At 33.2% G+C, this 60473-nt stretch overlaps 7 protein-coding genes across 8 annotated transcripts; 5 read left to right on the top strand and 2 right to left on the bottom strand.

Annotated features, from left to right (window-relative positions):
- The first annotated feature begins 971 nt into the window (after positions 1 to 971).
- On the top strand, positions 972 to 4729 carry LOC130623601 (uncharacterized). The gene is made up of 3 exons (XM_057439105.1): positions 972 to 1512; positions 2407 to 2597; positions 2841 to 4729. Exons 1-3 carry the CDS (start codon positions 1272 to 1274, stop codon positions 2994 to 2996), a joined length of 588 nt encoding a protein of 195 aa, XP_057295088.1. The 5' UTR covers positions 972 to 1271; the 3' UTR covers positions 2997 to 4729.
- Positions 4730 to 11118: 6389 nt separating this feature from the next.
- Positions 11119 to 13800, top strand: LOC130623600 (uncharacterized). Its single transcript, XM_057439104.1, has 7 exons — positions 11119 to 11416; positions 11709 to 11860; positions 12085 to 12211; positions 12331 to 12514; positions 13336 to 13435; positions 13573 to 13616; positions 13704 to 13800. Exons 1-5 carry the CDS (start codon positions 11152 to 11154, stop codon positions 13352 to 13354), a joined length of 747 nt encoding a protein of 248 aa, XP_057295087.1. The 5' UTR covers positions 11119 to 11151; the 3' UTR covers positions 13355 to 13435; positions 13573 to 13616; positions 13704 to 13800.
- Positions 13801 to 18429: 4629 nt separating this feature from the next.
- Positions 18430 to 25833, top strand: LOC130623597 (uncharacterized). The gene is made up of 8 exons (XM_057439101.1): positions 18430 to 18979; positions 20245 to 20435; positions 20727 to 20874; positions 21148 to 21304; positions 21636 to 21651; positions 23874 to 24036; positions 24121 to 24164; positions 24611 to 25833. Exons 1-8 carry the CDS (start codon positions 18739 to 18741, stop codon positions 25061 to 25063), a joined length of 1413 nt encoding a protein of 470 aa, XP_057295084.1. The 5' UTR covers positions 18430 to 18738; the 3' UTR covers positions 25064 to 25833.
- A 1990-nt stretch (positions 25834 to 27823) lies between these two features.
- On the top strand, positions 27824 to 34124 carry LOC130623596 (uncharacterized). The gene is made up of 5 exons (XM_057439100.1): positions 27824 to 29358; positions 30382 to 30403; positions 31856 to 31961; positions 32174 to 32226; positions 32698 to 34124. The coding sequence occupies exons 1-5, from the start codon at positions 28301 to 28303 to the stop codon at positions 33148 to 33150; spliced, it is 1692 nt and encodes a 563-aa protein (XP_057295083.1). The 5' UTR covers positions 27824 to 28300; the 3' UTR covers positions 33151 to 34124.
- Positions 34125 to 35090: 966 nt separating this feature from the next.
- Positions 35091 to 42668, bottom strand: LOC130624046 (uncharacterized). Of its 2 annotated transcripts, XM_057439614.1 has the most exons (4): positions 42621 to 42668; positions 38058 to 40000; positions 37504 to 37776; positions 35091 to 37429 (listed from the first exon to the last, which is right to left on the bottom strand). In XM_057439614.1, the coding sequence occupies exons 2-4, from the start codon at positions 39988 to 39990 to the stop codon at positions 36519 to 36521; spliced, it is 3117 nt and encodes a 1038-aa protein (XP_057295597.1). In that variant the 5' UTR covers positions 39991 to 40000; positions 42621 to 42668; the 3' UTR covers positions 35091 to 36518. The 2 variants fall into 2 exon arrangements, with proteins under 2 accessions (XP_057295597.1, XP_057295596.1); XM_057439613.1 differs by lacking the exon at positions 42621 to 42668 and having other exon boundaries at positions 38058 to 41418.
- Positions 42669 to 43856: 1188 nt separating this feature from the next.
- On the top strand, positions 43857 to 48595 carry LOC130623734 (uncharacterized). The gene is made up of 2 exons (XM_057439246.1): positions 43857 to 44391; positions 44695 to 48595. The coding sequence occupies exons 1-2, from the start codon at positions 44126 to 44128 to the stop codon at positions 47372 to 47374; spliced, it is 2946 nt and encodes a 981-aa protein (XP_057295229.1). The 5' UTR covers positions 43857 to 44125; the 3' UTR covers positions 47375 to 48595.
- A 4116-nt stretch (positions 48596 to 52711) lies between these two features.
- LOC130623762 (cytochrome P450 4C1-like) lies at positions 52712 to 55471 on the bottom strand. The gene has a single exon (XM_057439279.1). The coding sequence runs from the start codon at positions 55095 to 55097 to the stop codon at positions 53619 to 53621; it is 1479 nt and encodes a 492-aa protein (XP_057295262.1). The 5' UTR covers positions 55098 to 55471; the 3' UTR covers positions 52712 to 53618.
- Positions 55472 to 60473: the final 5002 nt, after the last annotated feature.

Below are 60473 nucleotides of genomic sequence, written 5' to 3'. Positions count from 1 at the left end.
TTCATTATGGAGAGTGGTAAATGTCGCAAACTCGTGAATGAAAATCGTTTTATTGAGGAATTCTTCCACTTTCTGAAGGAACATTTATAGAATCAATAATAAAAGACTAAATTCCACATTTGAGTCATTATTTGTATTAAAAGTACCTTTATTCTAAAGAAGTTCGTGTCTTTAGTGTAATTGATGCTGGCGGAGGATTCCACCACCACTTTTCTTTTTTCGTTATAACTCAAAATTCAGCTTCAACAGGGCTAAACTTAGTATCTTCTAATATTATTCTGTTTGTATGTTCTTATTGCTAAATGAAAGCATCCACATTCTTGGTCAAAATATGTTGAGACAAGACAGATAATTTCGAAGTTCGCCACCACAAGTAGTTTCATAGGATATTACTATATTGGATTCACACATTTCGAACTTGTCAAAGTTCACTTGTCAATGTTCAAAGTGAACTTAGGATCTTAGGTAATTTGGTAAGTCCAAACTCTTGAAATGTGCTAAGTGCTACTGACGTCAACATGGTCATTTTTCACGTATTTTGGAGCCTTTGTAGGTCCCAGTGTAAATTCATTTTGGTGTGCGAGCGTGCTAAAGAATGTGACTAGCAGCATTTCAACGCGTGTATTGACTGTTTGACACTTTTATCCATGCTTGAATAATGAGGAAAAACTGCCTTTGTCTCAATATTTTTGTCCAAGATTAGAGATTGAATTTTTTTCAGTTGGAAAGCTACCATTAGGAAAGAAGAATTGCATAGGAACCAGTTGTCATATTTCTTAGTAGTCTCCAATAAAACAAGTGTTCCTATAAAATCGATGACATCGTACCTAAAAATTCCCGCCAATCTTTTTATTTATTGCTATACGATATCTGAATCAATGTTCATGAAAAAGTCATTGGACCATTTGCTAGCCCCCGAAGTTATTTGATACCCAAAAAATCTACTATAGATGGAGTTGAGCACGTCCTTGACATGAGAAAAATAGACTTTCTCTTGAAAAATGTTTTTGTGTTAAAAGTAAAGCTGATTAAAGCCGAAATGTAAACAAAATTGCATTCTCGTAAGAAATAAACCTATTATAACCATAAATAGAGAACAACAAGTTTTGACCTAGCTCTGCAAAGTAAACACTTTTTAAAAAGAAAAAACATTCTAGACAAACATTGACAGTAAACATGGAACGTTATGAAAGTGATATACGAGAGAGAGCGTAAAGCAACGCATAAAAGAAAGCGGGAAATTTATACTTTGTAACATCATTGTGAAAGATATGATTCTTTTTCTTTTATTATATGGATTGACTTCAAACAAAAACATGGCTACCACGACAGAAATAACAGCCGGAAGAAACTTACATGACCATGTTATTACTAATGAAAACTGCTTAAATTTTGATGCATCTAAATCCACGTCTGATCGTAATAAATGTGTCTGTCAAAGTTTTATCAAATGGACTTTCTTTACCGTAAATGACAAGTTTCGTTGTTCCTCACGACATGAAATTGCGCCAGGTATCATTTTTTTAATGAATTTAAAATGTATTTTTTTTCAAAAAAATTGCTTTTTAGTAAGAATTTTGTTAAATATTTATCTTTGGTATTTAAGGATGCGGTAACCCCTTTTGGCACACGCTGAGTATATTTTCAATATCACCGCATTACGAGATATTTTTTCGTTTGAAAGTATATCTTTTTAAAGATGACTCAATTCTCTGCAGAATGATATGTGATACCTAATTATAAGGAGTTCCAAAAAGGAAAAAAAAATAAAAAAGAAAACATACACCCCCGACTTAGCGCTGATGCCGTAAGGTATCAATTTTTCACCAAAACATCAAATAGCTCTTATTCAGATCTCCATTGCTTTGCGCCATTTTTTTTGAAACAACGCTCCGTTTACTTAATGTGACAATTTTTCTCTCGAGTATAAGTTACGGTTTATTCGCTCATGATGTAATCATCGCCATATCTCGAAAAAAACTTATTTTTAGAAAAAAGTTGAGCGGCTTTGTGCATCACCAATTCACTAACGTTTATTGCGACATCAGAAAGGCTCGTTTTCATTTAGTACGCCCTATAGTGGAAAACAACTAAAACAGCATGCAGTTCGCAGGCGCAATCTGACAAAATATCTGCTTGTTAAGACACTTTTTGTGCTTCAGACATGCACTTGAGCTTAACGACAAAGTTGAATTCATACTACTTTTGCCGACAGACGAACCTAAACAGAAACTATAATATTGACAAGTCTTCATTGCTATATTATCTCTTGTATTCAAGTATACATAATATAATATAATGCCCGTACACGTCTGCCACGCAAAATGGTAGCTTAGCTGCGACGGGCGAACCGTGGATTTTTCCACGGGCTAACGACTACATAATATAATGTGTGTTTTAATTTAGAATGTAAAAGTCGCCTAGGAAATTCAGTCCCTTTATTAAAGAAGCAAGGAAAGGCATGGATAGCAAAAGGTCAATTAATATCGACCGGTAAAACGTATTGCCAAACTGATGTTCTTATATGGAAAAGCACACAGCATGGATGGCAAATGATCAAGGCGCAAGTCAAGATAGCACCAACACCGAAGCCCCTAGTAAGTCACATTCTCGCTAGCACCTCTCCAGAAGGTCACTAGAAAGGCAGCAAAGAAATCGCTATTTAATAACTAATAATATTTTACTGTAAAGAATAACAGCTAATATTAATATCTATTTTGTCCACGATAGACAGCATATCTGAACAGTTTTATGGCTTATCACAATCATTTTTAACTAAGAATGTTATTATTGTTACTATTCTAGTTATGAGATATGCATAGCATTATCTTTTTTTGCAGGGCCCACCACATCGTTCTAGAACATTTGCAGTTTCCATTACACCCAAATCTTACCAGTTATTGGCCGGTGCTCTATTGAAAGTTTTAGCGTCTTGTGACGTAAGACACAAAGATTGTCTGCTCTTAAAAGCTGAAGGAGAGTTCAAGTGTGAGTGAATAGAAAAACATTTAGAAAAAGATCGGTGAAATAGGTTGATAAAAGGTTTTAGACGGAAGAAATAATGTTGGCTTGCAAAAGAATAGTCAGTTAAAATGTAATATTTGACCAATGTTACATTTTTGCTAACAAAATTTTTCTACCTAGAAAAATTAAAAAATACAAAGGGTACTCTTGTACCCTCATCATTTTGAAGCATTTTGGATCTTAATGTTCTAAATAAGGTATGGCATAAGCAGTGTAAAATGCTTAATCGGTAATTTTTTTGATGGACATATAGGTTCAGTATCCGTGACATATAAACCTATGATTTAACTGAAGACATTGAACAACAATCGGTTAAGTTAAAGAAACAAAGAACAAACCAACTGCATTTTTTACAATACGGTTCGCTGTCATCAGCATTGTCTTTAGTCGACTTCGTCAAGCTTTTACTGTGTATATTGACCGATATGTATGCAAAAATTGATGGAAATTATCAGGGAAAAGCCGATTTTTCTTTTTACCCACCATGCTATTGAGTCATACCTTTGTTCCATTTTCTAGGATCAGGTAAAAGAATCAGTAAAAGTGACTAGTCTATATAAAACGTAAAAATAGATAGTCACTGAGGGTGACCATTTACCGACATTTTTTTTACCGATAAGGTATTAAGAAGAAGTATAAATAACAGTAGATACTCTTTGTTATACACCCAATAATGTGCATATCTGTTGCTTAAAGATCATTTCACACAATTACATCTTCTGCAAACCTTTCGACCTTGCTTTCTGTATAAAGGTTTAATTTTTATGGTTTAATTTTACAAAAATTTGCTTAACCACGACATTCAGATTGGATTTACTGGTTTATATGAAGAATGACCATTGAGATATAAATAAAGATGCTTACGTTTTTTTGTTATTGTTCTTATTATTTTGTTATTTTTATTTTTAGGAGGAAAAGAGTACCTAAAAATAAGGTCGGTACATGCTTAAGTATCGTAATTTAACGACGAATTGCCACTGTTAGGCAATGGCAATTGCAGTAAGACCGGATCAGAAATACAACGTTACGAAATATATCCCCTTTACTACCTTTACAAATGTTCTATCTTTAATTCTGTTCTTAATTATTTGCAAAGTGGCACTTTTTTGGCTATTTTTGGAAATGGCAAAATAGCACTCTGACAAATGCTCTGCAGCTAAAAGACTGCGGAAATTGTACCTAGGTAGATATGTAAGGTGGTTGGGGAACGTTGAAACGGCGCTAGTGGCAGTTTCTGCGATGTTGCATTATGGAACAAATAATTGGACGTCCCTCAAGTTCTAAAAAATCGAGAAAACAGGTTATGCTAATTTCAGCAAGAATTATCACAGTTTGACGTTTCGGAAGTAACCAAATAACTTAAGCTGCTAAGTATATTGTGAACATTAAAAAGTAAACCTTGACATCTTTGAATTTCAGGCAGGGTATAAAAAGACTGTAAATAACTGCTCGTCAATATTTCTTTGAAATTAAGCATTTTTTCTTACAAATTTAAAGCTGGATTGTAGTAACTTAAAGTTTTAAACTTCAACTCTTAGTCTCCAACTCCCGCTGCAACAAATGCTGGATATGTTATCAGTAATCAACCAAGTGCACCATCAAATGACTATGACTATGCCAAACTAGGTACATCTTTCTGTTACAATATTGAGTGGACAATCCAGGAGAATATTAATAAAAAAAACCTTTCACAATTCTTCATCTCGCAAATTTAATGTTGTCTCGGCCTACCAAAGAATAAAAAATATGGATTTAAGAATTTGGACCGAATGCATCCCAAAATTTAATTAATTCTTAAGCGTAAATGTCTTTTGGAAGTTTTATTATTGTGTACGATTGTAGTTCAACTTTAAAATATATACGAAATCGGTATTTAGATATGCAGATGGTTTCCAAGCCACAATATAATGTGGCAAGTAATAATTCGTTTGATCGATATAAAATTAATTGAAAATATAAGTTTCAAATGATAGGTGTACAACAAATTTTTAGAATATTGATTCCTTAGTATTTTTTTTGATGACATTATAATCATAATAGAAGAAAGATCGATTTAAACATATTCTCCATTGTTTTGTATTTTAACGTCTTGACGAAGTTGATCTTGTACTTTTCATTGATAAAGCTGTTACAATTTAAATAAAAAAAGTCCGTGTGTTTTAGTTTGTAGCATGTGAATTCTTACATTTTTAGGTAACTGAAGAAGAGACATATAAGGAGTTAGACACAAAAGACATCAGTGTTGAAGATTATGCACAGTTATGGTAAAACAACAAAGGGGTGAATTACGTAGGGGTGACAATTAGATGAGCCGTTATTTTGAAACAGAGATAGAGACTGAAGGAAATAGTGAGAATGTTCTGTCAAATAAATATGAACCCGTATATGTGGAAACAATATCGGAGGAATGAATGTTGGAAGTAATGAGAAAGTATCATAATTTTAAAGTGTTAAAGTAACGCAAAGAGAATATAGATGTTATTGTATAATGTCTGATATTATGTATACATATAATGCTGTTTCCACAGTGAGATTAAACACGATTATAATACCAAACCCCGATGAAACAGCTATAGTTGAGAAAAACTTTATTAATATCTCATTTCGTTTCTTAGTTTCATCTCTTTTCTTTATTTATTATGTCCCCGAGAGGTTGGATGTACCAACTTTCTTCTAAATATATATATATAAGCCGCACTGCAGATAACGATTATATATTCTGCATTTATGAAAAAATGAAAAGCAGTTTTTACGCTATAAATGTCACCAAATGATGCAAATTTTTCCTCATACGATTAGTTTGTCTTTGTATACGATGCGAAATTTTTATACGTTCTATTCCTTATGCAATGTGAATTTTTCATATACCCTAAATGATCGATTTAGCCCGCGGGGGCTTATTTGTCAAAATGGGGGGGGGGGGGCGTTTTCGACAGGGGGGGGGGGCGTAAATGGGAGGGTTATAAAATTGTGCAGAAATCTAGTATGCTAAAAACAACGATTTTAATAAACACAACATATCTTTCAAAAAGTATAATATGTGTAAAAAGAACATTCTGGAAATGTAAAATACGAATTGTAAAGAACACAAGCTCTACGATGAAATAACTGTGGCAGTATGAGCAAGAAAGGAACGCCCTAAAAATGCTATTTATATATACATATATACATAGTACATACACATATACATATATTGTGACTCTTGTCTTATGGCTAATGTAGTATTTTATAGACACACACAAAGTCCAACAATGATGCGTTATTTTAGTTGTAAGATGCGAAATTGTTATGCGTACTTTTAATTTGACTATGTGATTTGTTAATTGCATGATGTGGACTTGACACTCAAAATTTTAAGTATTAGTTCTTTGACACTATAACGAGTTTTTACCATTTCGCGCCTTACAACACAAAATGGCGACGATAGATATAACACTTATACAACTAGTTCTTCTGGAGATCATTTCTGTATTTAAATGGTAGTTTTCACTGCTACAATATTGCCTATTTTTGTAGAGGATATTGAACAGATATAACCACGATGTATAATATGTCGTAACTTCACTAAGAAACTGGTAGCATAGTTTCTTGTTGAAGCTATTTTAAAAGAATTGAATATGTCTTTTGTTTTCTTTATCGAAATAAAAGTGTAAATTAATTCTATCCTTCTTGTATAGAATTGTACAGAATTGTACGCCAGTTACTGCAATTAATTGTACAATATTGCATGCAATATATTGCAATAGTGAAAACTGCATTTAAAAAAAGGAAAAATGACATACTATCTGTTCCAAATATCGATGACAGTGACCAATTAAATTGGGTATTGTAGCAATAAGGGACCTATTAAGTAATAGTCAACCTTCTGCTTGCAAAAAAAAGACATTGCCTATCGAGTCCACAACAGCTACATGTTCCAGCTGTAATAAAATAGGGAGACTCTAGATTCAGCTAGGACATAGACATATTTTTTTGAAAGTGTAACTGCTTCTACGCCTTAACTATGTTAGTGAGTTTGAGAGTATGCAATATGAGCCAAATTCACTGGAAGTGAGTTTGATAGACTGCAAAGTGAATGATAAATATATCAAAACAGGTTACATTTCCTTGTGCTGTGTTCCTCTTTGAGCCTTCACTTTATGCCTTTTATCCTTTTGTGCACGGAAGGGGAGAAGGGAATAAAGTACCCCCAGGCCATATAACCCGAGCTATTTTCGATTGGGTGATGAAACATAAATTGTGGAATGTCTTAATGCAAACCTATTCCAGCTAAGAGAATAATTTGATGACGTTATTGGGATCAGAAATACCGCATCACATACTACTAGGCTATTTTCCACATTTAATTTATGTTACATTATATTGTAATTTAATTTGCTCACATGGTACTAATGCCATAGTCCTGTTATATCTGTTATACTTGTTTCATGCAAAATTGACTTTATTGATGTTGTTTTTCTATAATGTCGTCATATATGCAATATAGTTCTTAATTTAACAATAACAATATAAAGACCCGTTGCATTGGAAATTTTAACGCAGGTGTCATTAAATTAGAAACGTCTGTAGAATATTGAAAATGAATAGAAGGATGATGTAGATGAAGAAACAAGAACATATACGTCAGTGGGATCAGAATTGTCCTTTCTGTAGTGGTGTGTTTTAATTCTTGGTACCATATACCTCCTCAGCAATACCGAAGTACCCACCTGGTGACAATATATATGGTCCATACGTAGATAACAAATTCCACATTACAACACTCTTACAGTTTTACACACTTGTACTAGGTTTTGGCCGTTTTTGAATTCAATTTACCCTGGACCCAATATGCAATGGTACTCTTCTATGAAGTGCATTTATTTTCTTTCTTTTACATCACAGGCCTAAATAAAAATTAAGAAAAGTCAGGAGATGCTTATCTTTGCCTGCAAGATGTGTTACACACAGAAAATCTGCAAATGGATCAGGGGCGGATACAGAAATTTAAACAAGTTAGTTCATTTTTTTACAAAGTCACTAGAAAATGGGCGTTAAAAGTACGCAAGGCGTTAAAGGGCGTTTTTTACTAAGCGCATAAAATCCCATTTAAAAAATACATTAAAACTAAGATGAGAAAAAGCAAGCAGGGAAAGGTCTATATATTAGCCACTTTTATACTGAGATTTAAAGCCAGTTTACTTTGACGTTTCATAAAGCGGTTTACACAACCCTGTGTGTTGAGGCCAAAATTTTTGCACGCTTTGAAAAAAATCTTGAGTATTTTAACCCTCTATCCAGGAGGCTTTTTTAAAAACTACAAATTTTTGTATACCATATGGAACACTCTACACTGGAGAGCATATTTTAGTAGACTTGTGACAAGCAGAAGACGAGTACTGTTATATGAAAGCCTGTGTGCGAAAAAAAAGCAGAATATAATTTATGCAACAGAACATAAATTATATTTTATAAAGTATAAATTACATTTTTTATGTGAATAAGCCATTTTCCGTTTTTATATAAGTAACAAAAATTCAGTGATTTTTTATCTTACTAGTTCAAAAATGGTATTGAAGTGTTTCTGCACAAGTTATCTGCATTCTAACTAGCTAAAAACGCATTGTAAACAATACTAAATCTGCTTCAACCTATAACACCGTCCATCAAGAAACAAAGTTCACCAGAAAATAATATATTTCGAGGTCTTGTAAAGTAAACCATTCTTTGAAGCTAAAATTGTTGATTTAAAAAAAGCAGCTTATTCCAATTCAAATCTGCTTTTAATTCGAAAATGCACAGTACCAGGCACAACAACTTTCTTTATCCAACCTAACTAAAAGCAAAGCTTTAATAAAAAACATCATGCGTTTTCTTTCTTCAGCTGACAAATAACTTTGTACGCACACCACGCATGCGACGGCTTTAAAGTTTCATTTTCAGTTCAGCATGGAAATCTGTTCACAAGTAAGTCGCAATAAATTTATCAGGGGGTAATTGCACAAATTTTTGTCAAGTTCTTAGTTCTTTGATATTTTATTACCTTGATAACAAATCTTCAAAAGTAAATATGTTGTTATTTTATTTTTGTTGCGAAAAACTACTGTACGACGAAGTTTGTTTGTTTCTAACGACTTTTAGCGGTATTTCCCAAGTCACTACCCCTTAATGAATATCCTCGACGTACTTTGACGTACTTATGTCACAATTACAGGGGTTGTCTTATGCCTTTTACGGTCACATGTTACCATTATTTATATTTTTTACCCCCTGTAATAACAAGTAAGTCGAAGTACATCGAGATTAAATAAGGGGGTATATGCGACAATTTTTACGGTGAGTTAAAGCAAACTAGTCGTTATCCCGTGAAAAATCCAGGATTCGCCCGTCCTTTTTATACCACATTGCGTGCGTCTTTCTACTCGCGCAGCTAAGCTACCATTTTGCGTGACAGACAGACAGACGTATTTGGCTATTACAATATAGATAACTGAATTGTGTGCCCCCTAATAAAACAACATGCGAAGTTAGTCGCAGGATAATTAAGAAGTTTCTTAAGTATTACGCCATATCATTGATGAATATGCGCTCAACTATATAACATATGCACGTGTGTATTAAGTGTAAAAATTCTATATAAATTCAATCCGGCGCATTATAAGAGACCCGGAAAGATTTTTGTTTATAAGAAAAATACTATTTTGAAATTGCAACAACAAGGCTTTTGACGAAAATTAAGCACGTCCACCCGACTAGCTTGACATACCCTAAATCTGCCACTGTGGGTCATATAGGAATTGCAAAAATGTTAAACCTTGTTGAGTCATGCAAATAAAAAAATTGAGAATTAAACATTTTAAGGCCCAACGGACAAAGATCGTACGGTTACTTATATTTGTGTGCGATAAAAAATTAATTCCGCTAGGCTATTTGAGGGCTCCTTGGTGGGAGTAACAATTTGGACAAAAAAATGCTGATGTCAGCATTTTTGGTAATAATATCATCGTAAAAATTAATTTAAATTTAAGCTTTGCAAAATATCTGAATAACTGCTTGGTATTTAGTCACACTAATGTGGCAAACAAATAATAACATACAATATATCCTAAGAATTCCCATAAAGCTTATAAATAGATTCATACATGGCTATATTAATAGTTGGACGTTTAAATTGTCGTTTGCCAACTCTTAAGTTGGTTAATAAGTAGATATACAATAGGTAAACATAGGTTATTGAGATTTATTAACCCGAGGTGATTTATATTCAACGACGCTGCGCGTCGTTGAGTATAAATCACCTCGGGTTAATAAATCCAATAACCTATGTTTACCTATTGTATATATGTTTTATTATATACCCAAAAGAGATTGTTATAATTAATATTACTTATTTTGTTTTGTGTTTGTTTTGTTTTCGTTTCATTTTATAGTGAAGCGATTCATTTTTGTTTCGATTTCTTTGTTTTGATGTTTTTGTAAAAAGAATTTTCTCGACAAAAAAGTTCCCGCCATTTCACGTGTTTGGAAATCGACCAATCAGAAAACGGACCACTAAGAAACAACCAATCACAGTTAATTACGATAAAAATTAATGAGGCGGAAAGGATAAAATCAAAACATGCGTTTACGAATGTTTTCTCAAAACTATTGTTACGTCACAAGCATTGAATAATACGCGTGGAATACGATTATTTATTCAATGGCTGTTTTTGCTTACGGGTATATAATAATATGCGTTATAATAATTTTTATAGAGTATTTTTTTACATTTTTGTCTTCTCTATTTGAATATATTTTCGTATATTGCGTAACATTGATTGTCAGAAGTTTTCTACACTTGAGGTACTTTTTTAGTTGGCTGGTACCTCTACTCTCGAAATTGCGTGTGGGGTGAGATTATGCTTGCGACGAAAGTTCTTAACATACTTAGCAAACAAGTTTTACTTTCCGTTCTGGAAATCTAATACGCAGAATACACAATTAAACCAAACCTCCAAACAAAAGTAATTACTTCTTAAGTAATTACAAAAATTGATCCATTTTATTCAGTAAATTCCTTTTTAATAAATAAAAAGTATTTTCTATAGTTGTGAAAGTTATCTAGAAAGAATATTGATTCATATCACTTTAATTAAAAAACATAAATACATGTTAGTAGATGGTAAGATGAAGTTGGTAAAAAATTCAAGTATTTACATGAGCGTTATATTCTTGTTATATGTTGTCGAATGTCTAAAGGTTTCTAGAAAATACAGAGATGTAATACAAAATGTAAACAAGTCGGAATGTGATCAACTTAGTAACACGGTGTGGGGAAGGTCAAACGGTCTATGTAAATGCAGCAGTAGAGACAGGACGTTTCATATTGTTAATGGTACAGCTGGTTGCTTTAGACGTTCAAAAATCTCACCAGGTACCTACTATGCCATTATGTTTTTGAATTATTAAGTTATTCTCTAATCTAAGTTTTCCTTTCATTATTTTAAAAACACTGCCACGAATTGTCATTGAAAAATATCTTAAAACGTCATAAACAAGGGAATTTATTCTAGGCTACCATTTCGACAGTTACCTCTGTCATCGATGGAACGTACTTTTTATCTCAGTCAGTGTGTAAGATGCTGCTTGAAAACTTCTAGAATAAACTCCCCTCTTGATGAGATGATATTACTTTAAATTATGAATGCATTTCTTCTTGATGTTAGAATGTAAAAAAGATGTCTTGAACTCTCAAAAAATATATGGTGACATTGAAGATTGTCAACATTATTCACTATTGGCATGGAATAGCATTGCCCAAAGTTGGGTGAATATTCATATTGAAGAACATTTTGATGGAGAAGGACTTAATATTTGGGTATTTAATTTTCATTAAAATAGTCAACCAAATGATAAAAGAACAAAGATCTAATTATTAAAGTACTTATTGCGCTCTAAACGTAGGTAATTTCATACTCTGCGTCCAAAATGTCTTATTTTGGATTAAAGGCATTTTCCTATTTTAATTACATAAATGTCTCATTGACATTCCTCAAAATGTCATCTGGTTATGTCGAAGTAGTAAAAATGAATTCTGTTTAGCTCAATGGAAAATTGAATAATATTAAAGGAAGATTGGTTAAATTACTTTGTGGCAAGCGAAAAAATCCTTCAACACATGTTATTTCAGCTGATTGCTACGTATATAAAAAATTTGGAACATATACTTGTAAGTAATTATTGAATAAATGATCATCTTTTAAGTAGATTGGATTTAGAACATTATCAAACCGTTTCTACAACAAGCTATATTCTAGGAACATTTGCACGGATTTATCAATTTTTTAGATTACACAACAATAACAGCAAAAACTTCAACACCAATTTCAACAACGACTTCGACACAGATCACAACAAAATCAGCCATGACATTGAAAGAAAACTCAAATGGAAATAGCAACAGTATTATCATTGGAAGCGCATGCGCTATGGTTGTAATTGTTGTACTAATTTTGATTGTACTAATTATAAGGTAAAATTAATTAACGTACTTATTGCATATTTGTTTCGCTGCTTAATGTAAATCAGGTCTTGCTGTATCGATTAGAAAATAAGGATAAGTGAGTGATTAAAGATGTTTTACAGTGACGATGTAAAACAAACAGTCACATGTCAATTAGTTTTATCTGCTGGAAGCTTTCGGACCCAAAAGCGTAATAAGAGTCGTATATACCGATGCAAATAATTTTGGGATGTGCAGAAAATAAATTAAGTTTTCTCCGATTGAGAAAAGCGAAATAAAAGATGCTAACATTACACTTTATCTTCACATACAATTCTGTATGATATATACGCAGGTTTAACCCTATTTGGTTTTTTTTTGAAATTTGCCAAAATGTTGCCATGGCAACACTTTTTTTATGTTGAGAAAAAATCTGAATCAATGTTTGACTACTCATACAGGCAGTTGTACTTGGTGTTGGAAATTTACATGCTAACATAAATATTGATCCTGAAATCAAATAATTTAGTCATTCCTTTGGCAAATTATCAGGAAATATTGAATATGTTAATCCGGATCAAAAAATTGTTGCCTATATACAAAACTGAGTACCAAAAGTTACTCAAAGTTTTTCATAACAGAACCAGTTGCTTTTTGAAAAAAGTGATGTTACCAAAGCTTAGATGTTACAAACTAATGTAAAATAGTCTGTTTTCTGTCGATTCTTTATTCCTGTTAAGAATTTCAACTTTCCTAAAAAGATTAATTGTTAATAACGCTCTGATTGCAATTTTAATGCACAAGATCAAATCTCTTTATATTTTCCAACACATAATAATTTCACTTCCTAGCCGTCAAATTCTACGGTAAAGAATCCAAGTTGCGTGGATAATAATAATCAGCGAAGCTTAAAAACAAATAATTATGCATCTGATAATTATGCTACAGCAGGTAAGATTGTGTTTACTGGATTTATTGTCATTATTCGTTTTGTTTGTTTGTTTGCTGGTTTATTTTTTTGTTTTTACTGTTTTTGCTGTTATTATAGTCTTTGTTGTTGTTGCTTTCATATTATGAACTCTATTTAGATTTGCAGATGGTTTCTCATTTACAATATAAAAAGGGTGAAAAGGTAAAATTCGCAATTCGCATTTTCATTTCTCTAAAGTAATTAACCAATGAAATCAATAAATCAACCAAAATCATACTAACACTTTAGGCGAAAGAAGAAGAGATTTATAAAGAGATAGATAAAAATGGAGTCTTTGATGAAGATTATGCACAGCTGTCTTACTGCAACAGCGTACAAACATCATTGCAAAATGATGGATTAATAGAACCGCTGTACTTTGAAACAGAGATAGAAGCTGACACGGAGAATAAATTGGTGTCTGAACCAGTATATGTGGAAACAGTCGCGGAGGATTGAATACGAAGAAAGAATGGATTTAGTATTTATTGGCATGAAGGCTATGTACAAATGACGTTAACGTATGTTTTAAAAAGAGTGTTGATTAGTTGTCTTTACTAAAGATAAAAATAATCATCATCCCAATCTTCTTTTCGTGTTATGACAGTACCTCTGCGACTCGTCTCCTCCATCAAGTAAAAAGTGATTTTAAAGGGGCTACGAAACGGCTGTTGATTTTAAATCTAGTGACTTGCACGAAAATCGAGCTAATGGCAGTGGTCCTTGCTTTTAACTCAAACTTTGTAATAAAATAAACGCCAAAACCTTCGACTAGATAGTTAGCTATATCCTTTAAAATTTTGTATAGAAACTTAAAATTTGATTGTACATAACGCCAGTCTAAGCAACAATATGGCTTTGAAATCTTTTCAGAGGTAGTAACACAGCTCCTCGTGTTGTCTCTGTTCCCTCGTCAAAGCGAACTTTCGATTTACTGATACTTAATATATTTACAGACCGTAGCTTATTTTACTGCCAAAAAAAAAACTGCAGAATTTTTTTTTATTGTAGAAAATAAAAATTGAAAAGTAGCAAATTTATCATCAAAAATTAATTATTCTTAAACAGGTTGTCTACATGTCTATATTGTTCTAAATTGTGTATAACTTCTAGGACCTTGACCTATTGAGTGGTCCCTTTATTACACGCCATTAAATCGTTTCTTTCGTAGCTTCTTTAATAAAATTTTTTAACTCTTTTTCTGCTGGGCTATTTTTGGGATTCTCAATGCTGGAGAGGCTGGCCCGATTTGCCTTACCACCTCTGTAATTTCTTAAGTAGTTTTTCAATTAACACAAACTCTTCCATAAGTGTTGCCCAAGCCTAACAATTACGTCAAAAAAGAATGCAGATCTTTGCGTTTTTACTAATGACGTCAAAATTACGGAAATGGGTACAAATGGGCTTAGACTTGCAAAATATTTGTATAACTGCTTGATATTTAGTCAAACTAACGTGACAAACAAACAAAATAATGTATGAATAGAAGCTGTGGAATACCGCTAAAGAGAACAGCGCTATAAGACGGACAGTGGTACTTGATACGAACACCCAAGACACATTGTCAACAATCACAAGAAAGAATTCTTTCAGTTAAGAATCGCAAATAGTCGTCAATTAAAGAATACTTTTTTATCTTTCATAGCCTACTTTTTGTTATGGATAATGTTTAATGTCCAAATACATTGCCTCTTCATATGCATTCCTCGTAAGGTAAACTTTTAAGAACATTTTTCGGCCAAAATTCTATAATTATTTTGACAAAAGCTCTATAAATCATAGATTTCTTTTATAAAGTGGACAATTTTATTTTTTGCACCGATGGTGTCTGCTTATGGGCGCGATTCCAATGTACTAAGGAGTACCCTAAAGGTAATAAAAACATTTTTATAAAAAATAATTACCGAAACTCTGTTCAAATATTAGTTGCCATGGCAACACTTCGTCACATTTTCCAAAAAGCTAAATAAAAGTTAGGAAATGTGAGAAAATATCAAAGTGTAATTTTAAGCACGTAAAAGAGTTATGGAAAAAGTTAAACAGGGGCTGAGGACAAATAGAGTTAATAAAATTCTTGAAGTTGATGTCAAATATTAATAGTATGGTTAATGGAAGCTTAGAATATGGTTAATTTTTACGCTATTAAAACTACTTCTTAACATAGAAGTAACACTAGCTTCCATAGTTTTTTCAACCAACAGTTTGAAATGTGAATACTAGTTTAACAAAACATCAGTGGCTTTTAACTTTGCTTGCACGAAAAGCAACCCGCACAATTTATAAACATTGGAATTATCAATATAATTAATTGGTCTAAAGAAATAAAAAGACAATTTCATTTGTCATCTTATTTGAAAGAACAAATCAGATAAATGAACAAGGATTTTCTAATTTTTATTTTATTAGTACGTTTTGACGCCCAAACTAAGCGATCATTCACTCAGGCATTTAATTTATTTTAATAGATCCGAAGAACTTTTTCCTACCAATGACACGGTTACAGTGCTAAAAATTTACTGCGACTAAACATTTCGTTAAACATTATTTTTATTCAAAGCAGAGAAAACTGGAGTAAATCTTTTACAAGAAAAAACGTAAAATTTGCTGATAGTGTGGGGGGAAGGGGCTGATTCAGTCCAAACCCAGGGGATACATGTTGGTTTTAGAATACCGAGATTGCAAATGTATTTGCCCCCAATATTTCCAATGCTTCCAATATCGGAAACGGTTGCTAAAATCAAATCTTTGCCTTTTGACTTGACACATAATTCTTTATTCACTTGACTAGATATGTTCCTGCGCCTAACCAAAGTTAGCCATGTTGCAAAAGAAATATCCATTATTCGCAGCGGGGTTATACCGGCGGTCTTTTTAGCCGTTTTAAGTTGAAGACCCAAATGACTTTTAAATTGTTTTTCATCCTACTTCAAAGTCTTATTCAAAGCTTTTAAAATCCGCTGACGCTAAAGCGAATCGACATTTTCCCTAAGATGAACCTGGGTTAACTTGATATTCGTGTATGTAGAAATCGGCGTAACCAAGTCTAAATCTTTGTACAAATGATGTCTTTTACATTAAAATTAAATATCACGCTACAAAATATCAGTGTCACCGACAAATTTTGCTGACGTTAGCATTTTTTTATTTATATTTCCGTTTTTGGAGATGTACATTTTGGCATATATTTCTAGCAATGAAAATAGTTAATTTAAGTATTATGTAACACTCTAAGTAACATTTTTCCTTTTTAGCTATAATTCATTAGCTTACTGAGGCGTCAATTGAACAAAGAGTCCAACAATAATTGAGTTACCTTTTTTATAGAATGCAGCGTTTGTAATGTGCATTCTTGGTTAGAAGAATACTCTTAACTGTTTCAGACCAAGATAGGCAATTTCACAAGGCACCAAACTCATAAAAGCCTTAACAAACAAACAAATCTGATAATTTCTTAGGCAGTAATTGGGCCTAACTTAGGTAAAACATTAACACCCGGGGTATGAATAGGTGTTTGTAGAAAGGGGCATAGTGTTTGAACTATTTATGACGTGCAAACTTTGATGAAAAATGCGAGATGGATAATGATTGCGGCAAACCACCTATTAAAATGTTTCTACAAAATTTTTATTCGGTCTTCTATTTAAAAATTCATTCTAAGCAATTATTGAAATGTTTTACAATCTAACATTTAAGCTATTTTTTTCGCATTGCCGTATGTTTAATTACATCTTTGGAAAAAATACTAAATTCTTCTGAATTCTTTTGACCACGTTGTGACGTAAGGTCCGGGGAAAAAATGCTAAATTCTTCTGAATTCTTTTGACCACGTTGTGACGTAAAGTCCTGGCAATATTTGTCAAAATTTCATATTGAATAAACAATAAGTTCAAAAATTTACAGAGGGGTCGGTGGCCCTTAAATAGCACAACAGGTGGAGGATTACAGGCTAGTTTGAAAGTGTGTGTAATGGTAGTTAATGCTTCTTTAATGCTTCTTTCATTATGGAAAGTGCTAAATGTCGTAAACTCGTGAATGAAAATCATTTTATTGAGGAATTCTTCCACTTTCTGAAGGAACATTTATAGAATCAATAATAAAAGACTAAATTCCACATTTGAGTCATTATTTGTATTAAAAGTACCTTTATTCTAAAAAAGTTTGTGTCTTTAGTGTCATTGGTGCTGGGGCAGGATTTCACCACCACCTGCCTTTTTTCGTTATAACTCAAAATACAGCTTCAACAGGTCTAAATCTAGTATCTCCTGTTATTATTCTGTTTGTATGCTTATATTAAAGAAATTAAAAGTCTCAATTTATGATGTTGCCAGCACAATCTTATTGCTAAATGAAAGCATCCACAATCTTGGTCAAAATATGTTGAGACAAGACAGCTAATTTCGAAGTTCGCCACCACAAGTAGTTTCATAGGATATTACTATATTGGATTCACACATTTCGAACTTGTCAAAGTTCACTTGTCAATGTTCAAAGTGGACTTAGGATCTTAGGTAATTTGGTAAGTCCAAACTCTTAAAATGTGTTTCACGAATTTTGGAGCCTTTGTAGGTCCCAGTGTAAATTCATTTTGGTGTGCGAGCGTGCTAAAGAATGTGACTAGCAGCATTTCAACGCGTGTATTGACTGTTTGACACTTTTATCCATGCTTGAATAATGAGGAAAAACTGCCTTTGTCTCAATATTTTTGTCCAAGATTACAGATTGTATTTTTTTCAGTTGGAAAGCTACCATTAGGAAAGAAGAATTGCATGGGAACCAGTTGTCATATTTCTTAGTAGTCTCCAATAAAACAAGTGTTCCTATAAAATCGATGACATCGTACCTAAAAATTCCTGCCAATCTTTTTATTTATTGCTATACGATATCTGAATCAATGTTCATGAAAAAGTCATTGGACCATTTGCTAGCCCCCGAAGTTATTTGATACCCAAAAAATCTACTATAGATGGAGTTGAGCACGTCCTTGACATGAGAAAAATAGACTTTCTCTTGAAAAATGTTTTTGTGTTAAAAGTAAAGCTGATTAAAGCCGAAATGTAAACAAAATTGCATTCTCGTAAGAAATAAACCTATTATAACCATAAATAGAGAACAACAAGTTTTGACCTAGCTCTGCAAAGTAAACACTTTTTAAAAAGAAAAAACATTCTAGACAAACATTGAAAGTAAACATGGAACGTTATGAAAGTGATATACGAGAGAGAGCGTAAAGCAACGCATAAAAGAAAGCGGGAAATTTATACTTTGTAACATCATTGTGAAAGATATGATTCTTTTTCTTTTAATATATGGACTGACTCCAAACAAAAACATGGCTACCACGACAGAAATAACAGCCGGAAGAAACTTACATGACCATGTTATTACTAATGAAAACTGCTTAAATTTTGATGCATCTAAATCCACGTCTGATCGTAATAAATGTGTCTGTCAAAGTTTTATCAAATGGACTTTTTTTACCGTAAATGACAAGTTTCGTTGTTCTTCACGACAAGAAATTGCACCAGGTATCTTCCATTTTTAATAATATATTTTTGCGCTAAAAAATTGCTTTTTAGTAAGAATTTTGTTAAATATTTATCTTTGGTTTTTAAGGATGCGGTAACCCTTTTGGCGCACGCTGAGTATATTTCAAATATCTCAGCATTACGAGATATATTTTCATTTGAAAGTATCCCTTCTAAAAGATGATATTCCGAATGATGATACTTTGTTATAAGGAATTCCAAAAAGGACAAAAAACAACTCTAAATTAAAATTAAAAAATACACCCTCGACTTGTTACATTCACCTTCAGGCAGCAACATTTTCACGAAAACGTCAAATTACTTATTGCCATCTTTTTTGAAATAAAGCTCCGCTTAAAAAATGTGACATTTTTTTCTAAAGCAAAGTTATTGTCTTTTCATTCCTGATGTATTCATAGCTATATCTCGAAAAAAACTTACTTTTAGAGAAAAGTCGAGCAGCTTTGTGCATCACCAACAGACTAACGTTTATTGCGTCATCAGAAAGGCTAGTTTTCATTTAGTATGCCCTATAGCGCAAAACAACTAAAACAGCATGCGGTTAGCGCAGGTCCAATCTGACAAAATATCTGCTTGTTAAGACATTTTTTGTGCTCCAGACATGCGCTTGAGCTCAACAACAAAGTTGAATTCATACTACTTTTGCCGACATAGAGTTTTAATAATTTAAGATGACTATGGCGAGTGGGAGTCGAGAACCACATTTGATGCTTTATTTACAACGGTTTGGAAAACAGCAAGATATAATTTTAAATGCTTTAAAAAGTTTCCTACTGGTCGACAACACGAGATATTTTTGCGAAAGTTACTAGCACCTCCAAATATGTTTTATACACAGAGAGATTTTTCTTAGACCAAATATCCCTGCATTTTTGCGATAGCAAGCTTAAAATAATTACCTGTTTACTGCAGCTGTCACGTTACTTTTAACATTTAGGTAAAAATTTAAAACACAACAGAAAATGATCACTGCATTTTAGCAGAAAACTTTTGAGCTTCTTGCACTGTAGCGAAATATGCCGCCACATGGAGACGAACCTAAACAGAAACTATAATATTGACAAGTCTTCATTGCTATATTATCTCTTGTATTCAAGTATACATAATATAATATAATGCCCGTATACGTCTGTCCGTCCGTCCGCCTGTCTGTCACGCAAAATGGTAGCTTAGCTGCGACGGGCGAACCCGTGGATTTTTCCACAGGCTAACGACTACATAGTATAATGTGTGTTTTAATTTAGAATGTAAAAGTCGCCTAGGAAATTTAGTCCCTTTATTAAAGAAGCAAGGAAAGGCATGGATAGCAAAAGGTCAATTAATATCGACCGGTAAAACGTATTGCCAAACTGATGTTCTTATATGGAAAAGCACACAGCAGGGATGGCAAATGATCAAGGCGCAAGTCAAGATAGCACCAACACCGAAGCCCCTAGTAAGTCACATTCTCGCTAGCACCTCTCCAGAAGGTCACTAGAAAGGCAGAAAAGAAATCGTTATATGATAACCAATACTATAGTATTGACTATCATATAACGATTTCTTTACCGCAAAATATATTTTACTATAAAGACTTACAAATAATATTAACTTCTATTTTGTCCACGGGAAGTTAGACAGCATTGCTGAACAGTTTTATGGCTTATCACAATTATTTTTTAGTAAAAATGTTATTATTGTTACTATTCTGTTTATGAGATATGCGTAGCATTATCTTTTTTTGCAGGGCCCACCACATCGTTCTAGAACATTTGCAGTTTCCATTACACCCAAATCTGACCAGTTATTGGCCGGTGCTCTATTGAAAGTTTTAGCGTCTTGTAACGTAAGATACAAAGATTGTCTGCTCTTGAAAGCTGAAGGAGAGTTCAAGTGTGAGTATAAAGAAAAACATTTAGAAATTTCCTTTAATTCATTTCATGTTACAAAGCTTTAAACCGCCCATTTGGAGTCAGCGTTTGCACAATGCACCTATAAAAAAATGTTGAATTGTTGAAATACTAACAGTAGCTAACTAATGTAATTTGACAAAGACACAGTTCTGAAATAAGAAACATAAAAGATGTCTGTGTCTGCTTTAAGTATTTTTTTTAAAGAATTGCCATGCGACTACTACAAGCGCATTCTTGACGTAAATTCTATTATAGACAAAGTAAAGACGTTGCCCACGAATGATCCACCATCTGCAACTACAAATGAGTATTCCAAGCAATCAACGAATGAGGAAAATGATGTTTACATTCTCATTGCCGTATTAAGTGGGATAATTGTTGCCTTGATTATACTTTTTCTCATTATAGTAAAGTAAGTCCGCAAACGAAGTTACTGCTTTCTATTTGTTTAACATCACTAGGAGATTTACTTTTTGCGTTTATCTGTTTTTATTTTAGTATTTTTTATATTAATATTATTTTTCAACTAGGTATCTAACAAATGATTCTACAGGTGGTGGTGTGGCATACACCATAGATTTTTTCTAGCTATTACTGGAGAGAATAAACGAAAATATTCAATGACGAAATATGACCTTTTGATTAAGTAGATTTAATAACTTGTTTAATGGAAACTACAGCAAATGAAATGTCTCAAAGTGTTTTACTTTTGTTTTTCATGCAGTTTTTGATTTCAATTTTAGGTGCAGATTAAAGAAGGTATGATTTTACATTCGAAATTCTTCGAACTACTTATATAATTAGCACAAAATTATTTATTGCTCTGAAGCAACGGGGACACGAGACAATATTTTCAGGCGATAGTAACAAATTTATGTTAACTAGTCGGTGACCCGTGGAAACATCCACGGGTCTGCCTGTCCTTTTTATACCGCATTACGTGCGTCTCGCTACTTGCGCAACTAAGGTACCATTTTACGTGACAGACAGACAGACAGACTGACTGACGGACAGATGTATACAAGTATTATAATATAGATTTCTATCGCCTAAAAATGGTAACTTGTGTCGTCAGAGAAGCTTTTTGGTGCTCACAATATTTTTGTTGCCAGTAACAAATTAAAAAATCAAATCGATTTGATTTGATTTTGTATCTTGTTACCGGCAACAAAAAATGTTGCGAGTAACAAAAAGATGTTATCAGCAACAACAAAGAAGGTTATGCGTATGAATATGCTCCGTCACGCCACTTGTACAAAAATTCAACACTTTTACGCGCGGCCAATCACAATGCAGCAATTTTGCTGAATTTATTTTGCTGAATTATTAATGTTGCACAGATGTGGCGACACAATAAAATTTTCGGGCGATAGTAACAAAATTAATTTTGTTAACATCGCCTGAAAAATTGTTTCATTTCCCCGTGGCTTAAGTGTAGCAATATGTTAGTCACATTTACAAATACATGAACGTTTGGAAGAAGAAGTGAGCAAAAACCGGCTTCCATTTTTGACGATTTCGGGCCTAATCCCGCTCACTGTAAGGTTATGTTAAAGATGCTAAAATAAGCTCTATTTTAATGTGAATACCCTGGTTACACTTGCCTGTTATAATAGAAAGTCTAACCTGCGTAAACCATTTGAAATTTTGTTTCAAAAGGTATCCTGCATACACAATTAAAACATTTTAAATCCGGCAATAAGCTCATCCATCAAGCAAACAGGCACCATTTTATGCAGCCCAAATGTTTCTAAAAAAAAGTAAACAGAGCGTCTTCATTAAACTATGATTTGAATTCTTCAAATTGTATCATTAAATAAGAGATACTTGCCTAAATAAGAATAAATTTCCCTTGTTTTATCTGTAAATTTAACAGTTCATTTTCCCAGGCATGCATTTTCTTTACATATCCCGCTTGCTGGCTTAACATATTCATCACGTCACTGATATGTTAACGCTTGTATTGCCTGAATAACGGAATTTCAAACAACGTAACCACAAGCAAATGGGAAAGCCGTTTCTAAGGAAACACGTAGCTACTCCGAACTTGTCAAATCTGACTTCTCAATGATTGTTCTGAATCGGGATTTCGGATCTTAGGTTACCTGGTTAGATCGAAAAGAATTTTGACGCAGGTTATTTGGCCTACACCTTTGACAAACCAAAAACTCGGCCTTTTGCATAGATTTTTCCCGGATTTGTAGAGAGTGTTAATTTTCATTGGCAAAATATTTAATTATTGCACTGTTCTGGTTTTTTTCACATTTACAATTGATTAAATTTTACTCTGTAAACTAGTTGTTGACCCTTGGAAAAATCTATGGGGATTTGTCCGTCGCTACTTGCAACTAACACTTTGGCTCAGAGACAAACAGACACACGGCGAGTATTGCAATATAGATTACAGAGACCATAAACTGTCGAAATTTATTAAAAGATAAATTGACAAAAATAAATTACAAAAATTGACAAAAATAAATTACAAGTACTTGTCTGTTTTTGTTTCACATGTAAAGACAGTCTCTTATAAGCAATCCCATATAAAATGACAGGGAAACATGCTAAATTTTATGAGAGGAAATGTGTAATATTACGCAAAAGAAAAACACGTTGTATTTTTTAATTCAGATAATATAAACTAAACCCAATAAAATGATGTATTTTTGCACTTTAAAAATTAAAAATTAGAATGTGCGGATGTGCTATGATTAATATTCACCTATGTATACACACCATCCGGATAATCTGAGTTCATCACTAACATAATGCCACGCGTAGTGTAGTGGGTTCGTCTGCGGCTCCCAGTTCTGGGGACCGCGGATCGAATTCCGCACACTGCCAGGCAGCATGTTAGTGATGAACAAAGTAGTTCTTCTACAAATATAAAAATTAGACGTCAAGCCATTCCATATTTTTTTTATTAAGTGAACAAAAAATCACCATAACACACGTCTGCAAAATATTATTAATTTTCTTACTAGATCAAGCAGGACAACGCCCAAGTCAATTTCAACAGCGAAAAGCAATCAATTACCATAACAAATCAAAATAAAAACAATGATAAGACTAACCCAACACATGATATTCAGCACCAACATGGGTTAAGTGCACGTCTATATGATTATCCGTATGAGAAAGACTTTGGTAAGATTTTAGTGAGCCAAAACTACTCTATGTTTTCTTCCCTGTGTATTGTTGACCGCTGGATGGCATTTTTGATTCATTCAGGTCGAAAAAAGGAAAGGTATGACTTAAAGGCTATGACTGATTCGGTAAGGATTTTGACTATACCGTTTCGATTTCTTTTTATTTACAAACTGTGTTTTGCATAATAGTTACTCTTAATAGCACGAATACTTGTGCTTTTAGCAATATTGTTTGTCATTTAGCTGTGAACTGTAGAATATCCCCATCCTCTTTTGACAGTTGAAAATAAGTGTTTTTAACGATGTAGGTCGACGGTTATTTTTATGACAAAGACAATTTCTGTCACCTATTTGTATCTAACCTTTTTTCGAATTTTCTGACATTAAGGGAAAAATTTAAATCAGTAATTAATTTCCCTTTGTCTACAGCGTCATATAACTGTTTTTTAGCGTTGTATTTTGTATTGATAAAGTATCTAAATGCTTCTTTCTCTGATAGAAACAAGGCTATGTAGGCGATAAGAACTAGGCTGGATAGGCCGTCGATATATTCAACTGGTTGTTTTTTTTAGGGAGACAATAACTATGAAGGTCTCGTCATCAAGAACTGCTCGACAGATTCGTATACTGAACTACAGAGAGAAAATACATACACTGGGCTTACGAATGATTTTCAATCAGACGAATATTGTAATCTAGAAAAAGCGAGTTCAAAAGGAAACTACACTGGCTTTAGTAAAGACATTACACCAAACTATACATCTAACGAAAATACTGAAAGTACATATTCAGAACTATCAACAGAAAATACAAGAAGTGAATATACTACACTTGAAACATCAAATCACTTTCTTCCTAAAAACACAAATACAGCTAGAGAAGATTTAATGGCATTACCAAAACAGAAACACGTTTCACAATTAATAAACAAAATAGAACGCATCTGCAATGCACGACTTTCTATTAATGACGAACCGGAATACATGGAGACTGAACCGGAATATTTCGAAACTGAGCCGGAGTGATTTTGGGCACGGCATGAAAGTAATTTACACGAGCATTCTTATAAAAAATTATTTCTCAGCATAATACTGAAACTTCGGAATACTGCGGAATACTATAAGTTCTTTTATCACACTCAGCGCTTTTGTAAATGCATATCTTCTAGAAAATACTATACATCACAAAGGATTAATATATAGATCTCTGTTAAAAGTAAAAGATTTTTGTCCATTTCTCATTCACTATAGGGTAGAATAAAGAATATGCATGTGTTCCCAGTGTGCGATCTTTTTTAGGAAAGTAATTGATAAGTTCTTTAATTAGTTCTTAGTCATTTAGGTATATTTTGAATGACCCGAAAAAACATTCCAAATTCCAATGACATTTTGTTATGCTTACATGAAGTTTTTTATATCGGTGTACTTTTTGAACATTCATAAAGTTTTATTTTGGATAAATTGTGTTTTAGGCCGAAATGAAATTAATACCGGAATATGCTTCATTACTCCCAAAATCATGTGAACATTTATAAATAAGAAACTCGAATAAAATTTGTAATGGTTGTTTTCTTACTTCGTTATTCTAGCAATTTTGTAGAGCATCCTAGAAAAATCTATGTAGGGAAACTTAAAAACGTTTCTACACTTGAGATATATTAATTTTGTTATAGAAAGCATGTAATTGATTGATGACTATTTTTGTCTCATCCGTATTAATTAATCCACTACTTTCATTGAAAATAAATATGTTTTAATGTCGCGTTAATTTGACAGTGCTACGTGTTCTGTCAGTTTCCAACCTCTTTTTTTGTTAAACATTGAAATCAGACAGCTTTTTTCCTTAATCATATTAATATATCTGCAGTTAAACAATAAGCAGAAACTTCCATAGCTGAAAGACAAATCAATTGAAAAAATAATTAACATTATAAAGAAACAAAAGTCTAATACATTCTTTAAACTTCATTTTTAATGATTCTTACTTTAGTGTATTGAATCTACACAGTTAGGTTTCCACTCTAGGACAAGGCGCACATAAAATTCGGCGATAACCTTAAAAGAAATTTCGTTATAAGCAACGCGTTAAATTTTCAAGTATACACATATATGAAACTCTATTTTGGTATTAGCTGATCATATACACACAACTCCGGCAAGATTCCCGGAGTCCTTTGTAATTATAGCCTAGTCTTTTGTAATTATACTTCCAGTATCAGTTTCCATATGTTTCTTGTGAGCAACTGAAAGAAAGTATTAAAGATGATGCATTAAATTGACATGGCACGTTGTTAATATAAGGTTACCAAAACTTGAGTTTAAGTTCTAAGTCTTTGCTGGCCTGTTGCATGTTTACTGGCTACTTAGAAAGACGCGTACGTTGTTCAGGTAACTGGAATGGTAGTATCAAAAAGAATGAAACAACTTAATATACATAAGTATTAGAGATCTTAGAAATCTTCGTTGGTTTTTGTTTGTTTGTTTGTTATTTTATTTGATTTTTTTATTTTCGTATTTTTTCGCTTTTTTTTGCTTTCTTGTTTGTTTGTTTGCTTCTTTTTCCTTTTTTATATATTTACTCAATTCCTTTTTTTCATTTGCCCAGACCGAGTTGTTAAATAATAATTGATTCGTATTTTGTGGATTGCAACTCGTACTGTCGTATAAAACATTGCATCCAAAAAGGCGTTTAAACATTTTGTTTGCCAAAAAAGAGGCAGATGAGCAGTATATCAGGCGACCCTTTCCTTATATCTTTTTGTTTCCCTCTTTTCTTGTCTTTGTTAGCAAAGCCTTGTTTCGCTTTTTAAGAATCGTGCATGAAAGAGTGTATCTTTGGCTGGCAGATTAAACAAAATAAAATGTAGAAAGAGCAATACAAATAAAATAACAACTTGACATAGCAAAACAGAATTAACTGGTTAATAGAGCGATGGCATGCCACAACTCAACAAGAGAGAGAATGAGATTAACTTATTGTGTCGTTCTTCCATGTTTATATTTCTTAAACTGTGCCAGAGTTATGCTTTAGAGTGCGAGTGAAGTGCTACGTTGAATATGCTATGTAGATGATTTACAAATATGTTTTGTTACTAGCCAGTGGATAAGAAGTTTAAGTTAACGAAATTTGCATTTTGTAGGGTGAATTCAAATTAGTCAATGTTTCTTGAAAGGTAAATAAAAACACTTTGCTATTCCCGTGTGACTAGACTCCATTCTTTCTGGTCGTCTCTTCGTTACTTCTACTCTGATAGAGAAAATGCATGTCGAGTTATTTATTGTAAAAAAACCATCACAGTAAACACAACATAGTTTATAGAGATCAATTTGCATGGTAATACTCACTAGACTTCTTATTGTGACTATAAATTAAACCTGAAGTGTAATCTTTCAAATGATTAACTACAGTTTAAAAGTCGCTTTCAAGATATACACTTTTCAATACCCAGACCTCTTTAATACTCTTTCAAACGTAATAATATCACCGGGATTCTGATTGATTAACGCTCTTGTCGACGGGCCGATGTTGAATGGTATTTTCCTGAAATAGATGGGTGTCAAACTATACTCTTTTGCTTTATCTCTGTGTTAACGAACGGTTAACAAATATAACAAGCGTGCTATATTAAAATACCACCGCCTTCCTTTGCAAGCTCATTTTGCTAGATTTTGTGGTACTACGTTTTATCCAGTAAAATATTACATTGTGAGAATTCATAAAATATAAACTACTTTGTCTATGACACGAGAAAAAATTACATATACGCTAACTAAGGTTAGGTCCTCAGTTTTAACGTTTTAACGATTCTCGGCAATGTTATTTTTTTACAGTAATAGCTACCATTATGGTTGCTATGAGGTGATAGGTATACTGTGCGGTATAAAGCCCGTGTTAAGGTATTTTAGCTAATAAACGCTGCGTATTTCCCGTATGAACTGGTTGTAAATAGCTATCAGTTGATAATGTTTTCGTATAAACTATTTCTTACATCTCAGACTACTATTGTTTTCTGTTCGTCTGCTATTGATTGTGTTAGATAGGAAGCTATTAAGCTTTCTTCTAATTGGAATTCTATGCATTTTTATCTACCTAATCTTTTGAATATTTACTTTCTTTAAAATAGGATTTTAATTACTGGCTTATATCAACTGAAACCATTGTTAACGCAGGTAATACATATGTAGAGTATAATTACAGAAAGAAAAATTAGAAAGTTGGAAAATAAAGTCTAAAAAGTAAACAAGCACTTGGTTTAATAGAAGATGAGTTTGGTCCACTTCTTGCTGTCGGTAGTGGTGTTAATTGCAAAATGTAATTTTATAACAAGTAGTGATTTGCAGAACACGTCAAATACCAGAACGCTATCAATACTAGAACTTTACGTAACACCCACAAGCAGTATAAACTTGAAAAACGTGTCAAAGTATGGAACGCCGTCAACACAAAAGATTTACGTAACGCCCACAAGAAGTATAAACTTGAAAATTAAGTCAAAGAATGGAGCGTGGTCAACACAAAAGATTTACGTAACGCCCACAAGAAGTATAAACTTGAAAATTAAGTCAAAGAATGGAGCGCGGTCAACACAAAAGATTTACGTAACGCCCACAAAAAGTGTAAACTTGAAGTATGTGTCAAAGAGAACGTTGTCAACACAAAATATTTACTTAACTCCCACGCAGAAAGTTTATCTTGATTCAACGATTAGTCTTCATTTACGTAACGTAACTTTAACAAGTTTAATGGCTCCTAAAAATAGTTTAGCTTCTATACCTATGCAAACGTACACCATTATTTTTACTTTAACTGCTATTAATTCGGCTATAACATCACGTAATATAACACCTTTATATGCTTCTCCTACTAGTAAAGCTTCTCAAACGAATTTCAAGTTAACTAGTTTGAGTTTGTTTTCAAATCAACGTAGTACTTTACCTGGCAGTGTTGTTACGAAAATTGATACTTCGCACTCCCAAAAGCCAGAAATCTCTCCTACTAGTAAATTAACTGAAGTTGCAACGTCATCGGGAGAACATTCTTCCACAGTACTATTATCCAAGTCAGTTACTTCAAATGTTACAAAATCGTTGGAAAAAGGATCAAGAAATGTCGTGTCAACAAGAATCCAACCCCACACAAACGCTACACTTTCTTACGTAGCAACATCTTCTGTTATACAAACTAACACCACCACCTTGACTACACATAAACCCGTTAAGAAGGATGACGAAGAAATCCTTGAGAGAAAATGGTGGTATGTTATTGGCGCAGGGGCTTTCATAATTGTACTACTCATTATTGCTGTGGTTTGTATTAAAAGGTATTTACTTATATTTTTATTCTTGTTTTATCTATACCATGTATCGCTAAAAACTAGCTGTGAAGGTTCAGCTCGCTTTAATTATTTTCTCTGCCTAGAAATTTCTTTATTAAGGAGTAAGATTGACAAAAAGCCTTCCCGCCTTTTGTATATCTATTATTTTTTGCTTGTTAATACGTGGTGTTTTCTTCGTCTCAGCTTATGTGTCTTGGGGTACTTCCCGCGATAAAGCACGTTCGTGAAAAAAGCAGCTGATTCATTTTTTGCTTTGCCTTTATTATAACCACATATATCTTTAAAGGCGCTACTAAACGATTCAATAAACTCAATCACCGCCATTTCCTAAGGATAGCGTGTAATGAACGGACCACTCTAAAGGTCAAGGTTCAAAAAATTATACACACTTTAGAACTACATAGACGTCTAGACAATCTGCTTATAAATAATTACTTTTTTTGATGAATTTGATACTTTTATACTTTTATTTTATAAAATTATTTTTGGCGGTAAAATAAGCTACATCTGTATAATTGATTAAATATCAGAAAATCGAAAGTTTGTTTTGACTAGAAAACAGAGAGAACACGAAAAGCTGTATTTGTTAAATTCTATGTTACCAGTGTTAACAGAGTTACTCAAACTTTCTAATAAAAAAAGCTTTAAATATTTTGAACTAGCTAGCTAGTTACATTCTTTCAAAATTTTTCATAAAAACATGTAAGCTTATTTTATATAAAGCCGGTGTAAGCAACAACAATGACTTTCAAATCTTTCTATAGGTATTAATTACCTTCTTAAAAACGTTTATGGGCAAAAAACGGGAGGCATGCTCGCTGCCGCTTTCTCGTTCCCAGTGTCAACGTGCTGAAATAAGCATTTTTATGATATATCAATCCGTAGCCTGCATATCGCACTTTAACACTGTTAAGTAACGAAAAAATGAATGTGAAGTCTTGTTATTAAAAGGATTATTGTCTTCTGTATTTCTGTTATGTGTATTACTTCTCATAAATTTATTTTTAGACGCAAGAAAAAGGCTGATAAGGTAAACATTTAAATTTAAACATGTTGGCAAGCCCACTTTATGACTAGACATAACTTTAGATACACATGTGATTAAGTGCTGAAATTTTGTAACTATTCCAACTTTTCTTGTTGCTTCTGATGAAAGAAAAATTTTTTGGAAAAATTTTATACTTTGCTGGGGGTATTGTTTTTTTTGTATGTTGTATTGGGTATATAATTATTTATTACATGTATTATTAAGTGGTAACCAAGGTGTTGCTAAGGTAATATATGGTTACTAGGGACAAAAAGCTGACCAGATTTGAAGGAAATATCGATCCAGCAAATTGACGTCATTTCGGATCCCAATGACATCATAATACTGTTTTCCTTAACTCGATTATCTTTAAATGACCTGTTCTACAGATATGCCAAGTTTAAGGACATGAGCATCAATATTTCTGGTAAACGGGTTTTTTTATCTTTAGCGTTAAAATAGGAATTTTTTTGCCGAAATGGCGTCAGTTTTTATCCCAATGACGTTATTAAAATTACTTTTTTCATGTGAAACACATAATTTGGTATTCATTCCACAAATCTACCAAGAATCAAGGCCATATCATTAGTGACACGCGAGAAATTAAAACGTACTGAAAAATTCGGAAAACGACTATTTTTCATGTGACGTCATTTCTAATCCCTATGACGTCATCAAATTATTTTTTTACATGCATTGAGTTTGTACTAAGACATTTTCCAATTGAGCCAAGTGGTTCAGGATCCCCCCCCCAAGGTTACAAGGGCCAAAAAAGATCAGGTATAATAGGGTTAAAACAGGTCTACAAAACATCCTCTATAAAAATGTTCTGTATTTTGAAAAAAATATTTGTTTACATTTTTAATTGTTTAGAACAAATTATATTAGCTGATTTTGTTAGCTGGGAATTTTATTGTGTGCTAACTTAAATTTACCGTGACGGGTGCTTTGTTATAACTTATTGTACGGGTAAAGTCACGGAGAATCAATGTTGTTATTCTTGTTGTCTATTTCGTTCAAAAATTTTTATTGATTGTACGTGTGTTTTTGAAATTAACAACAAATCTTTTTGTGATATGAACTATTCTTTCATATTAATACGAAAACTGTGTCTGTTCGTCTGTGACCTGCTAAGTCGATTATATTTTCTAAAATTGCGTTTACAAGTGCCCATAAAAGATTTTTTAAGTATTATTCTTTTAATTTTTAATTGGCCAGAACAAATCATGTGATTAATTATACCATTAAATCAACTTGAAATTTGTTATTGTAGGCTAATTATGTCAAGGGCATGTCTTTTTCAATTAAAACGTTTTGTTTTGTGATAATCGCAATAGACTTAAATTTTGTTTAAAGTGGATACATCCGCGATCTTAATTATTACAACAAAAACCAGGAAATTAGTTAATCAAATTAAAAATAAGTGTTACAGTGTGTCTTTTTCTCTCATTTTAGCCCAAAGAACACAGATTAACTTACTCTGATTCAAGAGTCATGCTTAACAATACCAACTTGGATGATGTCAAAAACCCCTCTAACCGAACAAGCCTTACAAGATTATGTAGGGAAATATTTTGATTTATTTTACTGGTCATTAATATCATACGTTTATGTAGAATCCATTGATTTCGATTCCAAAATCACATTTTAAATTTATATGCCACAAATATATTTAGGCTGCCCAACATAGATAGCTGAAGCCTACCAAAGGTATAGCTCGCATGTTTTTGTATTAATACGTAAATGAATACACATTTATCTTGCTTCTTTTAGTTTCGAAAGCAACAGAGCTAACGGATTGGCACAACAGACAATTAGTAGCGAAGGTATACACGTAATATTTTGATATACATTTTCCGCTTCCTTTACATTCGATGATACATATTGCGTAGCCTTTGTTGAGATAATTTGGAAGTTATTTGGCAAGTATGAATTTTCAATACTGCGTTGCAATATTAACACTTACTTCCATATATCAACAGTCAAAAAAACTGAAAATAATGTACTGAATGTATTACAAAAAACGCAAACAAAAGCAAATTGTTCTTTTAATCAACACTATATGAATAAGAATTTACATGCTGAAAGTTTAAAGACAGAATTGTTACCCTTTGCTACCATGTTTAAAAGCTTATATAGATGTCTCACCTTGCACGTGTATATTGAAAGCTTCACCAGTATCTTAGTTACTAGTTACTAAAAGTTTTTAAAACGGAAAAAATGAAAATTTATTGGAACTAAGCCTAAACAACTAGACTGTATTATTAACCATATTTTTTCATGTATTTTGTTTTTAGTTACCAAGCGATGACTACGCGGATTTGAACATGACAGATATCAAAGACCAGGAGTATACTGGACTTAGGACTTATAAACGTGGCGAGCCTAACCCTGTTTTTGAGGACGAGGTCGATGATCCCCAAACTAACCATAACAAATCTGGTACGTTACCACATACGGAAGTAGGTGCAGATTATTTTCAATTTGAGCCGGAGGATAAGACGAAAAATTCGACAATGATTACCGAAAGTTTATTAGGAACTGAGGATGAGGTCAATGATAATCAAACTAACCATGACAAATCTGATACATTACCACATACGGGAGAAGATGCAGGTTGTGTTGAACTTGAGCCGGAAGATAAGGCGGAAACTTCGGCAGTAATTACCGAAAGTTTATCAGGAACTGAAGATGAGGTCAGTGATAATCAAACAGAACGTAAAAACCCTGACCCATCAGAAACTAATTAAAGAGACATGGATTACTTCGGAGTGGAACCCGAAAAATCAAGCCGAAATATCTGCAAAAGTTTCCCGAAAGTTAGCCGGGTGAACCAAATTGTTATAGGAACCGTGTTTATATGTGTAAGAGTAATATCACATGGAAATTAAAATGCAGAAAGTTTTTATAGAGCATATGCCATAATAAAATTGAAGTGAGACGATCACTGTGCATATTAATTAAAGTGCTAAGGGTGCGGATGTGGTTTGTTGTTGTTGCTGTTTTTTTCTTTAACTATTAAATTAGCGAATGTACTTAGGATGTTAGAATTTTACCGTTAAAAGATTTCACCATTAATTTCACGTATAAACAAGAAATTATTGTTTTGGCTCTAGTTTATCGAACATATTAGCACAGAAAATGAGAGAATAGGAGTTGACACAAATGGCCGCGTCGAAACTTGACAAGTAATATAATTTGATATGTATACAGTGCTGAAATTTTGTGAATTTTCCTTATTTTTATTAGCTATGTGGTCTAATCAGAAAAAAGGAAAAATACCTGGTGGGGGATGGCGTTGGTGTATGGGGTGGGTTAAGGTTAGGGGGAAGGGGTGGGGTGAGGTGAAAGTGGTGGGGTAATATGAAAGAGGTGGGGTGAGGTGAGGTGGAAGCTCGGGGGTGGGGTGGAAGCGGTGGGTTGAGGTGGAAGCGTTGGGGTGAGGTGGAAGAGTTGGGGTGAGGTGGAAGCGGTGGGGTGATGTGGAAGCGGTGGGTAAGGTGAAAAGGGTGGGGTGGGTGTTGTGGAAGCGGTGGGGTGAGATGGAAAGGGTGGGGTGGGGTAAGGTGAAAGGGGAGGGGGAGATTATAATCCATTTGTGAGATATGTGTAAGATTTTTACAATGTAAATAATGGCACTAATCCTTGAAACGGCATTGTACGATGGTTATCTACATTTTTATTCATTGTACGATTGTTACCATACTGGTACTAGAGTAATATGCGAGAAATATTAAACGTATACTAAACAATTTTAATGCGCTGTGAGATACAAAGTCCGAGGCGAAAACTACAGGGTGGGATTTCGAAGTCTGTACCTTAGATCAGACTGTATCTTATTCAAAAGATAATTTTCTTTTGTACACAACAAAACTTAGAACCAAGCTGTTATCTATATAATAATACGCCAGTTCCGTGTCTCTGTGACAGGCAAAGTGGATGTCTTCATTTTCCTTTGATGGTGCCGAAAAATGCATGCACTTTAACGTCAATAACTTTTTTTATTAATGAAGCCATTACAATGCACTTACAACTTTCAGTCAAAATCTTGGAAACGAGGTGGTGACGTCAATGATCTTTAACCGCGTGGGTAACTAGGGTCCACCTAGGACCAATTTGGGTAATGTTCCCAAACCTGGGTCGCCAAATCCGTTTCGGAGTGGACGGGTTGATGATGTCATAAAAAACCTTCAAACCCTAATATCTCAGCAATTTTTTATCAAAAGTACATGTTCCTATACATTTTGTTGATCAACAGTTTAATCTCTACACAATAGAGGCAACGTGAAAACAAGATTCTAATTTTTTTGTGCGGATGGGTTGCTGACGACATCAAAATTTATATTCTGCCTCAGTGGATTTTTCCACGGGCTTTATCGACTAGTTTATGTATATAATCATACGCCAGTTCCGTGTGTCTGTGACAAGCAAAGTGGATGTGTTGTTTTTCTAAAGAAACAGCCGCGTTAACATGCCACTTTTGCTAAACTTTTCTTTATTCTGTCTTTTGTGTGCTTTTTCAAATTGATTTAAAATTTTTTGTATTAAAAAAGTCACGGTTGTAATAATGTAAACTTTACACAAAAGTCACGGGGAACTAATTTTTATTATTCCCTTAAGCACGTGTATTTTGTCTATTGTTACATGAAAAACGTCTTGGTTTTATTTATTCCCGCTTTAATAATAACAACAAAACATTTTGACGAAAAGAACAATAAATTTTATGGTTAATTTCGCTCTGTATTTCGCTATTTTTTTATTTGGTATCTATATCCCGAAAACAATATAGTTTCCTAAAGTTTAATAAGCTGTTATCATACCATAGGTTATTAATTAAAACCAAAGATACATCTTTAAAATTCCGCTCTAAGTACATCCTATTGACATTTGACAAAGCAAAACTGCTGACCGCAAGAAAAAACAGAGACAAGGTTACATGCATACATCACGAGGTGTATGTTTTGTCAATTTTGACATGACATATCATGCTAATAATATGACACAGATCTTAATAAAATGGATGTATTAAAGAAGACATAAGCTGTTGGGGTGACAACATAGACAGTAGGGATGAATACTGATTTGTTAATTGCAATCTGTATGCTAACTAATAAACTATTTCTATTTAAAAAAATGCTAAACTTTAGTAAAAAAAGTTTAATTAAAATTGGTATTTTACTATTTTTATCTTTTAACCCTATTTCGTCCGAGGATTTTTTAACCCGTTTTTACAGGGGATTGGGCGGGCTTCTTCATTCTCCACAACTTTTCATTGACTTTACCCAAAGGAAATCAAAAAATCTGCCACAATTGTGGTATTAAGAGAACACTCATTGACAGAAAATTTATTGTATAAGTAACTGAATTTCATATCCTTTATAATAGCTTAATAAAAAAAATAAAAAATAAAAAAATGATTTTCGGAATTTTGTCTAAGTCGTCATCAGAAGCTTAAAATTTGCAAAAAAAGCATTTTATGTCTACAATTAATATACTTCTAGAACGAATTTTAATTGGTTTTTTTTTTTGAAGATTCTGATAACCAAATGAAAATTATTTATGGCTTTCGGTTTACACATATTTCACATGACAAAAAAACAGCTGATAATCGCCCGATTTCTAAAAACGGGTTAGCAACGTGCCAATTCGTCTTAGAATGATTCACCTTGAGGCAATGTAGTTATGGCGATATTTTCTATTATGAAGCATAAAAAAGAGAAGTTACAATATTTTACTGATTAGGGATTTCATGTAAAATCTAAGGCTCTGTGGATATGGGACCTAAAAATGTGGGAAGGCATGTCTAATGAATAAATATTAGAACTCGATAAGTATCATAGCGAAACAACGCAGTAGAAAAAGAATTATTAAAAAAATGTAAAAAGAAGCTCCCTCTTCCGGACAGCATAAGGTTTAATTTCTGTAAATATGTGAATTCAAGTATTATATATTACATTAACTTATTACTTAATTGCAAACGTACAACGAATTAGAAGTGTTTAATAAGACTACCTGTAAAAATAACTTAAAGAACTTAATACTGTTGGTTTATATGGAGTCCGGAATCCAGTTCCTATAATACTTCTATGAAACGTTACACATAAATATTTGTAGCATTTTACTGGTAATTTAATTTCATAAAATCAGTTATTCCGTAGCTGACTTTTTTGACGTAATCCTCAACTTTGCAATATTTTTGCGGAGCTGAAATCCTCATAGCATCAACAGAGCCGCCGTAATAGGATCCATATAGTTTTGTTAAAAACAGTTGGTGATCTTCAGTTTCCTTTTCTTCTCTTTTTATATCTTCTTCTTCGCCGGCTTCTTTCCCTCCTCTTTTTTCTCGATATCTATCTTTGGTCTGTTCATCAAGGATATTACTGGTAATATTTCTTTTATTTAAGCAATCTACCAAACTATATTTACCTGTGGTAGCATCTTCTAGCTTTATATTCTTATTTTCCAACAAAGCATTTAAGGAGCTTCGAGTACGATCTCCATCGTACTTTATGGAGTAGCCTAAAATAATCTTGTGTGGATAATTCTTATGGCTGTGCAAATTAAATACAACTCCACGATTTTTAATACGATCTTTTGCGAATCCGATAAATTTATGAAAATCATCCCAAACTGATTTGAGTTCTCGATCATAATATGCTCTTTTGTCTTTTGGCAGTATGCCAACATCAATAAAAGCTCGCTGTAAATTCATGATGACGATGTGAGGTTTGCTGCCTGTTCGATTTTGCAAACTACCAGCTAAAGTGATGGCAAACTCTTTTGTATAAAAGTTTGTAGATGATTCAATTGGGCAGATTTTGTTTCTTTTCTGACCTAAAATCTTTACTTTAGGCCATTCACATAAATCTGTGTAAGAACACCCACTTGAAGTGTAACAACCGCTACGTCTCGGTTGTATTCCGTCAGGAGCCAGCATTCCTCCATGTGGTACAACTAAAATGATGTTAGAATCTTCATCCCCTTCATGGTATTCGCAGAAGGTAGCGTTTTTGGAACAATATCGAATAGCTAAAAAAGATAAAATAATTTAATCTTATTGTTACAGACATATAGCAGGTTAACCTGGTTGTAACAAAGCATACCTTTTGAGTATTTATACACAGACGGGTAGTCGTCAACTGTTCTTTGAAGACCAGGATAAACTTCTGTTCTTAGTTCCCCTTTAGACTCGTGTGTCACCATTGTGATATAATCTTTTCCGGTGTTCTTTAGCAGCATTTTCTTTGCAATAATATTAATATCATAGTCAGGATAAGTGTGGTAAAGAAATGAAGTGAGATAGGTTGCTAGCAAGATATGTTTGTTTTCTGTTGAATAATATTCGGGAAGGTCAAAGTTAAATTGATTGTATTTCGCTAAAACAGATGTAAAAACATATGTATATTCCTTCTGAAGTTGTGCGGTTTGAACAGGCTTGTTTTTCGAAAACAGAGGATTTCTCTTTGTGATCGTACAGGCGTTATTAAAAACGACGTTGGTATAGAGTGAGTCTTGCTAGTGTAGACTAACCTTTGAGTTTCATTTACAAAACAATGCTTGATATAGGCGCAGTTAAGACAAAGAATAAAGAAGTTTTCTTAAAATTTTTTGCTAAATATGATTTTTAAATGTATAATTTTAAAAAAATAGCACATACCTTCTCTTTTTTCTTTGCAAATACATATCCTGTTTAATCCTTTCGCTGTTGTTTTACCAGTAGTGACTGCTTTTCCCGTGGTATTTGGATAGACTTTTGTCTTTTCGGAAAAAGATGGAGTCGTTGTCGTTTTGTTGTATGTTGCGACACTCTTTACTGTGTGATGCGTGACAGATTTTTCTTCTTGAACAGCCCTTGAGGATTCAAAGGCAGACTTGACTAATGATGACTTTGATAAAAACTTTAAAAATGCGGTTTTTCTATCTTTAAAATGCTGACTCTTTCTCAAGTTTTCGTTTTTAACTGCTGAGGAAACGGGTTGATACGCATAGAAAGAAGTTACATTGTTTATCCTATTCAATCTTTTGGTAGGAATTGTGGCATCATAACCTTGCGAATATTTGATGCTTTCAGTGCCTTGAATTTTAACAAATTCAGTAACTAATTTTGTCGATATAACTGGTGTTGTTTGAACCTTTGATGATCGTGTCGGCAGTAACTTTTGTTTGCTTTCCGATGTCGTTTGTTGGAGTCCTTCTGACTTACTTTCAATTTTTCTTAATGTATGACTTGCAGAATGCTGAAAAGTAGATTTGTTTTCTTTAAACAAGTCACCCACCTTTTTGCTATTTAATTGATGAATGTTGCTACAACTGATGGAATTTTGAATGGTCGAAGATTGTTTGACTGCGTTTGATGCAAGTTCCTTGTCAACAAAATTGATTATTGATGCGTGAATTTTGGATCCAGATGACTGTAGATGTGAATTGACAACAGAATATGTTTCAGAAAGTGTATTTTTATTAACCTTCTTTGAAGAACTTGCAATGTCATTTAAGTTATTTTGAACAACCCTTGAGGATTCGATGGCAGGTTCGTTCAAAGATGACTTGGAAAAAACTTTTGATATTGGGGCTTTTTTATTTTCAAAGTGTTTACTTTTTCTAGGGTTGTCGCTTTTGAATGGTGAGGACACAGACGGATACTCAAGGTGGGAGGTCACTTTAATTACTTTTGCCAATTTTTCAGTAGGAACTGTGACATCATCTGTTTGCCTAGTTTCCCTGCTCTTGTTCGGTTGGACTTTAGCAAATCCAGAAAACAATTTCGTTGATAATACTGGTGTGGCTTGAACATTGGATGATCGTGTTGGTAATAAACGTCGCTTGCTTACCGATGGCGTTGCTTCCAGTTCTTGTGATTTATCATCTTTATTTTTTGATGTATGGCGATCCTGAGAATAGTATTTACTTCTCTTAGTTAAATCATTTAACGCTGCGGTACTTGATTGGTGATTGATTTCAAGGCTAATAGTTCTTTGAGTTGCAATATTTTTTAGAGAATATTGTTTTGCTGCATTTGTTTCAATTTTTTCAAACGAGTTGGTCTTTGATAGATGAATTTTTGTTTGATCTGGATTTAGGAGTGAATCGACAGAAAGTAATGTTTTAGCAAAAATGCTTTCCTGGCCTCTTGTTGAGGAACTTGCAACGGTAACGGATGGAGTTTTAGAGTCAGTTGTTTCTATTTCATAAACATTTACTATTGTAGAAGTTGCTTTACTCGGAGAAGTGGCTTGAAAATTTTCTCCATCTGGAATCACAGAGTAAGTTGGTGATATGTGGCTTTTTGTATTGAAATGGATATTATCAATTACTTTTGACGATTTTTTCAGTAAGTGACCAGAAGAGTGACTTTGTACTAACGCGATAGTGGGCGGTTGCTTCTTGCCTCCGTATGTCCTACTTCTTTGGTTTGATATGCTATTACTTGATGGAAAATAATCTGATTGGCGATTCGTTTTAATTGACTCAGCCGCTTGGATAATAATATTGGATGATTTTACTTCAGTTGCTAAAGAATTCTTCATGCTATGCAAAGAAAGTGATCTCTGGAGAGCACCAGCAATTATGCAGATAGTAAGCCAATGCATGTTGGAAAATCTAAAGAAAAATATCAATAAAGGATACTGTAAGTGTGTATTAAAACTTGCTCAATATTTTAATTTTTGTCAGGTATTGCAATTTTTTTCTTATTTTTCTTATTTGATATTGCAAGACAACGCCTCCATGTTCATGCAATGTGAATTGTGAAATATGAATTTATATATTAATGCTCGTCTCCGTAGAAAATGCAGAGAATGTGGACAAAGTAACCTAATGCAATAATAAAATGCAACGTTGTCAGATAAAGTGACTAAGCTTAGTTGTGCCTATTTATGTTGTTGTAGTTTTTCATAAAACTGCTTGCCCTTTTTACTAACACCCTTTTAAGCTCCATAAGATCGTGGTAGATTTTTTACAAGGTTAGAACAGATTTTTTTGAACGTAGATTCCACCACCCTCTCGCTTTTTCTTTTATTATAAGTCCCAAACTACTGCTCAAAGAGAGCTAAAACTTAGAGACTTTTAATATTCCTCCTTTCGATAAGACTTCATATTCTATTCTGGAAGTTGAAATGGAGTTCCATAAAAAATTTCATTTCTTAAGCATTGTTTTTTCTCCATAATTAAGAGTGATAATTAAAAAATCTTTTGGAAAGACAAATGAAAGTAACTTATAATTGTCAGCGGCGGAAACAGTTGTTTTCGAAAAATGGTGACATCATAGCAAAAATTTCTGATTTCAGCAAACTTCTAATATCGACCAATCAATTCCTTTTATGCTATTCTCATGCTGAGTTTGATCTACATATCTTAAAACCACTCAAAAGTTATTTGGTACTGGCTTGTTCCTTGTTTTATTGAAACTTCCAGTAATCTACAAGAAATTGAGCGGTTCAGTATAAGTAAACAAAAGTATGGGGAGAGGTGAAAAAAACAAGAACAGGAACATATCATATCATCAAATTAATTCTTCCGCAAAGAAGTGCTACGAAATAATTTATATAACAAATTATTTTATTAACAAGTACTTGATAAATCTGGATTCCCTATGCTTGTATAACTTGTTTTGGATTCAACGATTGGTTCTAGATAATATTTCTTTCATGTTCTTATATATTTTTTATATTCTTTCTTTTTTTATCAACATTAGGATTTTGTGTGATTATTCAAGCCTCGAGTTAAAAAATGAAGTTTGTTCCCTTCCATGATTTGTCTGCCCGAAATTACGGTGTTGTATTTGCGTAGCTAGCTACCAACAAAAAAATCAAGACCGTCTAGACCATTTCGAGTTGGCTTAACCCGATTCATGCTGGGTTGTTTGAGGGCTCCTCAAGGCTGGGGTTAGGTGATTCCCTCCTACTTTGCTCTGTAATTTCTAAAGTTGTTGTTCAAAAGACACGAAACTCAGCAGAAGTGTTATCTAGACCCCAAAGGACAACTTAGTTCCAAAAAATTGCTGACTTCCGTGTTTTTGGTCATCAAGTTTGTTGAAGTTCGTAAACATTTGCTTTAATTGCATTGTATTTTGCCACACTAATGTGCGAAAGAAAAAATAATGTTTCAATAAATTCTAAAAATCCACTTAAAGCTTGTAAAAATAAGTTTAAAGAAATTAAAAAAATTTAACTTAACTCAAAAAGTTTGCTGCAATGGCAACCCTTTCCCTGAAAATTAAAGCTAAATGAAATTACACTTATTAATTATTGGACAAGCGCTTATATACATTAAAATATTACAGCTTTATAAAAGATTCTCTTGTCCAAATGGGTTTGAAAACGAAGTAATATAGTATTCTTTTATTTTTCTAATTTGTTTTCAATATTTTATTTTTTACGTTTGTCTGTGCCTCCTCCTATGACAAGATGAGTAAATTAATTCATATTAATGTTTATTTAAGTTTATTATTTGTTATTTTATCCAAGCTATTTTCCTTTGCGTTATTTCTGACAGGCACGTAATATTTTGATGAATTCGGATTTTCCTCTTAGAAATGAGGGCTGTTTTCAAATAGTTAGAGGCGAGTCAAGACTTTACATTATTTTCTCTTTTCCTTTTACCAGAATCTCATTTATCACATTGCGCCTTTTTGACATTCAACCAAGCAGGGTTTTTTACTTAAATTTTTTTTCATAAATTATAAAATGATCGTACAGTAGTCTTTATAATGAACTAACACTCCAAATTATCAGACAGACTTCGTTAAACCGGACCAAATCTAGTCAAATTGCATGGAAAATTTCTAAAATATGTTTGCAAGGAATTAGCGGACATCCCAATCGTTGCCATTTTGCACATTTATATACAATATCTTTTCATAGCATTTTTATTAGAAGTTTATAGCAATTCTTGAACTATAAAATCGAGCCTGAAAATATTAACTTTCTAAAAGGCCACACCCTCAAATTAGCGGGCAGATTCTATTGCGCTAATAGTGTTCGCTAACTAGAGAGACAACTGTAGGCAAAAAAGTCTCATAGTGGCAAAGTTCAAATAAATAATTTTTTTCTACATTACCGAATTCAAGAAAAAAAGAGACGAAAGAAGTGCAAATTAAAAATGCCTCATACATTACACACGAGACTAGCATGTTCTTAAAACTCGTTTTAAACAGTTTTTTAGTTATTGATAAAAAAGCGTTTAATTTGCAAAGAAAAAATGTTCTCCTTAGTTTACTTACCGATCAACGACCAATCAAGTTCATACAATGTCTTCCTACCCTCACGCCAAATGTAATAACATTGGCTGCGAACGTTTATACTTAAGCGCACTACATGTCACATCCGTTATATAAATAAATAACTCGTCACTTCTCTGGAAAGTTTTTTATGTCAACAAAATATTTCGTAGCTCTTTTATCAGAATACACTCACAACTCTCACATACTATCATGAATTTGACTCACCAACATTCGGAAGTGTTTTTGATGGCTGACTTGTTGTTTCTGATAATAAGTTATTGATTAGAGGAAGTAGAACGTAATGACTAAAATTCTTCTTTATATACAGAATTTGAGAAATAAAAAACTTAAGTTAGTCATACACCGTGCATAGAAAACAGTATGCACAGATAAGTGTTAGCAATAACAAAAAACTGTCTGTGTAGAGATTTGTTTAAAGTGTGGAGATTATACAGTAAAGAGTATGTGTCTATTTTCCACTTATATTCCTGCTACACCGTTGAGAAAAAGAAGAGAAAAGATTCTGATTGATTTAACTGCGATAGCAATATATTCCTGGCCTATTGCTTGAAAATCAGAAAAGTTAAATAAACGCATGTTAAACTAAAAGTTTTAATTTTTGGTTAAGGAGGTTTTAGACTGTTCTGTTAGATTTTAGCATAAAAACTACTTTTCGTAACTGTATTTTCTAAATTTCGGAATTTACGTGTGTTCGAAGAGGGTTGTAGGATTTTAGGTGAATATTTATTTGAAAGAAACGCATTAGCTATCACACCTGTGCACGTTACGCACCAAATAGAGTAGTAGTGATACTTTTCAGGTCACACATTAGTTCAGCTGGACCCGGCAATGAGCTAGGGCGGAAAATTTTTTCGCAAATAAGGATAAAATTCGCAATCAGGCGCGGATTTAGACTAGGTCAACCCTGTCACGCGACCTAGTAAAAAAATGCCGAGGATTGAAATCGAATTCTGTCGAATTTACCCGGAATCTGAAGATCGAAATATTTCTCCTTGTTTTCTCATAACGCGAATTGGATCAACCTATGTTGACCTGACCTGTGTTAGCCAGTCTTGGCTCTAGGTTATCCCGCGAGGCTTTTACCGTCGACTAGAATCAAACCTATGTGGGCCCGACCTATTTTGAGTCAGAAATTTTGAAGTCAGCCCAGTCTTGGCTCTAGGTTATCCCGCGAGGCTTTTACCGTCGACAAGAATCAAACCTATGTTGGCCTGACCTATTTTTAGTCAGAAATTTTGAAGCCAGCCAGTCTTGGCTCTAGGTTATCCCGTGAGGCTTTCACCATACACTAGAGTCAACCTATCTTGGCCTGACCTATTTTTAGTCAGAAATTTTGAAGCCAGCCAGTCTTGGCTCTAGGTTATCCCGTGAGGCTTTCACCGTTGACTAGAATCAACCTATGTGGGCCTGACCTATTTTTAGTCAGAAAGTTTTAAACAAACCTGTCAAAATTTGTAGCATGTTGGTATAAATATAAGTAAGGCATGCGGAAGATTCTTTCCGTTCTCAACATGGCTTGCAAGAGCTTGAGAGAGCGTGTGGAGTTAGTTTTTGAAAACGAAAATTTTGATGAGCTACCTCAAATTTACGCCGAATTAAATAAAAAGTTTAAATGTAATTCTGTTTTGCCATCTACTGACGTGTTGCAAAAACAACTTACTTTTGGTTTTATCCAAAGAAATTGCCATGCAGAATACTACCTTCCTGCCTATGTGAAAGCAAAGAAGGATGGTTGCGCAATTACGTTGAAGTGAGTTGTTTATGTTTATCTTTTGTTGTTTCTATAATAGCTATGCGTTTTTGTTACTATGACCACTAACTATGCAGCTGAATATTGTCTTAAAAAAGATTATGAATAATCTTTGTTGTTTTAAAATGTGCAAAGGTCATCTCAAATATGTCTTGCTTGTTCAGTTTCTTTTGTTGATGCATTCTTAGTTTATTTATATATTGAGCAAGTTGAATTTCATAAACAAACCTTTAATAGGCAGCAGTTTGGCAAAATGTGTAGTTAAAGTTTTAGAATAGCTAGCAATACCTATTTTTATTACAGGTCTCAGGTCAATGGAAATTGCCTGTACAGTTCTATGGCGTTGTGTTTGTTTGGGAAAAATGTGATGGTTGACGACTTACGAATTCTTGTGTCAGTGGAGCTAATGATGAATGCTAGCTTTTACTGTAAGCATCCTCTATTTTCTTCTATCCTTGCTCTTCCAGAAAGTCTCTTTAAATCTATGGAAGATATTCTCAATATGTCTGTCTGCAATTCTGCATTTAACACAGACAAAAAACAAGAAGACTTAGTTAAGGAGGTAGCCATTTTAAATTTAGTAGATCGGAAATATTGTTCCTTTCTTGCTATGCTTGCTCTGTCATCTGCTTTTGCTATTCACATTTTGTTTTGCTATGAGGGCTTACTTCCATCCAGAGAAAATTTTGCACCTAATCATTTCGTTCCAATTATTTTTAAGCAGATACATAAACGCAAGTCAGGTTCAGCTGCGGACACAAAAGTTTTATCTCCTCCTGTGAAAAGGCAAACAAGGTTTTTTCCGGATGCACAGGCAACAGGGAAATTATCTCTTGTAAAACCTGTGATTAAAGATAAACAGTTTAATTTCTTTCCTAATAAAGCTTCCTTTAACAATAAACTAACTGAAGATTATAAAGATAGTAACAATAATAGCACATCTGCTGAAGATTTTAATAACAATGACAAAGCTTTAAATGATATTTCCTTTGCTACTGTTTTAAATTTTGAACATCAATATGACGTTGCCTCTTTCCTTTCTAAAGTTTCAGGTCTAAATGATAAAGGTGTACACAACCTAATCACCAATGTTTTTGTGCCCGATAAATCTTTTATTTTTCCTAAAAAAAGTGGGCGTTCCTTTCGGCATGAATGGCTAAAGACCTTTTTATGGCTTAAATATTCACCAACTTTGGATGGAGCATTTTGTTTGCCATGTATCCTTTTTGGTCACAAGGTTGCTAACAAAACTTCTAAGTTACAGAAATTGCTTTCTCAACCTTTTCGACATTGGCCAGCTGCCAAAAACTTTTTTAAACAACATGAAACATCAAAAAATGGTTTACATATTCAAACCAGCCTAACTTTTAGTGCATTTGTGAAGAATTTTTTAGGACAAACTCAACCAATCAGTGTAATCATAGATTCCAACTACAAAAAACAGGTTGCTGATAATCGAAAGTTCTTAACACCAATTGTTGACACCATAATTTTATGTGGTCGTGTTTGTATTCCTCTTCGTGGCCACAGGGATGATAGTAAATATCATCCTGAAGTTGGAAATTTTTCAACTGGTTCAACTGGCAATTTTATTGATCTTTTAAATTACAGAGTACGTGGTGGAGACACAACCCTTGAAAATCATCTTCTAAAATGTAATAAGAATTCTTCTTATATTTCTAAAACTCCACAGAATGAAATAATTAATTGTTGTGCAGATATAATCACAGAAAATATTGTTTCTGAAGTTAAGAAAAACAAGTTTTTTACGATTATAGCTGATGAAGCATCAGATACATCCAATAAAGAGCAGTTATCATTAGTTTTACGCTATGTAGATAGCAATTTTGACATTAAAGAAGATTTCATTCGATTTCTTCACTGTAAGGAAGGTTTATCTGGAAGTGCTCTTGCTTCCATTATTCTCAAAGCTCTAAGTGATGACCTAGTTCTAAATGTTCAAGACTGTAGAGGCCAGGGTTATGATGGGGCTGGCGCTGTGGCTGGTAGAATTAATGGTCTTTCTGCTCATATTTTGAGAATCAACAGGAAGGCTATTTATACTCATTGTCATAGTCATCGCCTCAACCTCTGTATATGTGCCTCTTGTTCAGTCCAAACAATTAGAAATGTGCTTGATAACATAAAAGAGATTTCCTATTTTTTTAATTTTTCCCAAGTAAGGGAAGACATGTTTGTGAAAAATATTAAATTGTATGCTCCTGATTCCTTAAAAAATAAGCTTAAGGATGTTTGTCGCACAAGGTGGATTGAACGTGTTGAAGGTATGGATACATTCCAAGAACTTTATGTCCCTCTTGTTTTCACTCTTGAGGAGATGTTTGTTCAAAGGCAATGCAATATTGACACATCATCAAAAGCCTTGTCCTTATATAAATTAATTACAAGTTTTGATTTTATTATTACAATGGTAATTACTCGGTCTGTATTTGATATAACACTGCCAGTAACACGAATGCTTCAATTGAAGTTACGTTTTGACATATCTACTGTGACTTCTTATCAGGGCTTGTCAATTATTCCATCTAAGATGATGTTTTTAGTTAGTAAACATGGTCTATTGGGATGGAAAGACAAGTTTACAGCTTTTTGTAGCTTTTATTCTGATGACATGCCAAACTTTTTAGCTCTTGATGCTGAGCTAGATCTCTGGCATAAGTACTGGGAGATGCAGGATAGTTATCCTGATAATATTTCAGCCACTCTTAAAGCAATTCCATCATTACAATTTGACAATTTGACTGTAGCCTTAAGAATTCTTGCCACATTACCAGTGACATCCTGCGAATGTGAACGCTCTTTCTCTGCAATGAGAAGGCTTAAGAACTACAATCGCAGTACAATGGTGGCAGATAGGTTAAATGGCTTAGCTTTGTTACATATACACAAAGAATTTGTACCATCCACCTCATCAGTCATCAATAAGTTTGCTGTTAAAAACAGGAGATTGGATTTTAAGTAAAATGTTTAAATCAATTATTTTTCTATGTAGCCTCAATATATACTCATATTGTTTATATCTAAAGTTAAAATTAACAAGTAATAAAATAAATAATATTGTTTCTTCCTTTTCTGAATAAATATATAAATATAAATAAATTTTAAAATAAAGTATAATTTTTTGTACAAATCCATACCTAAGAAACTACTTTCTGTAATAAGTTTCATACTCAATATATTTCTCTCTTTCCTCTCCCCCCCCCTCCCCATTTTTGGTGATGACAAACCTGATTGATTCAAAATTGTCCCCGGGCTCAGTAGGCTCCGCTGACAGTACCTGGGTCAAGGAGTAACTAAGTCTTTTTTTTCCTTCTAAGCTTTCTCGAATGCTTAAATTTTACGTGGTGGTGATGAAGGTGATGATAACGTTATGAATCCAATTACCTTCTTTTTAGTTTTTTTCATTTACCTTCTTACAGTAGTTATATACAGTACATTTGTTTTTGCAATGATGTGACAAAACAGCAAGCTGCAATGATAATACTTAACCCTCTGCAAATTTTACAATCATCATACGATGATGTAACAAAACAGCAAGCTGTAATGATAATACTCAACCCTCTGAAAATTTTACAATCATCATACGATGATGTGACAAAACAGCTAGCTGCAATGATAATTAATTCCTGTGCGTGCAGTTGACAGAGCCATTTCTTTACTTCCACTTTAACAATAACTTCTTTCTATAAATAAATTTTCCTTATTCCGGGCTCGGCCTGACTCCAGCCGACAGTACCTGGTTTCCGGAGCGGCATTATGACTGTCCATGTCGGGCTTAACGAACTATATTTTCATTCTATTTTTCGTTTGTCCTAGGCATGCTGACGAGCCCTGACATTGGGCGAAACAGTCTAAAAATGATTTATGCTAACGAAATACATTTAAGTTGTCATTCTTTTTCTATTTGAAGTGTTTATGCTGAGCTGCGGCGTTTATGAGAATGTTTCGTTTCTGTTATCAAGGTCTAAAACGTCTGCATACGAGGTTGTTTTTTGTCCCCGTTTAAGCCTATTTCAGGGTTCGCAAAGCCCGTTTTAGCGAAAGCTTCTGGGGCTCCGCCCCTAACCCCGCTTGGGGGGCTTACAGCGCCCCCCAAGACCCCCAGCTGTATATTCAAATTTTCTTAGTAGGTCATGATGCTGCGCATCATGACCTACAAAGAAAATTTGCTAGATCCGCCCCTGGCAATATTGTGCAAAAAAATTTTTTCGCGAAAGTTAATCAGGGTAAAGTAGAAGATTTAACATTCACAACGTCATTGCGTGCTTCATTCAACTATGTTTTTAATTAAAAATTATAGGGCGCTTTAAACCAAAAGGTCAAAATACATAAGACGGCGCTGCATAGACTCACTGTTTTCTTCCTGAACTTGTCTTTTAAACACTGCGCACCTTATTTTGTGAGTGAGTTAAAAACATCAGCCTGGAAATGCAAAAAGATAGGAACATTTTGGGAAGCTTAATTTTTTAAACTTATATAATAAAATTGCGTAGTGTAAGAGTTTACTGAAATGGTGTCATTCACTCTTGTGGCTTCCCGAGTGCTGGATTCGCTAACACAGTGGTTGTAGTTTGTAATATCGATGTGTCTAAAGATTGGAATGTTGAACAGACAATTGTCATAAGGACTAATCAAACCCACAGGAAGTTGGTTAAAACCCTTAGGATAAAAAAATAAGCTAAACGGAAGAAGTTTAGTAAACAAACTGTTGGTCAGGAAAACCAATAAACATATAATCATTCAAGCTGACTCACCCAAAGTGAATGGATGTACATATTGGGAAAAATTCTTAACAAAAGATTTAAGTAAACAAAACTTGCTTCACTTTATGAACAACTCGAATCTTAATTTTTATTATACACATGAGCTATCGGTTATACGAGCAAGCTAGACGTCTACTTGAAAAGTTAACGTTAAATTAATGAGCATACATAAATACCTAGTATGTATTTACGTATCTAGTTCTGGTATTTATCTCAACAATTAATATATAGAAAAAACATCACCACTTCTAAACATTACATTTAGCCTAAAAATCAAGTAGCTTAGTTTTTATTATTTTACGCGCCGCATTCACTTTCGCGCAGCTCGATACTTTTAAGCGAAATATGCCTTCATAGCGCAGTAGGATACGCGATAACTAGATTAGCACGAAACAAAACTGAAACAAAAAACTGAATGATGTGTGAGACAGCAATGGTGAATCCAAAATTGTGTGAAAGACGAACAATTCGATTTTTACGTCAAAACAAAATGTAGTTTTTAATTTAATTTAATTTTTTATTTTCCTGAAGTTTAAAGGAATTTTTTTATCGTGTCTTTCGAAGAGATTTCCTCAATATTTTTTTGTCAAAATGATAAAAAAAGAAGCTAAAAAGTTCGACATATCGTTAAATAAACAAAAGTATGAATAATATCCTTTGGCAAACAATAAATATCCTACAATATCCTATCAAAGATCTTTTCTATAAAAGCGTGCAAAACATAGCCCATATATCAACCCCATTTGATTTCCGTCCACCGCTACGCGAGGCGGAATCTTTAAAATCGCTTCGAGGGATAGAGAGAGAGACAGCGCAGCTAGGCTGGATGTACGGGTTGTCATATTTGGGCTAAGACGCTTGATTTTCTTTGTTATTACCTGATAAGTCAATAGGAAAGCTTCGTTTCTTCTTCAACTACTACGACCTTCTAGTAGTTGCTTTGAACTATGACCAAAAGCTCTTTGAATTTTAGTTAAACTGAGTCGTCCTTTGGTGTTTTGCTGTAGCAAATTTCTTTTAGGCTTGTTTTCTTATAGGAAGGGGGGGGGTGATAATTTTAATTCGAGGTGAGGTATAGGATACAATTTTTAGGACATTTACGTTATCCGTAATGTTAGAAGATGTCGAAGGTTTTATCTGTTTACTAAAATGGGATTTTTTACATTTTTGTCGAAAAATTTTGTTGTATTTTTCATGAAAACACTTCTGGTGCAAATATTTACAATATATACATGTCTTCTGATGTAAATATACTTTACCTTGGAGTGTTAAACTCACGTTAGGCAAATTAAGATAAAAATGTTTTTTTTTGACAAAATGATGACGTCAGCAAAAAATGAAGTCACATAGTTAAAGCATTTTTTCTTCTATAATTTAATGGCGGTGGTAAATCACCACTTTCCCTCCCCTAAAAACAAGATCCAAAGTACGGGATGAAGAAAAAAAAGAAAACTTTCCTGTATTCATATTTTAAAAAACATTGAGAATTGTTTTACCCATTTGCAAACAAGGCCTTACTTTCCCTACCGACTGCGTTCTAATTTTTAATAGGCTAATGTTCCAGCTGATGTAAAGAAAATAATTTTTTTAAAATAACAATTAACTTACTGGATAAAAATCTTCCCTGCACAATTTATTGCCAAAAGAATTATACCACTACACTGTTTGTGACTGCAACATATCCAGAACTATTAACATTAATACATTGTTTTTCTTGTGTCAGCTATTCAAAATATTTCTGTCTGGATATTAAGTAATCTTAAAAAAACTGTCTACTCTCAATATTGCGGTGGGAAAATTGTCGAAGAATAACAATATAAAACACCTTATCAGAACAAAAGCTGTGAAATGCTTTAAATATTTCTAAGACTTCGGCATCAAATTACACATGAACCCGAGTTAATTTCAATATTTGAAGTGTACATGTATTTAATCAGTAGAAGCGTGAATATTCCTTAAACTAAAACAAATTAATATGAAGCTGAAACCTTGTAAAGCTGTTCTTTCATCTATTATCAGTTTACTTAAAAAGATCGTTCAGCAATTGTGTGACAAAGAAGGGTACCTAAATTAGGATTTCTTAAATTTAATATTCCCGCAGATGATTGAAATTCTTGGAAAACAAAAAGGTTTTATATATATACGTTTTTTGTTCAAGAGACAACTGAGTTAAATTTTTTAACTTGGTTGTCTCCGCTCCAATTTTGGTGGGTAGAACACAAAGGAATTAACATTCTTTCTTTTCCTTTATACTTTCATCTAGATGTCCGTATTTGTTTTCACAGCATCCAACGTCGATGCTTAACTTCTGCTGAAGTTTTTGTAGCTTGAACTTTATTCTCCATTGCAGAAAATGTTCACATCATGAGTTCCTTTTCTCTTCAATTGAATAACCGCCCTCCTGCTATTAAGTAATCCTTTAGTTCTTCTATTTAATTTTTTTTAATAATCCTAATCTGTTTTAATAACTACTAAAAGTATTTGCTTTCTGCCGTATATTTAGATCTACAAATTAAGATTTCGTGATATCCGATTCTCTAATCACTGCTTATAGAGTCAAGTCAAGAGCAGGATCACGCAATTAGAAAATTTAAATTGGTGTATTAGCTACATACGGTTCTATTGAAGCACACCTCCATGGTCATATGCACATATGATTGGATGGTATTCCTTATCAACTATTGTATATTCTTTCTATTCAAAGTTTCCAGAAATTCAATTTTTTAAAAACCGTTTTCTGGAAGAAATGTTGCCGAAGAAATGTTTACATATGATAGCCAAGAAGAAACAAATGCCATAAAAGCGTTAAATCTAAATTGACTTTTACAATTTCTATGACACAAACGGACCCCCTCCCCCACAGATAAATTTTATTATTTTCATGCTAATTAGCGATTAAGTATACGTGAAACATCAATGTAAGAAATAAGTATGGAATTTAGCTAAGAAACACGTATGACGAACGAAGTCTTGTGAATTTTTTCACAAGATACCTGTCTTAATGTCTTTACCCTATTAACACCACGTGTTTTTTGCTTTAGAATCAGAAATAATGCTACATCGTTTCATTGCTGTCACCACCTACTCTGATTCGTAGCACAATTGTGAATTGAAATAATAAAATAGAATCTCTCTAAATAGGTCAATTTAATGACTTCACGGAGAAAGATGGCAGGTGTTAAGACAGAAAGATTTCTTATGTACCGACATAAGTATAAGAGCATTTCTAAATATATATTCAAACATACTAACACAAACCTTAAAACATACCAAAAATGACCTAGCATATTTTTATGTTTGGAATCTAAATTGGCCTTTTTTGTCGTAAAATTCTTCCTCTGTAGATGGTCTGCATCTTATTTGTGATAGCAATTGACGCTTGTATGCAACATTGTATAACCAACATATATTTTTCAAGTAAAACATAGTGACTGTGGTATTGGTTTTGTCACTGTAAATGTACTGTTTCAATTCAAATACGATTGGATTAGAGGTACAAATAACTTTGTGATTCTATTGAAGACTCTTTTCCACAGTTGCCATTTTACATTTTACCTTGTAGAAACAGGTAAAGTGCGTTGATGAACACACAAATATTGTTCATGGGCTAAAAAAATTTCATGTAGAGGCGCCTAAAACCTGATCTATAGGGATAAAAGTCATTGTATTTAAACTATGTACATTTTCAGCATTAAAAGTGCACCAGGGTCATGAAACTATTAGTTTCTGTACTCTTGATTTGCTGATTAATCAATTACTTAGCGCTCTGTTCTCAGTATAAATTTTGTAAAACGTGTTTAAGGGATTAGCTACGCGTCTTAGTTTATTGATCCTCATTGCAAGATGATTACATGAAAATTAAGCAATATTCCCGAGGGGTAATTGTGCTAACAACATTATAATAGAGTGAACAAATAGATTTAAACTTTTCTTTTTTATAGAATAATCATAATAAATAGTCTGTAATTAAAAAATGCAATTTTTTAAAAATCATAAATTCTATAAGCATTAAAATCCTTTGTTCCATTATTCAATTAAAAGTTAATGAAGTTGTTTTTTTTTTGTTTAATTCTCTTTATATTTCCGCTTTCTTTAATTGTAAATTAAATCGAATTAAAACTTGTGAAAACGAAAACGTGAAATTAAACAAAATCAAAACAAAAAAGATCTTTCGACACAATAAAATTTAAAAACGCAAAAAAAAAAGAGCAAAATGTAATTTTTATGCAAATTAAAATAATATATACAGAAAAAAACCCTGATAATGATAAATATAATATTTGCGTCTTATAAATATAACCTTTTTGTGGAAGCAGTTTCGTCTTCTTCTTATTGAATCGAGTCAAAACCATCTCAATTTATGCATATCTTGGATTGAGTGAGATTGTTTATGCAATCACAGCTCTATCAGTCGAATCTATCAGGGTTAAATAACTAAAAACTTTATCTTGATGAAAACTTGATCATTAGACCATTATTGGATTTGTGAATAATCTCACAACATTCTGCGACCTCATTTTCTGCTTGGATGGAGGTAAGGCGAAAGTTCTTCATAATATGAAACAAAAATACCTTTTCCTCCAACATCGCAAACTTTTGTCCAATGCAATTACGAGAGCCAGCAGAAAAAGGTATATATGAGTAAGGATTTCTCTTCAAGAATTTTTCCTGACCAAAGCGATCCGGATTAAACGTTTTAGGCTCATCCCAATACTCTGGATTCAAATGCAGTGCATAAACATCCAGGGCAATTTCCGTACCAGAGGGAATAACATGCTTACCAATGGCGGTATCCTTTTCCAAAACACGTGCAATTAAAGGTATTGGAGGGTGTAAACGAAGTCCTTCCTTGATGACGTATTCTAAATACTTTAGTTCACGAACTTTATCAAGCACAATTCCAGGTATTAAGTCAGCTCTATCGATTTCAGCATGAAGTTTCTTTTGTACTTCAGGATGTCTTCCAAGAAGATAAAGAATCCATCCCATCCCTGTGGCTGTAGTATCATGTCCTGCAAACATAAATGTATTTACCTCTTCACGAATGCCATCAATATCGATCTCTCCTTTATCGTATAAATCCAGAAGCATATCTATGAATACTTTTTTAAAATTGTTATCTGCTGATTCAATGTTATTGCTTGATAGATTTCTTGATTGTGCACGTTTTTTAATGACATCAATGGTAAAATCATGCGCGATTTTTAGATCCTTGTAATATTCTTGTCCTGCGGAAGTAAGTTTGTATATAAAATCTGGCCATAGCCAAGGATATTTCTGACGAGTTTGAAAGTGCTGGGTCATAGAGTGCACAGATTTCACGTATTGAGCAGATGTGGATTGCTGAATATCAATTTTTACACCCATTGCTGTTTCACAAATTACATTCAATGTTGCAAGGCTAATTGGAACTTGCACGTCAATAGCTTTGTCTGCGTCGCTTTTAAGTTTCAACGCCTCAACTAAAGATTCTGCATGTTTAACAAATATGCTTACAAAATCATTTAAAATATTAAAATGAAAAGTTGGAGATATTAATCGCCTCCTGTTTTTCCATTTACTTCCATCGCTTGTCAACAGTCCTGTGCCTAGCCATCCAAAGGAAGTCCAATAAAACGTAGATTTCTTGATCAGATCTTTGCAACTTAATATCGCTTCTGCATATTCGGCATTTCCAGAGACTACAACCGGCACATATCCAAGCCAGACTTTAAAAACGTAATTAAATTGTTTTTGATATTCTTGCAGTTGACGAAAAAGTTTATGTGGTTCTCTTTCCATTTCTAAAACACTTCCAATGATAGGCAGATCAGAGGGTCCAGGAAGAAATTTCAATTTCGACGTGTAGACTCTCCAGGCCAAATGAATTATTCCGTATAAACAGAGGACCAAAATAAAAACATTAGCGATTATTTCAATCATTGTGTTCACTGCCAGCTAAAGAAAAACATGCATGGCATATAAACGATTGGTCGTTATTAAAAAACCTTTCCTTTAACTGAGCCTGTTCAACTGCACACATTTTTGTGAATTTAGATTAACTCTGGCAAAATTTCTATATACTAAGTAGCTAGCCCGTGGAAAAATCTTTCAGAAATTCGCTCATTGCTACGCGTAATCACCACCTGTTGCTCACGGACGGAATGTCGGGTGTATTGTCATGGACTAGTCGTTAACCCTTGGAGAAATCCACTAGTTCGCCTTTTCAGCTTGTATTACGCTGCAGGGATGTCCGAAAAAAGCTGCGCTTTAAACAGACAAAATACGGCAGAAAATCTCCGCTAATTATCATGTGCTGGATACAAATAATTTAAATTTACAATAATTTAAAATTACAATCCTAGTCAAAGCTGGTAGGGTAGCGATAGTTCGGCCTTTTTTAAAAGAAAACAGCAGAAAGTATCGAATGTCCAAAAAGGACATTCGATACTTTCGCTACTTTTGCTGCTATCCTTGAATGAAGAAAGAAATTTTCGTTTAAACCCTTACAAATGCAGTATGCAAGTATTTAATATAGAAATAAAGTATATAATTACTTCTGACGATAAAATTCGTTATTCAAATGTTGTCAAAATAAATTAATTACGTTAAATAAAAATCCCTTTACCTGAAGCCAATGCAGAAGTCAATTTGTGTCCCTAAGGTATAAAATCTTGCTTCTTATAAGCACGCATCGACAAAAACTAATTTTAAATTTTAAAGAGCCATTGTTATCGCAAGATAATACAAAAATAACTCAGACAATGCGTTCTAAATTATCAGTAATTTATTATTTGCTAAGCAGGGCACCCCGCAAACATTAGAAAATAATAGAGAAACAAGTAGTAATTTAATTTGATGAAATGTTTTTTTGTAACGCGTTGCTTTGCCATTTAATTGGTGATTATTGCATCCAATAGTTTGTTTGATTAAAGTAGTTATTACGGAATTTAGGCAAGCCACATTGGCGGCGATATATTTTAATAAACGTTGTGGGCAGTACTTTAGGTATAGGGCATGGTAGTTTTTTCAGTGTTCTTTAATATGGTTTTAAAAATTCCTAAAAAGTTTTTCTTTCCATTGTTTTCGTGCACTAAACTTATCCACGGAAGTTTTTTTATACCTTCATGATCTATCCGAGAATATCTATGGTGGTTAAATTGATGTAACATTTCGACAAGCCGTACAACAGCCATTCTCTGTCAGTTTTAAGAAGGGAAACCTTCCATCTTTTTGATTTTATAGGTTTTGTTTTTAAAGACAAAGCCTTGCTTATAATATTCAAGTATAAAATGTGCCATTACCTTCCATAAGGCGGGTTTCCAGTCAAATGAAATCGGTCGAGTCGATCATCGTCGATCAATGCGAAAGTAGGATTAGTTCCTACTTTTTGTCAATCGAAGTCGATCGATTCGATTGAATCAAACATTTTGAGTGGAAACTGATTAAATTGTCATACTAATCTATATTAAATTACCCGTATACGTCTGTCTGTCACGCAAAATGGTACCGCAAGTAGCGAGACGCACGCAATGCGGTATAAAAGAACAGGCCAACCCGTGAATTTTTTCACGGGCCATCGACTATTCATTTTAATACTTGCGTCACTTTAATGCTTTTAGAAATTTTCTGTTTATACATATAACAAATTTTATCCTGATGTTCCTATTAAAGGAGCATTAAAAACACATTTCGAATGAACCTCTTTTGAACGATTAAATTCTTTAAAAAGGCAGGGCTTTGTGAGGTTGGAGAGCAGAGGGCATGCCTTCCTCCAACTCCCACAAAATTTAATATGAAAGAAATTCGTTGCCATAATTAAAACTTTCTCTACTAGTTCCGCAATTTAAAATGGAAAACCATCTTTAACAACGACTTAACTTAAGTGCCTATATTTGATATATTTTTTTACGTCCAAGTATGATGGGCGCCATTTTGTGGTTGCACAACTTCGAGAACGGTCTCACCAGAGGCGTTTCCTTCATTAAATTACTAATTTAAGGTGGCAGTAGTAACCCTTTTAAAAGTTAAAAGAGAAATTTAATTAGTTAGGAAAGGTATTTTTTAGACTTTATATCTATATTTTTCTGTTATAACACACTTGTGACGTTTTTTGTAGCTATAATACTATTATCTATCACCAAAATTATTCAGTTTCGACCTATTAGCTATGGCTTCAACAATTCCCCTTTAAATTAAAATGGCGTGAATAATCAATTAATTCTGCCGAATATAGCTTATATGGTGCATCAAGTAAAAATAATCTCCGATGTCCATAACGCCTTATCCCGAGAGTTCTAACTACTGGTAGCATTGTTTCTCTTTAAAATTTTAACAGGAGCCTTGTAGAGCTTTAGAATGGTGTGCAGAATTGCTTTGATTTTGAATATATTTTTCTTTTTTGATAACATCTAGATGTAGTATACTACACGCCAATGAGATTCTTTTTGAAACAAAAAAAAGCTATTGTGAAAAAAATTTAAAAAATATTTTTTTCCGCACACTCTTTTGATAAGACCATCAGGCTGTTCTTTTCTTCTTTATTGCATATATTTAAACGAGTACATCTACTGACCCAGAAAATTGAAAAAAAAAAAAAAAACTGCTTCTATGTGTCTGAAGGCCATTATATTTCTTAGGAAAATTCGCAAAGATAACACGCCGACTGAAAAATCCATCTGTTTCAACGATTGACATTATTCAAGATTTGAGACTAAATTAATTTTAACACTAATAGGGCCAGCGATCGAACACCCTTCCTTATCAATAAGTTAAAATTTGATAAATGACCTGGGTACTTTCTAAAGCATTACGATTGTTTAATTTGATAATAAAGATATTTTTAAATTAGAAGCGTTTTTGTTATCTAATTTCTACTTGTTATTGCATGATTTTAATTATTCTTAGATAATTATTATGGAATTAGAAAAACAACTCTGGGTGGCAATAATACTTAGTAATTGCTTTCACTAGTACCCCATGTATGCTGGGACCAACTGAAAATTTGCCATGGTAATCTTTTATTAATAAGTATCTGACACAATTGGGGTGTTTCCTGACACAAAACTGGTGACATGAACCCAAAAAGACTAGTGAACATGAAAACAAATATCGGGAGGTTTTGCCCTTAAAAGGACTTTGAGGTCTCTTCCCATGTAGTGCTTTCTTGAAAAAATATTTTAATAAAAAGTATCTGACACAATTAGGGTGCTTCCTGATACAAAACTGGTGGCAAGATACAATGCCTTTACAAAATATATACTTCTACAATGCCTTGGTCAGACAAATACTTGAAAATCATTAATCCCATAACCCTTCATCCACCCGTCCTCCCCATTCCTCTAAAAAACATCGGTTTTTTATGACGAATGCAGCTTATTAGCACTCTCATTTTGTGACGTTTGTGGCGTGTAACACAAGATGCACTTCTGTGTGCTTTCGGTACACGCTTAATCTAAACACTTTCGAAAACTTGTGAACACAATTTTTTTATCCCGTACGAGGAATGAAATGAAATACTTCGAGCCTAGCTTAACTAATTTTTGACCTAGAAAGTGGCATGAATTGTCTATTTTGTGTTTATTTTAACGTTTCCACATAAGCCTTAAAAGAATTATTCCGTCAAATGTACCAATCTCATTTTTTTGCTCATCATTCTAAATTTCCTTTAACAGATTTTACCTCCCTCACGTAGGATGACTAAATTCTAAACCTCGAAAAGCGAAGTTAGTGATACGGAATTAATCTTATGATAATTTCATCAGGTCTGTTAGAAGAGGTTATTGCATTTTCAAATTTACCTAATAACTTTTTCTATGTGGTTTTGGACTTCTTCAAATTTCCAGGTTATTCAAAACGACAAGTAACCTATGCTTTTTTTAGTCATTGGGCTTCTTAGGATTTAAGTTATCCTCGAAATAAAATTTGCCTATTTTTCTCGAATTTTCTTCAACTACAAGGTATACAGACATCAGTGATAAGAACAATAAAAAAGTTCACAGAATTTTACTTAGAATCTGTATTAAACATGAAGGTAAAACCTTTGTTACTAATATATATTGGAATTCCATGTTTGATGGCGTTTAAACTAAAGGTATATATCGCATTTCATGTGTCTGTAGCAGAGCTAAAAAAAGGCACTGTAAATCCTTTGGGACTAATTTTTATTAGAAAATGTTTTGTGTCGTTTACACAAACAGGTTCGCCCGTCCTTTATACACCGCATTTCGACTGTCTGTAGCACAGCTGTAACATAGCGTGGAGACAAACAACGGAGAAAACAACAATGTGTTTTAAGGTTGTATCGGTAATATACAATGAATCTTCATGCAATAACAATTCTTGAACCTACTTTTTTCACAAATTACACTCTTTTTCTTATAAGAACCATCATATAGGCTGGTTGTTGTTGTTTTTTTCAAGCATTTTTAATTTTGTTTTTTGTTATTTCGTTGTTAATGTTAAAAATAGATTTTTCGAAATTGGCCTCTTTTGTTGTTATGGATTTTTTTTTCAATTTATTTCAGAATATCATTTGAAAAATGTGTGTTTTTTTATAATCACGTATACTGAGCAAGAAAAAATAAACAAAAACAAGCAACATTAGCTTGACGGAGAATTGCAGGAGGATTTAAACCCTTGCTTTATCTTATGGCAAAATTAGGACTCAGGTTGTTCTTAGGTTCAAAAACAACAATGAAGAATCGGCGGTTATGGAACGTCCCACATTCTCTTTTTTTTACCAATACTCTTCTTGTTTGACAAGTGAAATGTCAATTTCATGCCAATAAAACAGAAAATAATTAAAAAAATAAATAAATAACAATGCACACAAACTGTCCTCTATAATGGTGTGCCGTGTCAACAATAACTTCCTCATTTTTTAACCTCTTTTGTTATTTAGCTATAGCTACAAAAAGAATTTGGAGAAACAAAAAGTTGTATTTACACGGGTGTGTAAGTACAACAATACAACAGAGAAGCAACTTTTATTGAATTTCCGCGCCCGAAGGCGTAGGAAATTCTTTAAAACCGTCGTTTTTTTCTTTTGGAGCATTTTTTGAGAAAAAATCGACCCTGGGATTTCACGTTCCTCTGATTTTTTGTTACCTAAATGTCATTTTAGGCCAAAATTGGTTCAAAAATTAAAACTACTTTATTTTCGACAGAATTTGGCACAGGTAACAAAAAAAAATATGTTGAACATGATGGTGACATCAAAATTTTGATTTTTTGCCACCTGAAATGTCATTTTAGGCCAAAATTGGTCCAAAAATTTAAACTACTTTATTTTCCACAAAATTTGGCACAGTTAACAAA

Source organism: Hydractinia symbiolongicarpus, chromosome 13 (genome assembly GCF_029227915.1).
Source record: "Hydractinia symbiolongicarpus strain clone_291-10 chromosome 13, HSymV2.1, whole genome shotgun sequence".
NCBI lineage: Eukaryota > Metazoa > Cnidaria > Hydrozoa > Anthoathecata > Hydractiniidae > Hydractinia > Hydractinia symbiolongicarpus.
The sequence above is the reverse complement of the archived record's forward strand: the minus strand, read 5'-3'. Positions and strand labels throughout refer to the sequence as shown.

What these genes read in the sequence shown, in the direction of transcription:
- LOC130623596 (XM_057439100.1), top strand. Translation starts at nt 28,301, where the DNA reads ATGAGTTTGGTCCACTTCTTGCTGTCGGTAGTGGTGTTAATTGCAAAA. An exon ending in GCAAGAAAAAGGCTGATAAG is followed by an intron (nt 30,404 to 31,855) that starts GTAAACATTTAA and finishes CTCTCATTTTAG; the next exon opens with CCCAAAGAACACAGATTAAC. An exon ending in ACAGACAATTAGTAGCGAAG is followed by an intron (nt 32,227 to 32,697) that starts GTATACACGTAA and finishes TTTTGTTTTTAG; the next exon opens with TTACCAAGCGATGACTACGC.
- LOC130623762 (XM_057439279.1), bottom strand. Translation starts at nt 55,097, where the DNA reads ATGATTGAAATAATCGCTAATGTTTTTATTTTGGTCCTCTGTTTATAC.
- LOC130623597 (XM_057439101.1), top strand. Translation starts at nt 18,739, where the DNA reads ATGATTCTTTTTCTTTTAATATATGGACTGACTCCAAACAAAAACATG. An exon ending in ACGACAAGAAATTGCACCAG is followed by an intron (nt 18,980 to 20,244) that starts GTATCTTCCATT and finishes GTTTTAATTTAG; the next exon opens with AATGTAAAAGTCGCCTAGGA. An exon ending in TCCGTATGAGAAAGACTTTG is followed by an intron (nt 24,037 to 24,120) that starts GTAAGATTTTAG and finishes TGATTCATTCAG; the next exon opens with GTCGAAAAAAGGAAAGGTAT.
- LOC130623734 (XM_057439246.1), top strand. Translation starts at nt 44,126, where the DNA reads ATGCGGAAGATTCTTTCCGTTCTCAACATGGCTTGCAAGAGCTTGAGA. An exon ending in GGTTGCGCAATTACGTTGAA is followed by an intron (nt 44,392 to 44,694) that starts GTGAGTTGTTTA and finishes TTTTTATTACAG; the next exon opens with GTCTCAGGTCAATGGAAATT.
- LOC130624046 (XM_057439614.1), bottom strand. Translation starts at nt 39,990, where the DNA reads ATGCATTGGCTTACTATCTGCATAATTGCTGGTGCTCTCCAGAGATCA. An exon ending in TTGCAAAGAAAAAAGAGAAG is followed by an intron (nt 37,777 to 38,057) that starts GTATGTGCTATT and finishes CATCTGTTTTAG; the next exon opens with CGAAATACAATCAATTTAAC. An exon ending in TGTGTATAAATACTCAAAAG is followed by an intron (nt 37,430 to 37,503) that starts GTATGCTTTGTT and finishes TATCTTTTTTAG; the next exon opens with CTATTCGATATTGTTCCAAA.
- LOC130623600 (XM_057439104.1), top strand. Translation starts at nt 11,152, where the DNA reads ATGTTAGTAGATGGTAAGATGAAGTTGGTAAAAAATTCAAGTATTTAC. An exon ending in GAGAAGGACTTAATATTTGG is followed by an intron (nt 11,861 to 12,084) that starts GTATTTAATTTT and finishes AATTCTGTTTAG; the next exon opens with CTCAATGGAAAATTGAATAA. An exon ending in AAAATTTGGAACATATACTT is followed by an intron (nt 12,212 to 12,330) that starts GTAAGTAATTAT and finishes TCAATTTTTTAG; the next exon opens with ATTACACAACAATAACAGCA.
- LOC130623601 (XM_057439105.1), top strand. Translation starts at nt 1,272, where the DNA reads ATGATTCTTTTTCTTTTATTATATGGATTGACTTCAAACAAAAACATG. An exon ending in ACGACATGAAATTGCGCCAG is followed by an intron (nt 1,513 to 2,406) that starts GTATCATTTTTT and finishes GTTTTAATTTAG; the next exon opens with AATGTAAAAGTCGCCTAGGA. An exon ending in CACCAACACCGAAGCCCCTA is followed by an intron (nt 2,598 to 2,840) that starts GTAAGTCACATT and finishes CTTTTTTTGCAG; the next exon opens with GGCCCACCACATCGTTCTAG.